We start from the raw sequence: 71920 nt of genomic DNA, 5'->3' as shown, positions 1-71920 counted from the left end.
CAACATAATGATACGATGACTTAAATACAAACCTAAATGTTAGATAGAACTATATGCCACATGAACAACATGACTATAATAAAACAACCGAGCATGAAGACTTGAGTAGCATATTCAATCTGCTGCTGCTCAAACTTTTTAGTGCATCCATGAATCTTGAGCTTGGAGTGATCCAAAAACGGTTTTTAGAATAAGAAGTGTAGAGGGAAGAATATGAAATGAGTGAATATGGAGGAAGAGTTGAACTTATTTATAGAAAGAAAATTGCCATTTTCTGACCGTTTTCTAGATGTGGTCATGACCGTTTTCTGACCGTTTTTTAGATGTGGTTCATGACCGTTTTCTAGATGCGTTTTCATTATCGGTTTCTGAACGTGTTACTTACGTTAAAGTTTGTTGTTTAAGTATGACATATGAAATATATTTAATATATATATATATATATATATATATATATATATATATATATATATATATATATATATATATATATATGTATATAATTTATTATTACCAATATATGTTCCTACCTATATACTATAATATTAGATATATCTAATATATCAAGATAGAAATATTTAGGAACCATCTACTATTAAGCTAGAAAATGCAAACACGTAAATAAAATATCATATATAAATATTATACAAGACCGGGAAAAATAAATCTAGCTCCGATGATCCTCAGTCTTTGTAGCGAGAAATCCTCGGGGCTGCGGAAAGAAAAACCGGGAGTCCCGCGACGTCGTCGCGATCTGAGCTCCCCCGTGGAGGCTAACTGCTCTGGATATCACCAAGAGTATCCATCACACGAGCACGAAATCGATCTTTGGCTCGCCATGAACATTCAATGGCCGGTTACGGCGAGTAAGCATATTAATCTGAAAATGCGATCATGGAGGCTCTCATTTCTGCTGGAATTCACCCATGCTTGTCTGTCATCATCGACTTCGTGGCGAGTGGTCATATCTGTCCTTAACTTCGCCCAAGGTACGTCTCATCGATACCGGCGAGTGTACATGTCTCTCGGACCAGCGTTCACGCACGTATGGCCTCTATGGGTTGGGTGATCTTACTTATGGCGGTCTCATCAAAGTATGGTGGGTGAGAGGATCCTACGCTAAGCGTGCTTTCGGCAGCCCTAGGTGCTTTGTGGGTTCCCCAAGGGTCTTGTATGCATTTCTTAAAGACCAGCATATTCTCATATTGTGGTATAGGGGTAGTGGGTGGGGCGTGACGAAATCCCAGATTAATCATGACTTGCGTTACTAGAACGGCAAAGGGTGACCTAAGAGTAGCATGTGTGATAATATCAAAAAGAAAGGTAACGATCACGAGAAGTTACCCTTTCGCTCTGGAGGATCGAGAGAAGGTGGAGGAAGGTCTTGTTGATGTCGGAAGGCTTCGAGGTGCCAATGACGTTCATCCGACCATTGAGTCACTTTGCTAGCTGGTTCCGTTATCGCGACCGAAGCCGATACGTGCATTTCGTCGATGTTGTACTCTCCCTCGATTAAGCGTGTCGAGCATTAGGTCGTAAAGTCCATGGGTACCGCGGACTGCTTCTTGAAGTCGATGCGTGGTCAACCAGTGGAATGCCCGTGATCCCGGAGAGCAACACCGGTGTGACTTCGTGGCACACACCCTCGACGGTGACCCAAAAATGGTCGCCATTAAAGCTTCCATTGTCGTAGAATTTCATCACCAAATCCTTAGAATAAAGCCCTCCATTGGCATATAACAAACTCTCCCATCCTCTAGAGTGAATTTCGTGATCAAAGAATGGAGCAAACATCCCGTTTTCAAACAAATTCCCAAAAAAAAATTCAACACAAATCCGCCTGTTTCCGGCCATTGCTGGTCGTAGAGAGAGGATGGCTATTGATTACTGATGAGAGGGAGAATTGTGATGATCTGACGGAAGGAAATCTTGATCAGAGCTGTGAGGGTCTCGCGCGAGACCTGGTTTTAGTGTGGGCCTGTCTCGTGCGAGACTAATTCGAGAGGGGGCAAGATCCGGTTTTTTAGGAAGACGAATCGTGTATTTGTTTATCGGGTTTTTTGGGTTTAAATGGACCGAGAAATCGATATTTTGGTTGGGCCAAAAATTTTCTCGAAGCCCAAATCAAGCCTAAAGCCTGATTTAAACCTAAAAATCTAAATGCGTACCCATGACTCGTTTGGACTCCGAATTGGACGAATGAGATATCGAAATGATCGACACGAAAAATTCTATCCAATTGTATGAGTCATTCTTGAAAGTCACAATTTTTTTTTTTCTAGAAAAGGAGAGTGTAAAGGTTTTATTTACATACAAGGGAGATATACGTGAAAAACACCGGATGTCCGAAGTCACCATCTTAAATCATAGACAACTGTCATGTGTCGGCTCTGGGCGAACCCAATCCAGCCCGGTGTGGCTTCACCTCTATGTATTATGGGGTTAGGGGCGGGGGCGGTACCATCTGGACCCGTCGCCCTTCTGGTCTAATAAAATTGCCCTTATTACATACGGCTATCCTCAAACCGCCCAAAAGGGACTCAAAGTAACCAATTCTAGGGTTGGTCCGGTGGAATCCATTGCCCGTTTGTGTTCCAAGTATGCAACATCTGAGGTTTGACATGAATCCCATGTGCAAAACTTAATGCAAAGGGGAAAAGGCAACAATATAAACATATTTACAAGGTGAGTCTTTTAACGTCGGATCCTCAAGACGAATCGAAGTCTTTTAACGTCCGATTCTTAAGGCGAATCCCAACCTGTGGGAGAAACGGTCGCGGCGAAAGATTATCCTCGCTGCGGTGGTGTTAGACAAAAGTATACCTTAAAACCGGCTAGTATCGGATAGGAAGTCCGGGCCTAGATGTAAGGGTGTTTGGCAATGCATACACCAGCCCATCCTTCAAGACTTCGTTTACGAGCAAAAGAACTACGACCATTTCCTATTAAGTGATGAGTGAGACTTACACCAAATGATTAGCTGAAGTTCGCGAGGTAGAGAGTAGAAAAGGGAAGAGAAGGAAGGAGGTGAAGTTTTAGGTACCCATCGTTTACCCGAAAAAGCACGTTTGCTTTCGTGTTTCGGAAAGACATTTATACTCGGTTACGTAAAAGAGTTTTCGTGGACTAAGGTTCCGGCTTGCAACCACACACTTCAAAGAACTTTGGAGATCATAAGATAGAAGATGGCCCGGCTACCAAAATGGCGTACCCTCTATAGAAACAAGATTGAGTACACCAAACGAAACATCTAGTCTGTGTATACTGGATTATGAAGAAGAGTATGTTCAACATCTGGTGAGCGTAATTCGTGGTAATGTTTTAGGCGTTGTCCATTGACTTGAAATTCGATGTTATCTTTTGGATTAAGCAAAGAGATTGCCACATAATGTTTCACAGCTGACACAATGAAAGGACCAGACCATCGTGTTTTCAATTTACCAAGAAAGATGTGTAATCCGGGTTATGCAATAAAACTTTTTGGTCAATTTTGAAATCCTTACGCAAAATGTGCTTGTCGTGCACTCTTTTCATATTAGCTTTGTAGGATTTCGAGAGATCATAAGCATCACTCGAATCTCCTCCGGCTCATTTAATTGCGGTTTTAAACTTCTCTGCCTCGATGATATTGTAATTGAGGCTTTTGATGGCCCAAAAGGCACGATGCTCAAGTTCAACTGGCAGATGACAAGGTTTTCCAAAAACAATGCGGTAAGGAGACATCCCTATAGGTGTCTTAAATGTTGTTCGGTATGCCCACAAGGCATCCGATAAAAGCGGAGAGACCGATCCTTCCTTGAGGGGGTTGGCGGTTTTCTCGAAATAAACTTTATCTCTCTGTTGGAGACTTCCACTTGGCCACTTGTTTGTGGGTGGTATGGAGTAGCAATCTTGTGAGTAACTCCATATTTCTTCATTAAAAACCCAACAATTTTGTTACAAAAATGTGTACCCCCATCACTGATGATAGCTTTGGGGACACCAAAAGCGAGAAAAAATGTTTTCTTTTACAAATCTCACGACAGATCTTATGGTCATTTGAGTGACATCGCGAAAGTGCCTCAATCCATTTGGACACATAGTCTACAAATGACTAAAATGTATAGAAAACCTTGAGAAATAGGGAAGGGTCCCATAAAATCAATGCCCCAAACATCAAAAATTTCCACAATTAAGATAGGATTTAGGGGCATCATATTTCGTTGGTAATTCGACCTAGGTGTTGACAACGAATGCAAGCTACGCAATGTTAGGTGTGCATCGCGAAAAGGGTAGGCCAATAAAACCACATTCTAACACCTTGGCGCGGTTTTCTTTCCACCGAAATGACCTCCGCAAGATTGTTCATGGCAAAAGGATAATCGTCGGTGTGTTCCCGGTCGGGAATGCGGCGACGAATGAGTTGGTCAGAACAATACTTAAAGAGGTAGGGTTCATCCCAGAAATAATATTTTACAGTGGATAAGAACTTTTTATGATCAGGACGTGACCAAAAGGAGGGGACTTCCATAGTAACTAGGTAGTTAACGATATCCGCGTACCATGGAGATGAGAAAATAGAGTACAAGTATTCGTCTGGGAAGGAATCACTGATAGCTTCAGAATCATTATCGATGTCACCAACCAGCCTTGATAAATGGTCGGCTACGACATTTTCGGTTCCTTTCTTGTCTTTGATTTCCAGGGTGAATTCTTGTAAGAGAAGGATCCAAATGGAACAATCGTTGTTTTCGCGTCCTTTTTTCGCGAGTAAGTTCGAATGCGGCATGGTCGGGTATATCACGATGGTCGATGTTCCAACTAGGTAGGAGCGAAACTTATCCAAAGCATAGACAACAGACTAGGAACTCTTTCTCGTTGTGGTATAATTACGTTGGCGTCGTTAAGAGTTTTACTAAGCGTAGTAAATGACAACGGGTTTGTCGTCACGCGTCGTTGGCCTAGCCTATACGACACCAATAGCAAAGTCGCTAGCGTCATACATCAGTTCAAATGGTTGAGACCAATCGGGGGTTGAATGATAGGAGCGGTAGTCGAGGCGGTTTTAAGAGTATCAAAAGCTTGTTTGCAATTGAAATTGAAGTCGAATCTCGCATCCTTAAGCGGGGAGATTGGTTAAGGGTCGAGCAACTTTAGAAAAATCCTGAATGAATCTCCTGTAAAACCCAGCGTGGCCTAAAAAGGCACGGATATCACGAACTGTACGTGGGGAAGGTAGCGAAGAAATTTTAACAATTTTAGCTTTATCGACCTCTATCCCGTCTTTTGAAATAATATGACCTAGAACAAGTCCTTTGGTAACCATGAAATGACACTTCTCCCAATTGAGTAATAGATTTTTCTCTTCGCAACGCGTTAATACTTTAGAAAGGTTGGATAAACAGTCGTTAAAGGAATTTCCGTAAATGGAAAAGTCGTCCATGAAGACTTCCATATAACGTTCCACCATATCACTAAAAATGTGAAGCATGCAGTGTTGGAAAGTGCCTGGGGCATTACAAAGACCAAAAGGCATTCGTCTGTATGCAAAGGTCCAAAGGGACATGTGAAAGTTGTCTTTTCTTGATCGTGGGATCGAGGACAATTTGGAAGTATCCGAATAGCCATCAAGAAAAAAGTAGTAAGCATGACCGGCTAAACGCGTTCTAGCATCCGGGGTCAATAAATGGGAGAGGAAGTGATCTTTTTACGGGTTCGGCATTAAGTTTGCGATAGTCAATGCAAATTCTCCATTTCAAAGGAATGCGAAAGTGGAGATACACTCACCATTTTCATTTTGTACAACTTGAATGCCGGACTTTTTGGGAACAACATGGACAGGGACTAACCCATCACTATCCGAGATAGGGTATATGATACCAGCATCAAGTAAACGTAAAACTTCCTTTCTCACTACTTCCTTCATGGCGGGGGGTAAAGGCGTTGTTATGGTTCTCGCGATGTCTTTGTGCCGTCATCAAGATGTATCACGATGTGTGCATATGCTAGGGTCTATCCCCTTGATATCATCTAAGGACCATCCGATAGCGGGCGGTGTTCACGAATGAATGACATGAATCAAACGCGTGTCTCTTCGTCTGTAGTCAAGTGAGCAGAAATTATTATAGGGTGACTACCATCGGGATCGAGATGCACGTACTTCAAATCAGGGGGTAGAGGTTTTAAATCCGGAGTTGGGGGATTGGGGATCAAGGATTCGTGAGGGATCATCTCTTCAATGGAAAAGAGCGAATCCGGTTTTTCTGAATTAGTTTGCACCGAAGCATTAGGGTCAAATAGTGGTACTGACTCTAATAATGCATGGACATCCCTTATGTACGAGTCATCGTCAAACTCCGGATTATCAAAAGAAAGAAATTGGTGTATTTCGTCTGGGGGAAAAGAGTTTGTGAAATAATCATGTTCCAGACTATCAACCAAGCTAATCTCGCCCTCCATTATAGGATCGGGAAACTGTTTCATTAATTTGAACACGTTGAGTTCGACAGAAAGGTTCCCGAAAGACAATGTCATTGAACCGTCCCGACAATTTATGAGAGCGTTGGCAATTGCAAGGAAAGGACGTCCCAAGATGATAGGGATGGAGTCACGGGCTACTTCAATTATCTAGAATGACAAAGTCAACTGGTAGTAAAAATCTTGGACCTTTACTATAACGTTCTCTACTATGCCTTTTGGGTACTTGATGGAGCGATCCGCGAAGTTCTGAGTCATATTAGTAGGTTTCAATTCATGAAGACCTAACTGCTTAAATAAGTAGTAGGAAAGTAGGTTAACACCGGCACCTAGGCCTAAAAGTCGCGATGGCGGTATACTTGTGTCAACGCGTGCATGGTACGGTTAATTAGACACGGGTCCTTGTGCTTTACCACACCATTGGTAGTGGTAATCGAGGGAAACTTTCGATGAGGAACGCTTGTTGAGGTACATTAAATGCGTCGTTTGGTGGTGCACATGTCCTTCAAAAACTTGGCATGCTTGGGCAAATGCTTTAGCGCATCTAGGAAAGGTAAGTTTATGGTCAAATTTTTGAAGGTTTCACGGATCTCATCAAAATGTTCATCATGTTTGTTCTTTACCAAACGGGCAGGGAACGGAGCTTTTGGACGGAATCGCGTATAAGGATCAGTGATATCTTTTCCTAGGGACGTAGGTGTAGATTTTGAAGGTACAACTTCGTTCGTTATAGGTTGGGAGATAGGAGTTGGAAGGACGTCAGTCGTGACTTCCGTCGATTCCTCGTCTGGCATACGTATATTATTGTCGATGGTTGGCCAGAACGAAGAGTGGTGATGGCATTTACCTCACCTTGGCTTGGATTACTAGGTCCTGGTGCATTGTTGAGTTCAAAGGCAGTGTTTGTAGGCTTAGGGTTTGGAACCGCTTGGCGGGGAACACGCCTTTGACTTTTATCCCGGAGCTAACAGCAGTTGAAGAGACTGTTGGATAGAAGCTAGGATTTGATTCTGTTGATTCATGTATGTCGAGGAAAGTTTCAGCCGTTTTATCGGTATGGATTGTACCAAAGGAGCAAACGGGGAACTAGTTCACGGTTATTATTCACGGGTTGATTTTGGTAGCCATATCCTTGGTTAAAGCGGGAACAAGGTTGTGGTTGTTTTGGTACCCCATTTTTGTTGTTGGGAAAATTACTTTGCCCTTTGCTGAAATTGTGGAGGATTTCCTTGACGATAGGAATTGTAGTTTCGCGGTGGTGGTGCGACAGAACGCGTTGTTGCCACCGAAGGAGCTTGTTGTTGGGCGGGGGGTGCCCAAGCTAAATTCGGGATGTTGTCGCCAAGGTGCATTAGGGATGTTGAAAGCACAAAGCCTCTTGAAGGTTGGGGAGGACACTCGTATACCAAAGGACAATAAGAATCGGCGTGCTCAGGACTTAAGCAAAGAGGGCATGGGGAAGCGTTGGCAGCCATGACCTGTTTAGGTTTTTGTTCATTTACTTATATCGAAAGAGCATCGACCTTTTTGTTTAGGGACTCGGTTAGAGTTTTTAATTCGGATCGGGTTTGACCTCGAACATAGAGCGTAACTTTGGTAGGAGTGTCTTTAGAAGATCTAGAAGAATCGGTGTTTCCCCATGGGTGCTTCGTGAGGCTGTTTCAAGAAAAGTGTATGCTTGATGGCGCCCTTGTCCATGAAACAACCGCCGTTCATGATATCTAATGTTTCCTTTTGATGGTCGAGAGACCATTAAAGAATGAAACGGACTAATACAGCGGTGTTGAGTTGATGATGGGGACATTAGAAGTAGATCGATAAATCTGCTCCACGCTCGAAAAGGATTCACAGGGTCGCAAAAGAATTGAATCTTTTGAAGCATTTCGTAGTTTTCTTCGAGTATAGAACTTTATCATGAATGCTTGAACAAGTTTGGCCCATGTGTCAATGGATTAGCGGGCGCTTGTCCGGGCGAGCCAAACCGAAGCTTTATCGGTAAGGTGAAGGGGAAACAACCTAAGCAAGACTTGTTCGTTAGTAACGGTCGGATGGCGGAAAGTGGTGACTACTTGTTGCATCCGGCGAAGATGATTATACGGTTTTTCATGGTCTAAACCATGGTAAACAGGTAACAAACCGAAAATGTTTGGCGAATCTGAAAATCACCTACAATCGTCGAGTTTAATGCGAGAAAGCGAGTCCTTCCCCGTAAAGGCGATATAGAAATCGAAAGGGGTTTCTCGACCGTGAGATTTTCTTCACCATAATTAAAGGAGATAATGGAAACGGAGATGTTTGACGAGGTTGATTCTACGGAAGAGGAACTATGCCTAGGAGATAACATAAAACGGTTGTTTCTTGTATTTTCGATGATGATATATAAGTTCTAATTCCTTATGTTTGCCCGACCGTAGTCTCATACAAATATAAATTTTAATTTAGTGCTCATAAGGAAATCTAATAATGACCGGAGGTTTTAGAAGTTAGGAAGGAGGGAGTTGAAGCACGCCTTCTTCGAAATGTTGCTAACTTCGGCGAGGGAAGCTAGGATAGCGATGTGAATATTCCAAAAGAGCCCAGTCACCTAGAGAATTGAGGGAGGTTGTTCGTGCTAGCACGTTCCTTAATTAGGCAACCTCAATTTTTTTTTCCAAGTTTCCTAGGCACTGATGGAATAGGATGATGATTTATGATGGTGTATTATGCGGGGTGTTATTAAGATGATTTAGATGAAATTTTTAATTACAATGATTTTTTATTTTTTTTTATTTTTTGGTTTTTTTTTAATTTTTTTTAATTTACGTAATTAGTGTATTATGGAGCCGTGATTACGAAATATGCAATTAAAAGCGATAGATGCCAAAATAGAAACTAACTAACATATACTAGTTTACTTGAAAAGTCTACCCATGCAAATCTATATTACTTATAAATGCAACAACCGTTTGTAAGTTATATGTGAGCTAGGGGAGATGTCGAGAAACGAACTCATGCAATTGAATACCGTGGTAATGCGTGAATTGATGTAACATACACATACAAAAATATTCTAAGCGGTGGTTTGACGCTTCGCATATATCAAAATATATTTGAATCATATTAATTGTGTTACGTGAATATGTGATGACGAACCACCTTTACATGCACGAGTTTCTCATGCCAACATACAAATATCACGAGGTAAAACAGGTTATAGCAAATAATATCCTCGACAAAAGTTTGAGGAGTTTAAGAGTTTGAAACACGGCGTCCCGCGATTCCTCGATAGCGATCGACTACTCCCGAAAGCTTATGCTTACTAGTAAAAAACAGGACCAAAGAGCCCAAAAGAGTAATGAAAAGGAAAGTGGCTCATGCACTGAAACCGGAGTATTGATACTCGTGGTTAGTCTCGCGTGCTACTAATTCATCTCGTCCGAGACTCTTTTGTCCGTTCAAGACTTCAAATTCCTATGGAGTACTTAGGCGTGCTAATGAAAATAAACAAACTTGGTTCCGCGATATTTGTTAGTAGAAAAAGTTGAGGTAAACTATTCCGTAACTCGTTAATATTGTAACAGAAATGAAAATTAAAAAGATGAGGAGGTAAGGGAGGGGGTTTTTATGGATGTATTCCAGTTATTACGTTAAGTCCAGAGTCCTTCGGCGTGCAGCGACGCCATTTGATAAACGCTATTTTATTTGAACGTTTATTTGGTTTTCAGTTACTTATTTTCTTAAGTCCGAGGTCCACAGTCCAAAGTCCGAAGTCCAAAGACCCAAGTCCAAAGTCCAAATTCCAACGTCCGTATAGTCGTACGTTTTAGTCAAGTTACCTTACTCACATGGGATTGGTATGATAGGTCGAGTAAGGGATCGTTCAAACCTTAGGGCTCGGATAGGTTCACAACTGGAATTACAACTTTTAGTGAGTAGGATTTTTAGGTTTCTTTTTAGTTGGTTTTAATTAAATTAACGGTAATGTAAATTACTACGGCGATTAAATGTAGGTAAACAAAATTAGAGAAACAAGGAGAGAGTTAATCATGCTCATGCAAGAATCATTTTTCAATAGTTTTTATTACCAAATCACTACATCTCTAGTTTGTCTCGTTTCGGAGACGACGTCGAGTATTGATCCCTAGTGCATGCCCACATCTCTAGGTCGCATTTCACTAGCATAAGGAGTTTCAATAATACCTCATCTCTGGTATATTATTTCAGCTCCTGGCTCGATTTCACATCACCGGGGCGAATTGGAGAGTGTCGACGACACCGAAGAATCGCTACGAGGACCGTCTGGAGCATCGCCGATCAACTTTGTACGATCTCTCGATCATTTTGGGACCGGATGTTAATTCTATGCCTAATTCCTAAGTAGTGATTCTATAATATTAACGAGTCAATCCGATTTTACACGAAGCAAAGATAACCCTCCCCACGGGGGATTAGCTCATCATCATCGAAGGAATAATAAAACTTCTTTGTATACATTAAGTAAATAAATGCGGACGAAATTAAACTAGAAAAGAAATGACCGTTATTAAGGGTAAAATAACTTACGATTTTAAAAAGGCTGCTTTGAAATGGAAATGGTGAATGTAAGTCTTGAAGAAAAAAACTAAAAAGCGTGAAATAAAGCATTAATATCTTTGAAGGCCTTCTAATGAAGGCGACCCTTCATATATATAGGCTGATACAAGAGTGATCCGTGAATATTTAAGATTTTGTTTTATGCTAATTGAATGGTTCGAAACAAAACTTTGTTTTCAACCGCTTTTAATTTTTGTCCTTTTGCGATTTAAGGTTTTGTTTTTAGCTTATGTCAATTCAAACCACCGGTTTGAATTGGTGCGATCTTCTCTCTTTTGCCAGGTGGTATCAATTTGAAACCATCCTTTGCCACCTATCTATCTTTGACTCATCATGCCTTCGGGCGCAGAGTGTGTCCACTTAGTGTGTCCATTTAAGCGGCCGATTTTGGCGTTTTACGACTTTTGTCCTTACGCCAGAAGTTCGTCGCCTGTGTCGCTATGGCACTCAGCTTCACTAGCCAACGTCGGCACCTAGATTTATCCGATTTGAGCTTCGGAAGTTTCCTGCTTCTTTATATGTGGGCCCGTTCTGCACTGGTTTTGTTCTTTTGGAAACTTCGGCTTTAGTCAGGCTTTGTTGGGCTTCACGGGGGTCGAGTGGGAAACTTCAATTATTCCCGTATTCCCGTACTTCGATGCATGTTTTATCACTATATTTATTTTAACTGCGGAATCCTGCAAAAGTACGAAAATATAATTATTACATGATTATTAAACACATAATCGACCAAAATGCTATGTCTCTCGGGGTTTAATATTACAGTTTTGGGTGCTTATCACTTGTACTAGTATCAATCTTTACAAATTTATATATTTTGTTTTATGTTAAAATGTATGGATATATAAACAGAGAAAAGTATTATGAATATATGTCGGGTAGACTATACCCATAAATAGAAAGACATTGTGTATCATCATATCTAACGTTGAGAGTAAGAAGCTCACTTAGACAATTTGTAGTACATGATTGTCAATTTAATGAGACAGTCTTCCCGTCATTAGGGGGAGAAAAGCAATGGTTGCTCTAAGAAAGACGTGAAGTAACGTGGATCACATCCACTATCTCATTAAGGATCCAAACAATAAATGTGACTATATGAGATAAGGAGAATGATATACTTGCAAGAGATTGCAGAGAAAATCCCTAAGTATTTAATGATATGGTAAAAGCAACCATGAATGTGTTAGAAAAATGGATTTGCACAAATCCATTGAGATATGAATGAGTAATTTGTCTCCCAAGTTACCCCACTTGAGATGAAATGGGTTTCTCTTGAAACAGTACGTAAAGTGAGAAAAACCTTTTCGAAAGGGTGCACTGGTTCGAAACAGTGCATTATGCCAAAAAGGTGCGACCTTTCGAAATGTGCACTGGTTCGAAACAGTGCATCATGCCGAAAATGTGTGACCTTTCGAAATAGGCACTGGTTCGAAACAGTGCTTTATACTGAAATGGTGTGTCCTTTCGAAACATGTGACTTTTCAAAGAGTTGTTTACTTTTTCCCAAGAGTCATTGTGTTATTTCAAATAGGCACCACTAACCTATAAATAGTGGATGAATTTGGAGAGAAAGACACACCGTATCACATAGAGTTCTAATCTTTATCTTCTCCCTCTGTTCTTAATCAAATACTATGTTGTGTTCGCTGATTCTATAGAATTGAAGTGCTAGCTTTCTATAAATGGAAATCCGTTCTATCTTGGGAGATAGTTTTCCATCAACCTTCAAGCACCGTGAGAGGAAAAATCTGTCTTAAGGACATAATGTATCTACACTAGGCTCGGATTTAACTAAGAAGTACAAGACACTAACAAGTCAAAAGGTTTGTATAGTTTGGTAATTGGTAAAGAGTAAGTACAATTAAGTTGTATATTCTTAACAAAATGTGTCAGCCAGAATTGATGTTCCATTTGGCCGGGGTCCAAACAATGCGGCAAATGAATCTACTATACGCTAAAAGCGTGGTAGACGTATAAGATCCAAAGAGAGTGCTCCTAGGAGAGGAGAATTGAGGAACCATCTTGTCTAAATAATAGCCAGGTAATGGCTGGAGCTCTATAAACAAATAATGAAAATGTGCAAATATCCAAATTCGCTAAAATGCCTATGGTTGCCCATTGAGAGGCACAGGTACATGAAAATGAAGATATCGATCTCAATATTCCATGCATGTTCAGGTGAATTGTGGGATATGAAAGCACTTGTCATGAATGACATATTTAGCTATGGTATAGCTATTGGAACATCAAAGGACAATGATGAAAAATAAATTAACCACGTGTTTCGTCGACAAATGAAAGATTGGGTAATCTGGAATTTGTTATTCGAGCATAATTAAAGTCTTTGAAAAACGTGGTGTGGACCTATAGTAAAATCCGAGGTTGGGTTCAATATAGTAATAGTAAGTTTGGTTGGTAAACTTGGTATAAACTTGATTGGGACTTTTAAGAAATTAGAGAAAACTGCTGACTATAGATTTTTGAAATGAATGGACAAAGCACATGGTTGTGCGGAACTTAGATTTGGATAAGGATCCATTTCGACTAAAGGAAGAACATGAGGAAGTTCTTGGTCTTGAAACTACTCTACTTGAGTGATATTGAAGCATTTATGTATCTAGCACAATACGTGCACCAGATCAGACATTGCATTTTTTATTAGTTTTTTATCAAGAAATAATTATGCACATACACTTAGACACTGGAATGATGTCAAACACATATTGAGATATTTTTATCGAATAACTGGTATAAAACTATTTTATTTTTATGATTCCACTAATGATTATGATCTAGTTTGCTATGTAGTATTTGGTTATCCATCTGACCCTCAGAAAGGTCACTCTCAAACAGGTTAAATTTTTATTAATAAATATGCAGCTATATCTAGGCAATCGACAAAGCAAAATCCAGCAATAACTTCCTTAAATCGCGAAGATTTCACCACCAAGCCATGTAAAGACTTGTTTTTATCAAAGGGGGTAATAGACGGGGGAGCATCATGAAGAATGTGTCCCACCAAGTCATGTAAAGACTTGTTTTTATCAGGGGGAGAAATGGAACAGGGGGAGCATCTTGAAAAATGTATCCCAGGACATATGCACTGTATTTTTTTTGGTTTTATCCCATTGGGTTTTTCTAGTAAAAGTTTTAATGATGCAGTATTAAGCAAGTCACAATGGTTCTTAGTAATGTTGTAATCTTTTTCTTTCACTTTGGTTTTTCTTAGCAAAGTTTTAATGAGGCAACTATCATTGGATAGTTATAGAGCATTCAGAATAATGCTACAAAAGATGCATCCACCAGAATTTCTACAAGAATGGTGGACATCCAAGGAGGAGTGTTATGAAATCCGTAGGGCTATATGGATGCCCACCATTAAGCCTATATGGGACACTTCCTCATATGTGTTTATCCTAGTAAACCTTGTATCTTGGTGTTTATCCTGATAATTATTTATCTTGGAAAAGAGATTACCTAGTTATATATAAATGTAATATCCTCCTATTCAGTGACACTTCAATTAATAAGATTTCTCTCTCTCGTATTTTCTATGTGATTCAATCTACTTAAATTAGTGTGGTGTTATCTCTAAATCTATTTAATTCTAACAAAAAAAGCTATTATGTAAGGGTTATATCATGGTGGAAAATATCGTCCTGGCATATCTTCTACTAAGTACTGTATGCCAAATTACGTAAGGGATGACAATTGGGTACATTGTACGTCTCGAGGATTGATCAAGTATTTGAGACCAATAGAACATGACAATGCTGACGTTATACTGACTTTTTCAAACTATTTAATAGAATGGCGATTTAAAAAGTCAAGCCACATGAAAAAGTCAAACGTATACTAAAAATTGTGTTGAAAACTTGTAATGAATAACAAGGAGTTTACATTTCGTTTTTTTTCTGAACTAAACAACGTTGAAAACTTCACTATCATATGTCCATATCTTTCATCGGCTATTCAACGAACACTCCAAAATCCATTCCGAAGTTTCCAAGCTGTCTTCAAAGTTCAAACATATATTTTTTCCAAAATCTATGGTACTATAAAAATGAGGTGCTCATAAAAATACGGTAGCAACACGTGGCAAGGCCCAAAGTTCCAAATGTCCTTGGGTTCACAATGTGACATTAATAACGGTGTAGAAAGTCAAACAATGAAACAAGAAAGCAACTAAAAAACAACAGATACGATCTTATTAACCTCTTATTAGCTACGCAGTATTAATCATCTGTTAATTAACACACGTACACAAACACAACGCAACAAAACACTTTTCTCTCTCTCTCTCTCTCTCATTCTCTTTCATTCATTTGAACAAGTAAAGCAAATATAGCGGAGAAAACAGAAATAGTAAAGCTGGTTTTTTTTTAGAGTTTTTGTTGTTGTTGTTGTTCACGATGAAAAAAAGTTCCAAATATCAAAAACACCACCACCACCTTCTTGTTTACAACTTTACATAACAGCTAACAAAGAGATATAATACACACAGAATAAAGAAGAAAGAAGAAGAAGTAGCTTCAGCTGGAAAAACATACACTTTTTCTTTTAGCTTTTTTTTTTTTTTTTTAAAAAAGATGGCTGAGGATATCTGTTTCTTTACAAAGGTGTGTTTTTACTTTACCTTGTTCTGTCTTTTGATATTTTTGAGCTTTTTGAGCTAGGGGGTGTGTTTCAAAATTTGATATTTGTCAAGCCTTTTTATGTTTGAGAGATAGAGATGGGTTGTTTCTTTTTGGTTCAAGTTTTTGTGAATTGCATGTCTGATCTATGTTATGAAATCTACCTTATATTGGGTGCTACCTCATTTATGAAGAATTTTGTCTAAGTTTGTAAAATGTAAGAAACCCACATTGCCCTTGTTCTTAGTTTTTATCATATTTTAAGTTAAAGTTTTCTTCTTTGATTTCTTATATAAGTTTGTTTCTCTTCATATGGAAGTCTTTCAGCTTGAAAGCCAATATTTGATTGATAATACATGTTTCAGCTGATTTCATATTGTGCCTTATGAGATTGATCAGCATATTGGTTTTTTCATTAATATGATGTGGTGTTGCCTGACATTTTGGGGTTATTGGATTCAATGGCAGGATACTCTCATTATAAAGCCACCTAAGAAGTCCCCTCTTTTACTAAGGATGGTTGTATTAATGTTCGCCATGGTATGTGGCGTTTATATATGTTCAATATGTCTAAAGCAGATTAGTACACGTACAAAACCCAAAATCATTAACCTCCAATTGATACATCGGCGTTGTCAAGTGCCTGGTATTGAAGAGTGGGAGATTCCATATGTGCACTTTCCTAACCCCAAAACTTATAGCAGGTAAGTTAGAGTCTCAGAGACTTTAATCACCACATTTGGTTTTGAATTTGTGTCAGTTTTTAGATTATTGACAAATTTAATTTGGCAGGGCTGAATGCGCGTGCAAGCCCGTTAGGTTCTTTGCAATTTTGTCCATGCAAAGATCTGGGAGTGGATGGTTTGAGACGTTGTTAAATAGCCATATAAATGTAAGCTCAAATGGAGAGATCTTCTCTGCCAAAGAGAGGAGAAGTAATATTTCGGCAATTGTTAATACATTGGATAAAGTTTACAATCTGGACTGGTTTAGTAGTGCCTCCAGGAATGAGTGCACTGCTGCAGTTGGCTTCAAGTGGATGCTTAATCAGGTTTGTTACGTGGAAGACTCACTCACTTCAGTTTTACCTATAATTTACAGTTTGTGTCAGTAGAGGTATTTTTCAAAAATTATTAACAACTTCATTAGAATTCCTTTGTTAGAATAATAATCTCAAGGATGATTTGCATTTACATAGGAAACCGGAAACTCAGTTTTGGCATAGAAATCACTGGATGCTTTCTTTCTTTAAAAATCAATATTGGGGAATAATATCATACACGAACTTGCATGCCTCTTCTTGGTTGGAAAATATTTAATAGTAATCCCATTGGGCTTGCAAAACAGTGTAGAGTGTGTGGAATGATGTCTTTCCTTCTCTATATCCGCTATATTTTGTCTATAAAAAGTTTCCTTATAAGCTAGTGTAAATTAGGTGGTACTGAACTGTTTAGAGGAGTACTTCTCATATCCCAGTTAGGAATCCCATATTCTTTATCGTTGTGCAACTTGTTATTGTTTTTTCTTTCAGTCATGATTTTTATTTGCAATTATACATGAAATGTTATTTGAGGATCAACAAGATCCTACCGGCCTACCCACAGAGTATGTAAAAGGTTCATTTAACTAAGAAAACTAAACAAAAGAAAGTGATGTTTTGAAGTAGATGAGTTGTTGAGTAATCATTATGGGCATTAAATAGGTTTCAATGTTAATTGTTAAGGTATGTAAGTAGTAATGTAATTGCAGTTTCAATACACTCAACTCACGTTGGGTTTGTGGTTTTTGTTAGGGTCAGTGGAGAAGTAGATTATTGCATGTGTGAAGCTTTAAGACATCCAAATGAACTGGATTTAGTAGTGCCCATTCATCTCTCTGTGGCAGGAGGGCTCCATTTCTTTTAGGAAGTTGGTTCTGGAGTGAGGGGGTGGGTGATATCAACTACATGATGTACTTGGGGTCATACATTATATTTGGAGAAGTGTTAACACATGTGCTGATTATGATACTAGTGTTTGAATAGTATATACTTAAGCTTTGTTAACAATGGTTCAAATTTGGAGGGATCCAGGTTCCCTGTCCCAGACAGTTGCAATAAGGCGTTCTTTTTGTTCTTGTTATCTCCTACAAGATGCTCTAATTTTTTCATACAAATTTTATATCCTTTTAACAAAGTCTTGTTCAGTTTGCTGCTTCAAATACTACTGCACAAAGTGCACTGATATAATTATGAGTTCAGCAATTATGACATGCTGAGTCGGAGCGTATATGAGCTCATAGAGCCCAAAAAACAGTGAAGGCCGTTTTTGATCTGTTGAGTAGAAGTAGAAGACTGCGGGCGTGAGAGAAGGTTGCCTCTCTCGTGAAACATGGCCCAATTTCTCTTCTTTCTTTTTGTTGTCCAAGCGCCACTTTCACAAGACATATAATTTGACATTTTCATGGAAGCATAAACTTATCGCATGCTAGTTGGGATTGGAAAGACAGTAAAAAAGATAATAGGAGTATGGTTAAGTTAAATTCGGCTTTCCCTACGTTAGCTTTTTGCTCAGATGTTTTTGTTTCTGTTGAAATACAATTATGATAAGCCATATTTATTCAAACTCTTGATTGGAAACGAAGATAGATTACTGCTTAAAAATCTCAATATGATGAGACAGCAAGTTCTTAGAGATGAATCTGCTCGGTAAAATGAAAAGCACCAATCCCGGTGTTTGTTTCCCATACACATGAAGATACATAGAAAACATTGTAATAGCCAAATGGTGGAAGAGTTTGTATATTTTTTTTTTCTGTTAAAGCATGGACTGCTCAAAAAGAACATGTGAGCATTCTTAGGAACTGTGAGGCAGTGTCAACTGCTGTGTATCCTCGCAGAGTGGGGTTTAGAATAGATGAAAATTCTGGTGTTTGGAGCAGACACTTGTGTTGTCATGTATTCTTGTCTTCCTAGCTTGGACTTGGTACAAAAACCTTCCTTGAAGATGTGATTCGTATGTGCCGAGAAGGCCCGGCAAGTATTCATCCTGCCGCAATATTAATATGACAATATTGCTAGTACATCTCTGTCCTGACCCTGACTTTTACAGAAGCATAAAATAAAGTTTTAGCTCTCTAGCCCTAAATCATCAGAAAGAATTATCCACAATCTCTATTTAATTCAAGGGTTACTTTTCCTTTCCATAAAAACCTCTAAGTACAGTTGTTTTCACCATGTCTTTCAAGAGAAGTAGAATCTAAGTAAAGTTTGGCTATTAGTCACATAGGAATATTAGCCATCTCGCAGAATAAGACATGTTATCTAGCATGGTGGTTTCCTACAAAGTAGAGTCTTTGGAAATTGGAGATGAAACTCATGCATTCTTTAGTTACAATAGTTACTTTATGTTTTCTAATTATCTTGTGTACAAAGTTGTCCACTAATCGACTTATCGTCATTATTATTGCAGGGGTTGGTGGAGTATCACGAAGAAATAGCAGAATACTTCAATAGGAGGGGTGTTTCTGCCATATTTCTCTTCCGAAGAAATCTACTTCGCAGAATGATTTCAGTGCTTGCAAATTCTTATGATCGAGATGCTAAGTTATTAAATGGGACTCATAAATCTCACGTCCATTCAGCACACGAGGTCTCTCTCTCTCTCTACTGTAGGACTTTCTTGGTCTTAAACTCTCAGGAGTTGCCTACTACATGAGGTTCAATGTAGTATGTCCATGTAGCTGATAAAGGTGTATCCAGTGCACTTGACTCCATGACCAGCTTCTCAATCACCTTTAACATTTCCCCCACTATGATAAATTAGAAGAATGCAAAATGAGCTTGTATTACTAGCCTTGCGGAGACGCCCCAAGTCCTGACCTTTGTGGTCTACACCTGTTACCTTAGCTGCCAACCTGCCTTTTGCAAAGATTTTGGTTCTCTACTACTCTGAAATGTTTTGAAAAACCTTATACTCTTGTAGCTTATCTTGATCTCAATGTTATTAATGCTCTGCAGGCTGAAATACTTGCAAAATATAAACCAACAATCAATGCCACACTCTTGATACCCAATCTAGAGAGTGAAGAGAACAAAACAACAAAAGCTCTGGAATACTTCAGTAGCACTCGTCATATTGTTCTTTACTATGAGGATCTTATCAACAACCGCACTGTAAGATACAAACTGTAACAGTGTTAATTCCCTTTAGTTCACTTGCATTTCAAATACTCATGCTCAATGCTGTTCATACAGAAACTCCCGGACGTCCAACAATTTCTAAGGGTGCCACATAGGGAGTTAAACAGTCGTCAGGTCAAGATTCACAAAGGATCATTAGCAGACCAGGTGAACAATTGGGATGACATACATAACACACTGAAGGGAACACAATACGAGAGCTATATCCAAGCTGACTACCAATTGTAGTTCATCTCAGCACCTAGTATGTACATAACACTTTTCATCCTTCATCCGTTGAAATTTTGGCTGCAGCACAAGCATAATTCTCTTTGTAACTTTGTAACTTTTTAATTTATTAGTTATTTTTTAATTTTGGCAGTCCTAGTCAACACCCAGTTGAGTTCTTATGCCTGTAAGTGCTGTAATGTATATCTTTAAGTTTAATCAGTCAGAGCAGAGCAATACAAAGTTGCTTCTTTTCATGTTGTATTCCCTTTATGGGTTTGTTCTACAGTTTTGAACCAACAAGAAACAAAAGAACCAAGGGTTTTATAGTCTCAGTTCTCAAATAGCCCAATACTACTTGAATTCTATGATCTAATCATCGAAGTGGGAAAATCACTGCCACAAATGGGAGACGCACTGAATAACGAATTTACAAGATGCCTTAAAGAGCAGTCTGGCGTCCTCCACGATGCTTTAAAGAGCAGCATATATCAATTTTTGCAAATATAACAACTAGGGTTGTAAAGAAGGTACCGTTATGAAATTATGTGACCCTTTGAGGTGTCTCACAAACGGGGACCGAAGCTCAGACCGCTCAGACCATGTAATAAAATTTCACTCTGATTGAATGTTTCAGAAGAACGTGTTACATTATCTTGACCTGTCAAACGTATCGTGATAAAAAAAGGTAAATGCCATAGAATCCATAGATGTTTGACATAGATATAAGACCAGGCTCCACCAAATGCCACGCTAATTGCTGCTTAAATACCATACAATAAATGCGTACTATTTCTTCATTTAACTCTTCACAAGTTGTACACACATCAGAGTATCAGACTATGGAAGTGAATGATACTGAACTCGTACAGCCTTCTTGTTCTTCTGGCTGGTGAAAATTTGACAAAAGTAGTTTTACATATCTTAATGCCTGGATCAATGAGTAACACATTAACTACTTGCTTGCGAACCAGGATGATTGATGATAAAATGGTAAGTCGATCCTGTTCCACTTGCTAGGATACTTTCTGTGATGGCTTGGTTTCTGTGGCTGTTTTGATTCCCCATCCCACTTAGGATCCAACTTCCAATCCTTTGGAACCTGCAAACCAAGTAGAATTTTCAATCTTCGAGAACGGCATGACTGGTGAAGCCTATTAATTTGTTCAGAGGATAGTTCCACCTGTCAGTTACAGATCATGACCTAACGAGAGTGGGTTCTGCTACCAACTATTTAAAAGAAAGCTAAAAAGAAAGTAGAGATCTAACTCTCTTAACTTCGGATGATAGAGGGAAAAAAGAGGTGAAGGTGGTGATCGCACGTTTGTGTGTGCGTGAGTTTTTTTTTTGGGGGTAGACCTTTCTGCCTTAAACCTTTAAGCTATATAACATTTTCAGTTGCACTTTAGTATATCCATCTACTGTCTACAAGTGTAGCAACAGATCGGTGTTATTTAGATTTATTTTCTGTAACTCTTTTCATAATGGTATCTGTCATTTCCTGAAGGTGCAGAATTTCACCCAAAAAACTCTGATTTTACACATCCATATAAAAATGGAGATCTTGCATCATTGCAAGCCCTACAGAACCTCAGCCAAGAGCAACTCATAATCTAAGCAATGCCAAATGCACATTGCAAAATATAACTGGCAGTCTGACACCAGAAATTTAACCAAATTGATTCTTACCTTATCAACTGCAAGGGTGAAGACTTCAAGGTCACCGCTATGAGTGATGTGAAAGCGGGTGAATCCCTTGTAATGTGCAATGCGTACAGAAGAGAAGGCTTCATCAAAGTGAATGTGCAGCCAGTTTATGCAGATGTACAAATAAATTCCAAATACCATGGAGACCACAGGGGTTGAAAAAACCCAAAAATATAGGAAGACAGAGGCATAGTATATAATGTCACTCCCACGAGAAAGTGACTGCATCCCTTTCTTCTATATGTCGCTGCTGGTGACGGCCATGACCTACAATATTTTTGTCAGGGTTTAATAAACACTCAAAAACAATTCACAAACAAAACAAGAGAAGCCATTACATACCTCTGGAATATCAAAAGCAGACATTAGATACTTCAAACATGCTGGGTAAAGGCCAAACGTCCATTGTTCCATACGAGCCCGAAGGCCAGTTGCCCAGTTGGGTCTGGGAAATGCTCGCTCTCCAGTGTACGGTACCATTCATATCGAGTATGATATCCTGAAGCATATTAGACTAAAATGAATGCTCCACATTTCACAATGAAAGAGTGACAATAACGTGGTCTACAACTATAGAACAATCATGTGAGTATACTCTAGAATACATAAGTGATATGGCTGATTCGAGTAGTAGATAATAAGCTGGTCGTTCGCAATCAACTTCATTTCCAGTTGTAGATACCTAAAATTCTAAAAGTGAACCATCCACGTGGCTTTGGGATCTAGCTGGTGCAGAATTGTAGACATGGGGGTTAACTACGTATTAGTGATCCTGAAGGCCATGAACCACCATCTCAGCTTCACCTGGCACACCCATGCTAAAAAGAAGCATTTAGTTCAGACAGAGAAATGAGGCATCAGGTGAGAGCGCCACTTGGCCCAACGTCGACGCAGTACCACGTGGTTAAGGTTTGTTTGGGAAAGCGTCTGTGTCCGCAATCACGTGAGCGTCACCTAACCATAATCTGAAAGTCCTTAGAAAAGTCCTCCCAGAGGGCACAATTTTCAAGACTCCCTAGCACCTTTTCCATCTCATCTTTCATGTGCATGCTTGGCTTCTCACCTTCACAAAGCCAGACCTATTTACACCAGTTTTAGCAAGTATAAGTGAATAACTACTGTTGTGACTACCTTCTTTCATGTCTTTGATAGGCTGTGACTTGATCTAAGTACAATGACAGAAATACGTGTGTTAGTGTAAGACTAGAGTAGGAATTGTCTAATATGGCAAGTTTAAAAAAGTGAATGCATCAATACCCGTATAATATAAAGAAAATACAGTATTCTAGTGTTCACTTAGCCAGACATGACAGTTCAAATTTGATATAGAAATTAGTGTCTGTATAAAGGTTTCAAGTATACAATTGTTATACCAATGCACAGGGGTGGATGACTAATATAAGCTATAGTAGAAGGTTAGAAAAAAACCAATTGTAAGTAATGCTGCATCACCAGTCACACCATTAAAGGCATCAAGCCCTCAGTCAATCGTGAGACTTATTATAGACATCTATACCCCTCTATGCTTTGTGATTCTAACTATATGAGAGAAAAGATCCCAATATAACACGCAGACATAATATCATCAAAATTGATTTGGGAACTTTTAGGTAGAGATAACTAAAAGAGGTTCAGCAAATTCATATTAGAACAGCCACTTCATCGAGAAGAGACAGAAAAAAGAAGTAATTGATAGCTGAGGACTAAACTTTCGATTTATCAATCTAGGGAACAGCAATTCTGGGATGTTTTCCTTTTTAATCAATAAAAGGTATCTATATATTTGAAAAGACTTTCGCACTGACCAACACACATGATGCTAAGAGTACTCCTGCCCCGTGACCAATTAATGAGGCCAAATACAACCCTTACAAGACCAATGTATCCAGTTACAAACAAAATCTTGAAATCGCAACACCCTCAGTGATAGATACCCTCTAGACCAATCATACAATGTTTCTTTGAACTCCATAAAGACTTTGCAAGCATCCTTGCTCTAATTTTCGAAGATCCGCCAGTTGCACTCGTTCCACAGCACCCAAATGGCTGTCTTTGGTAAGTGATCAGCCAACCACTTGGCTTTAGGAGAAGGAGTATGAGTGAAACAATTTTTCCCTAACGCCTCCACATTTTTCGTGAACCAAATGTGAAGAAGATACCCCACTCTCTCCTTGCAAAACTACATGGAAATAGAATATGATTCTCATTTTCCCCTCGGTTGACACAAAAAGAGCACTCATCCACAAAATCCAAACCTATAGCATTTAACTTGTCAAGAGCTCCCAAGAAATGCCACCCATGCAAGGAACCGGCGTTACCCAAATCCTCTAAGTTGGTGATTATCTCATGCACCTCTGAAGCCTTCATGGATTGTGCTTTTACAGCATTTCAAGATTACAGGGGCTCCTCTAATCCCCATTTATTTACCAAAATTCTCTACTTTGGAGGGGTCTAACAGAGATACGAGTCAATGCCTTTTCCCCCATTTCTCTGGTTACTGCTAGCACCCCTCTTAAAAAATTATAAAACAAATTTACATAGCACAGATAAGGAAGTATACCTGAATTCATAGTACATATAAGGAAGTATACCTGAATTTGCTAGTTGATGACGGATACATGTTTCAATGCCCAATTCCAACAGTAGCATAAGAGCAAGATCGGAAACCGTATGGGCAGAAACATGAAGAAACCCAATTATCACGCGTCTCTTTCATGACACTTTGGAAGGGACGAAAAGAAAAGCTGCTATCAGCAACAGAAGAGTGCCAGCTAAAGATGCATAGGAGTGTCCGAGCAAGTAGATGAAGGCATGCCATATCGCATTGAAGAAATTCTTAAGATGATCAGAAAATGAATCATCCTGCAGAAGGTGGTGGAGCTTACACTGCAGATTAGCAAAAGAAAACTTCTGAACATCTTTAATAAATGCAAAACACTGTCTACTGTACTAGTTTCCTTGATAACCAAAATTTGAGAAAATTGTTTGTTCCCTAAAAGTAAAAGAGTTAATTTAGTTGCGTGCAAGGGGAGTACTTCCTCCCATATATGACAAGGAAACACAAACTATGTAGATGAATTCCGTCTAGATGTATGAGTAAGTATAAACTCAAAACACAAAATCACCTGAGGGAAGAAGAGACCAGTACGAAGTATATGATCCCACCAATAAAATCAAATTGCCAGTTCATCTTGCGAAATTTCAATATATTTCCAAGCGCAATCTGGAGGAAATTTCAAAATATGTTAGTTTAAGATCTCAGGAACCTCCGTTAACACGTTAGAAACATAACACAACAGAGGCCAAAAAGTAAATTAACAATGGTAAGTAGTGCAAAGAGATTTACAACATATTGAAATGCTCCTGAAACATAAGCTCCATACGTACCTTACTTGAATCTTCGAAAGAAGGATAAGATGCTTTATTCTGATAGAAAGTTCCGTCTAAATTGTTGAAGTTACGGAAGACATGAGTAGGATGCAAGAAAGCCCCACTTCAACCATTGACAAGTAAATGTTCAACATAAACTGGTTTATCAGATTGAACAAAAGAATGACGCATGTCCCCAGCCATGTGCAGCTTACACCTTTCCTTTTAAGTAGTCCCGTATTAAATGAGAGACATTTTTTCCGGAAAAATCATTCCAGTACCAATCAAGAAGCCAATTTGGTTCATGTGTCATAATGATCACAGAATCTCCAACCTGGGAACATGTTAAGTATCTCTTATAGTGTACAAATGACAATGAACAATATTACTATTGTTGGATATCACCTTTATGAACAAACAGATATCAATATGCGGTTCGAGAATCATTCTCTCCGATCTAGATATCTAATGTGTTTTTATTATTTATGAACAACAATAAACCACAATCCTGAAATAATGGAAGTTACCATTACAAACTAAACAATTCAGAATGCATTTTAGGCAGAGACAGAAAAAACAAATGGATATTCGAACTGCAACCTAGGCAATGGATTATTCTTCCAAATCTCAACTTTTCAATACAAAGCCTATAATATCAGACAAATCGTTCTTATGCTTTCTCCAAACCAATTTGAATATACCTAGGACGAAAAAGTTGTATGGGCATCTTTGCCTATTAGATAGAGAGTTGTATACAAAGATCATATTCTAAAGGTGGGCAGTCATCCAGTTTGAATGGACATTGTCAATTGGCTTTTTAAGAACTTTCCATTTAGTTTATTCTGGTACATCAGATCCTTTCTTACTTTGCAAGTTTCCTTGGAACAGCTACATTCCGTCATGAGGCAAAATCTTCTGTACAGACAGACTGGATAAAAACTCCAGAGAAATATGCAGCTCTTTAGTCTAGCACCATATCAGTGCTTCCAGATTCACTCTCTTCCATGACATATTGATTGAACAGAAAATATAGCAAAGAGGAGTTGTCGCGATTGATTTCAGGATTCTAATAGTACCGATAGCATCTAGAATATAAACAAAATGCAAGCAGTGAACATGTTAAAGGTCATAATAAATAACTGAGATGGAAGCATTCAAAGTTGATACCAGTAGAAGATACTTACTTTCGTTATCAACTTATATTATACGCCAGTAAAGTTAAGCAGCAAAGCACAATTGACATGGAACGGGTAGTACCAAACCTTATGTTCTATTAGTTCTGCAAAGAGCTTGAATTGGAAAACGTCAATGTCACTATGGAGTGCTTGATCAAGATCAAACACCCACCATCCTCTGGGAAGTTGCAAGCAAAATAACTCTTCTTCTGAGGAAGAAACCACCCACCCAACCAGCTTTTATGACATATGTATCTCATAAAAGTATGAAGTTCATCGAACCAATCTGTATCAAAAGACCATCTTACATTTATTGAAAATCATTTTATAATCCAGTGTTGAAAAAAACAAAGACTCAATTACTTGAAAACAAATAATAATAATAAAAAAAGATTCAGTAGTACATTAATCTCTGTATAAAAGACGATAAGAATATAAGGAAAGTTTGGAGATCGCAATATAATTGAAACAAATATCAATTTCATCCAAATCTCTCATTGATTTATTTACAATCATCTACCTCCTATATCTACTTGAAACAAAACACTCTTTTGTTGAAAAAAAACATAAATAATAATAACACTCCAAAAAAAAAAAAGCCCTAAAAAGATATCTAATCTAAAATAAAAAATATATTAAATAACGCCAAATTATTCTATGCTGCTGCATCAGAAGGTAATGTATAACAAAAGTTTCTCTGAACTCTGTTTTCCTGCCACAAATGAAAGTTTATCTTATATAAACTTTCCGTTGATGAGCAAGTTTAGGCATGGAAGAGTACTAACCATGGTTTCCTGGAGTAATAAAGCACTGAGGTCCATCATAGTGCTTCAGTTCAGACATTTCAGAAAGCACCTCTGACTTGTTTACAGCTGTCTTCTGGTTTATGACACCATGGAGGCTGAAGAGCATACTCAAAAGGGCGAAAAAAGCGCCACTCATATGTGGATGCCGAAGGATTTGGATACCTGCAAAAGAAATTTGATAGAGAACACAAGAATACAGCATCGAATTAATCGCGTTAGAGCTTAGAACATAAATCAAGGATGTCTGCAAGAAGAAAAAAAATATGGACAACAACCACCATATGATGACAACAATAATATGTTAATGGTGTGTGAAATCTCAATCCTTGTTATTGGAAAGACGTGACATAACAAGCATGTATGTCATTGTCATATCTATCACTCTGTTAGTCTGTTCAATATGTTGTATGTGTTCGTGTAACTTATAGCCCCTATTTTCTTTTATTCATTTCGGTATTTTTACTCATAATTTTCAGAGAACAACTGAGTGCTACTCGATCTCTCTTGCATTGTGCTTGTCAGTCCCAAGCCAACTTGTTTTAGTGTGTCAACCTCATGTATCATAGCACTTAAAGAACATATAAACCAAAGCCAATATCAAGAGAGTAGACTGAGACTTGAGACTGACAGCCAAAGTTGCATAAGTCCTAAGATAGAAAAATCGTCTTAACAAAACATTGTTGTTTGACACACTAAAACATTTAAAAATCAACTAATATTTTTTTGGATATGAATATATGATCATCTCCTCATATCATCTCCAAGAAAAATTCAGACCATTCAATCCCTGCCAAAGTTAGCCTCAGTTTAAATGATGAAAATGCACACTGCAATTTGTAAACAAATTAAATGTGAATAGAAACTTAAGATTCATCCAATTCCTCGGGTTAGGGGATCATATCCACAAAAACAGACAAGGAAGTAATATATGCCAAACAACCATAAATGCACTCCCTATTTTCTGCTCCCATAATGAGCAGTTCAGAAGGGTGTTTCTTCCAATCCTAACAATTATGCTGGGCTCCCCGACTCTCACAACCAAGATGCATTATTTCCGGCTGCTCTGCTTGTAACTTCATCTTGAGAGCTTGTGATACCTAAATAGGAAAAACTTATACAGTGTATACTCTGACCTTTGGATATAACATGAATTTAAGGAGATTTGACCTAAAAACTTTTAAAAACAGACTATTTATCAATAAGATTTAAGGCATAAGTTTCCAATATCAAGAAAAATATGCAACAAACAATGTTATATTGTTTGTGATTCTCAGAGAATCTATGTTTGACACATAGAGGTCTAAGTATACTCATTCATATTCAGTTACCAGCCTACCCAAAGGCACAAAATTATGTAATCTACACCCTATTTTAGAGTACATAGTGGTTTCCTGTGTACAGCCAAGGTTTCCAGTATTTGCTTTGAGGCCCCAAGCATCGCTCTACAGCTATTGCTCCAGGAAACGACACTTTACATTTCTACATTAAGTTTTCTTGTGGTGTATTTTAGAAGTACATTTACATATTCTTTCTTCTATTAAGTATAAAAGTCCTGAACATGCTGGCTTGCAGAGAACCTGCAATTTCCATATCGATGCTTATCTTCACCGCACCATCAATTATGAAACATAAGCTCAACCTCTAACAAGACTAAAGTTTTTTCATAATGGAATGCCAACTCAACATAACCCCTTACAGTCACCGGACACAGGATTAAACTTGACATGTTGATCAGATACTGCCTTGTTCGTTTTATTAATAATCAAGCTAACTGACATTGATCAATGTTGGAAGAGAAATATAAAATTGTATGGACATATGTTAAGTTATACCTCGCAGAAACAGAAAACATATATTCTGCAAAATAGCAAGTTGGACCGCATGGGGTGTGAAACTTCGGTTTGAGTTTATGTTATTATGTGTAGTGCAGAAATAGTGACAGAAAGGTGTGGACGTCAAACACAAACACACCCGGAGCCAACAAAACATTTCAATAAAATGAATTAGGATATAATTATTACAAATGGTAAATAAGAATCAGCTTACGCAAGGTCTCCTCCAATGAGAAGTAAGTCTCCACGTGGTAAAGTATGAAATGTATCTCCAAAATTAATTTGAATGGAAGGTTGAGCAAGCAACTGGGCCACAGTATCGGATGAATTTCCCCCGTCTCCGGTATCTGACTTGAAGTCAAACCATAGATCTTCCTTTTCACTAAAGCAATCATAAAAGTGCTCGCCCTTTCCAGCTCCATCTTGAGCTTGGGTCATCGCAGCCAGATAACAGAAGAATCTCGCATTGAAATAGAATTAAACAAAAATCCTCATCCTATATTACAACATTTTGGTCAGAAAACCTTAAAGATATTGAAAAGAAGTCATAAATCACAAACTAACAGATAAAAGACAGATACTCACCTGCATCATGCGCATGTCGAACTGCCCTAAGAACACAGTTACAGACACCAGGAGGTCAAAAGCTGTCTTGAACAAATCTGCTGAGGTTTTGCCACACAAATCCATCAGCACAAAAAGGCAAGTTTTATAGTTTTTGTCATTGATGCAGAAAAGATAAAACGTCAAAACAAATAATGAAAGCTTACCCCGAATACCAAGGGACCATGTCCAAGAAATCCAGGTTTCATCTATTGCTTCTTTAGTTTCTCATATTCTTCGATTGACAAAGGATGAGTGAGAGCCCATCTGGAGAATGCCAATAATCAGCAATATTGAAAGTTCTTAAACATTATGAGCATCCAACGTAAAACCAATTGTTTAAAAGGGGAGAGGCCCAAGAACATTTATACTATATTGCAAGGCTTCACACATCCCATGTGGGACTGTAACAAACATCTCAACACGCCCCCTCACGTGTGGGCATTACTTGAGCCTAACACGTGGACAACACACTTGGGTGACATGGAGAAAACAAGCCATTTGGGCCAAACACAATAGCCTGCTCTGATACCATCTTAAACATTATGAGCATCCAACTTAATTAAAACCAATTGATTATAAGTGGAGAGGCTCATGAACATTTAAACTATATTGCAAGGCTTCATACATCCCATGTGACTATAGCAAACAACTCAATAAAAGCAAATACTGAATAAATACAAAGGATGAGTCAGAGCCCACTGTTTACTTTAGAAAGGGAGGAAAAAGACTTCAAGTTTAGAATCTCGTCCTATTTTTTCCAAAATTTGAGTAAAGGTCTGGGGAACACCCTTTTTATTTCTTAGTGTCTGAGTTGCTAACCAACCACAGTTGCACCATTTGACAAGTTATGATATATGCTGTTGAGGCTCATAAAGCCAGGCATTCAACAACTTGTGTGGGTAAACTCTCTTATGTGTCGTGCTTCCAAGGTGTGGAAACAGTACACATTAAGTAAATCTCAAAGTGCTCAGGATATGCAATCCTTAATCTGGTGGATAATGAAACATTTGTATGACAGAATTTAGTACACCCTCAAGCTAAAATGCAAATCAGTACTCACCCAGTAGAACGCTCCACCACGTAATTGGCCATATAAAGACATATTAATGTTGCCCATCACAAGGAATATATAGGAGAGATCTTATCAATGGCGCCCTCACATGCTCTGTTGCAAGCTAACTGATGAAGATGATAGGGTAACCCAAGAATAAATAAATCAATAATCGATGTAAAAAATAGTAATAAAAAAGTGAATCTTGCAAAGAAAAAAATTGAGGTGCATTCATCCAAACCTCCCCATAGATGACCCATTTAGACAAACAAAGGTAATCACTGGCAAATCTGACTGGAGCAAACCAAGATGAGCAAAACTGATCTTTCAGTTCATTCATATGTGGGTATCTCGCTGTTCATGTACTTATTTCTTCTTTCTTCCAAAATCTAGAAGGAAACCAACCAGATTGTGTCCGTTCAAGAGTGTTCTCCCTCAATATAGCATAATTACTGTAGAAGCCATATTCCTGACATAGGAGGTTATAGGAGGTAAGTGGGATGTAGGCAAGTTAAGATAGAGGACACATGCTGCAGTAGATCATGTCCGCGGAACCCCAACTGCTCGAAACTGCCGCGACAGGTGGGGGAACAGATGATGCTGGATTGAGAAGAGATCAACGAAGGACAAAAGGTGACAGAAGGCAAGCTAAGAAGGAGGAGACAGGCCACAGTAGATCATGTCCGCAGAACCCCAACTGCTAGAAACCGCCGCGATAGGTGGAGGGGCAGATGATGCTGGTTTAAGGGGAGATCAACGAAGGGCAAGAGGCGGTTAAGAAGAGGGAGGGAGAAATGGATAAAGAGAGGAAAAAGAAGAGGGGAGTGAAAAGGAAAAAAAGGAGAGGAGAGACAAGTAAGCTCTGAGGTTGTAATTTCTGATAACATATTTGGCGCCGTCTGTGGGGAAGTGAAGCGAAAATGGCCACCATAGCGAAAAGAGCAGTAGGGAGACCTAGGAAAGAAGTGGTTCGAGAGGCGGAAGAAGATGCAGCGAGTGTAGAGATAGAAGGAGTTGGGGAAGAAGAGACATCGGAGGTGGCAGCGGATGCCACCAGACTATTGCAAGAGGAGATAGTCAGGTTACGTAATGAGAATGAGGGGCTGAGAAAAGAAAAGGAGTCCACCCAGGTGGAAACAGAGCGGAGGAATTTACAAGATAGTGAAATGGAGGGGGAGAATGAAGAATTTCCGTCCATAGGTGTGGAACAAACAGCGGGCATCACGCTGGAGGTGGTACAGGCGATGATTGAGAAAGATAGAGAAGCGAACAAAGGAGTAGAAAGAGTGAACCAGAGCGCAGCGCAGAAAGAGGTTGCGAGTCTCAATAAGAATCCACTGGCAGATTCGGTATGGAACTCTGAAGTGCCTAAGAGATTCAGCCAACCAAAGTTCGAAAGGTATGATGGGAAAAGAGACCCGACAGATCATCTACATCACTTCCGGCAACAGATGTCGTTATGGCAGGAAAGCAAGTATGATGGATTCCGATGCATGATGTTCCTGGCTAGTTTTAAGGGGGGAGCATCAGACTGGTATTACAGGTTAGCATCGAGGAGCATCAGTAGATTTGAAGAACTAGAGCGCGCATTTGTCGATCACTTCATACACCAGAAGCGGAGGGTGGTCGATATCGCGGCCCTATTCAATGTCAAGCAAAGGTCAGTAGAATCGTTGAGGGAGTTTTTGTATAGATTCAAGGAAGAGACGCTGAGAGTGGAAAATTTGGAAGAACATACAGCGGTAATAGCATTCCAGCATGGTTTGAGACAGGGAACTAGAGTCCATGAGTCGGTGTCCAAGATTGAAATCACCATTTTGCACGCTCTATACCCAAAGGTGGAAAAATACATACGATATAAGGACATAATGCAGAGAAACGCAAAGGAACAGAAGAGATCAGGGAAGGCAATACAGGCTGTGGACAAAGATGACCGGAGGGATAAGAGCAGTAGAGAGGAAAGAGAAAAGATATCATACAGAGGGCAGAACCGTGAACCAGAGAGGACTGGGGATCGTGGTAGGAGGGACATTCGGGAAAGAAAGCCGTACCGCAAGATAAAGCAAACTCCACTTAACAGACCTCTAGAGGAGATTTTGCCACTAATTAAGGGGCTGCAATACTATGAAGGTCCGCGGAACACGCCAGGAGAGATAGAGGGGAAACCATTTTGCGCCTATCATCAGATCCAGAATCACGCAACTAATGAATGTTATGCCTTGAAGTGGTTAGTGGAGAGGATGATTGAAAAGGGAATGCTCAGAGAATTTGTCACTGAGGTGCGTCAAGCTAAAAGGTTGCCGACACCAGCTAGAATCTTAGGAACTATCAACGTTATATTTAGTGGGGAAACACTTGGGAGAAATGTACACCGCGAAAATATCAGAAAGACAGCAAGTCTGCGGCAGGTCAATGAAGTGGTAAGCATACCGCGGTTAGTTAGTGGAACCGCGAAGGGAGACGAAACCATAATGTTCACTCCAAAGGACTTGGAGTCAGTAATTTCACCGCATGAGGATGCATTGGTAATCACTATAGCGATGGGAAATTATTTGGTAAAGAGAGTATTGATTGACTACGGAAGTTCAGTGGATCTGCTATTCAAAGGAGCCATGGAGGAAATGAATATCGATAGAGACCAGATGAAAGCACCACAAACTAATTTGTTTGGGTTCAACGGCAGTATGACCGAACCCATGGGCGAACTAGTATTACCAATAACCGCTGGGCCGACGACTGTATTCACCAGGTTCATGGTGGTGGACACTAACTCCCAGTACAATGCAATCCTAGGGAGACGATGGATTCATGAGATGAGGGCAATTCCATCAACATATTACCAGGTAATCCTTTTCCCCACAAATGGAGGGACGTATGAAATAAAAGGAGATCAAGTAGCCGTGCAGACCATTCACCAGGTGACAGTAAAAAATATGATCCGATGAATGAAAGGGGAGGTCACGCCGGGAGCTTTGGGGCGGCATAGCAATTACAGGAGGCGGCTTTATCGGTAATATACGAGCCTCCGCCTGGACCAAAAACTTTGGATGAAATTGAGATAGTGAACCTGGGGGTAGAAGACGAGGAGAAATTTATTTCGGTGGGGTCGGAATTGCCAGATGAATGGAAGAGTAAGCTAGTACAATTTTTGGCAGAGAATAAAGATATACTTGCATGGGCAATTGAGGATATTACTGGGTTAGATCCAGAGTTTGCCTGTCATCGCTTGCATATGAATGAAAATGCTAGGCCAGTAAGACAGAAAATGAGAAGTGTGAGGCCGAAGTAGCTGAGGGTATTTGCGAAGAGGTTACAAGACTGAAAGGGGCCGGGATAATTAGGGAGGTTGAGTTCACGGAATGGTTGTCGAATATGGTCGCAGTGCCAAAGAAGAATGGCAAGATTAGGATGTGCGTTGACTTTACGGATATCAACAAAGAATGTCCTAAAGATTGTTACCCAATGCCGCGGGTTGATGAGTTGGTGGACAGAACGGCAGGGTTCAAGATATTTTCTTTTATGGACGCGTCCATGGGATATAATCAAGTCGCGATATACGGGCCAGATCAGGAGAGGACGACCTTCGTGGTGGAAGGTGGTACTTACTGTTATACGAGGATGCCATTTGGGTTAAAGAATGTTAGGGCCACATTTCAGCTGTTTGAGGGCAAGATTCGGAAGAGAATGAAAATATATATTGATGACATGGTGGAGAAGAGCATGTCAGAGCAAGAACACTTAGAGGGTCTCCAAGAGACTTTCCTCATACTGCGGAGGTATAAACTGAAGCTCAACCCCGAGAAATACACCCTTGGGGTAACTTCTGGAAAATTCTTGGGATACATAGTAACACATCGCGGAATAGAAGCGAATCCCGAACAGATAAGATCACTTATAGATATGTCGTCCCCTCAAAATGTGAAAGAAGTACAAAGGTTGGATGGAAAAATCGCGACATTGAACAGATTTATTTCAAAATCATCTGATAATTGCCGACCGCTTATCGTTTGTTAAGAAAAATGCCGGATTTCCTATGGACCGCGGAGTGTGAAGAGGCCTTTCAAGAATTAAAGAGTTATTTGGGAAAAACACCTTTACTATCATGGCCAGAACAGGGGGAAAAGTTGTACCTATATTTGGGAGTGTCAGAGTATGCAATGAGTTCAGTTCTAGTACGAGTGGTGGAAAAAGTAGAAAAGTCAGTTTACTTCTAAAGTAAAACCATCTTTGGATCTTGAAACGCCGATCTGTGAGAATTGAAAAATGCACGCTTTGGCCTTGATATTTTCGGCCTTAAAGCTGAAGCCTTACTTCGAGGCCCATTCGGTGGTGGTGATAACGAATTTGCCATTAAAGCAAGCGTTGAAGGCAAACAAATCAGGCAGAATGCTAAAGTGGGTGGTGATGCTCAGTTGTTATGAGATTCAATACCAGATTCGAACTGCGGAAAAGGCTCAAGCCATGGCTGAGTTTTTGGCATAATTTCCGGTGGAGGACCCAACTTGGGGAGAAGAAAGGGTCATGGAACAGGAAGGGGAACTGAGCCGCAATCCGTTGGATCCTTGGGACCCGCGGAATGGGTGGAGAGCGTTCGCGGATGGGTCCGCGACAGATACAGGGAATGGAATTGGAGTCGTTCTGGTGACGCCTGAGAACAATAGGCTAGAGTTGTCAATGAAATTGGGATTCGCGGCTTCTAATAATGAGTCTGAATATGAGGCAGTAATAGCCGGATTGGATCTTGCAAAAGATTTGGGGGTGAATGAATTGTTTGTTTACTCTGATTCAAACTTAGTAATTTGTCAAATGAATGGTGGATTTATGGCCCGTTGCCCAAGGATGGCAAAGTACTTGGAGGTCTTACAAAAGAAAGCAAGCAAGTTTGATAGAATCAAGTTTGCACATCTTGGCCGCGGTGAAAACAGACTTGCGGACGCATTGGTTTATGTGGCTGTAGTACTTCCGGGAACAGAGGGTTAGTCGATTGAAGTAAGAGTCCTAAGCAGACCAAGTACCTCAGAGGAGGAAGGCGTTTGGCTTACTACTGAGCAAGAGTAGGGATGGATGACACCCATTAAGACATTCCTGATGGGTGTAGAAATAGAAGACAAACAAGAGAGACGGAGGATGGAACAAACGAGTCGACGATACACATTGCTCGAAGGGGATTTGTATAAAAGAAACTTCAACGGACCGATGCCGAAGTGCATAGGGCCGCCGAATATACAAGAAGTTCTGGCTGAGATACACGAAGGGGACTGTGACAGTCACTCGGCAGGGCGTACGACAACCCACAGATTGATATCATAGGGGTGCTTTTGGCCACATATGAAGAGAGATGCCACAGCGTATGCCAAGAAATGTGAGAAGTGCCAGAGATTTGCACCGCTCATACATTCGCCAGCAGAGCTGCTACATAACGTGTTCAGCCCATGGCCATTCGCCATGTGGGCATTGGATATAGTTGGACCGCTGCCCATGGCAAGTGGCAAAAGAAGGTTTATGTTAGCTGCAACAGATTATTTTACCAAGTGGGTAGAAGGAGTAGCGTTGCAGTAAGTTAAAGAAGACAATGTGAAGAAGTTTCTTTAGGAGAACATCATATGTAAATTCGGGTTGCCACATACGAACATCGCGGATAATGGAACCCAATTTACGGGTGGAAAGGTCCGAGAGTTCCTTCAGGCATTTAGGGTGAAACAGGGGTTCGCAGCACCATATAATCTAGAAGGAAATGGGCAAGCGGAGTCTTCTAACAAAATCATAATGGATAATATAAAGAGAAAACTAGAGGCGCGGAAAGGAGCATGGGCAAACGAACTGAATCACGTACTCTGGGCATACCGCACCACACCGCGAACCACGACTAAGGAGTCACCGTTCGTAATGACGTATGGAGTGGAGGCGGTCATACCATTGGAAATGATAGTATCCACAACCAGAACCAAAGCTGTAGAAATGGGAAGGAATGAGAGAATATTGGCCAGTGAGTTGAACCTCATAGAAGAAAAAAGAGAAATGGCCCGCATATGATTGGAGGAATATCATCGGAGGTTATAGCGACAATATGACAAGAGAGTGAAGCCGCGCACCTTCGAGGTGGGGGAGTTAGTTCTGCGGCGTGTTACACCAGCAACGAGAAAGGAGAATGAAGGTAAACTGGGGCCCAAATGGGAAGGACCCTATGTTGTGATGGAAAAGGGTACATTTGGAACTTATCGATTACAAACTTCAGTTGGGGAAAAGATCGAGAAACCTTGGAACATTAGAACATTAGAATGTTAAAAAAAATTCATGTATGAATTGAAGATTGTCAGTTTTTATTACTTATCATATATTAAAGCGTGCACTTCTTCCATATGTTTTATGAATGTGAACAAAGGAATTAAACTGACTTGAAGGCAAACTGAGATGCCCCACCAGGCTTCGCAGCCGCTGAAAGACAAAGGGAGGAATGATCCCTTCGCGGACTATGGTCCAATTCAAACTGGGGGCAAACTGAGCTGCCTCCATGAGACTTCACAGCCACAAAAAGTAGCGGAGGGGATGAGCCCTTCACGGACAGAAGTCCGAATCAAACTGGGGGCAAACTGAGCTGCCCTCCCAAGGCTTCACAGCCACCCAATGACAGCGGGGGGAATGAGCCATTCACGGACTGAGGTCCGAATCAAACTGGGAGCAAACTAAGCTGCCCCCCCGGCTTCACGACCCCCAATGACAATGGGGCGATGAGCCCTTCGCCATCGAGATCCAAATCAAACGGGGCAAAGCGAAGCCGCCCCGAGGCTTCATAGCCACCCAATGACAGCGGGGGGGATGAGCCTTTCGCGGACTCAGGACCGAATCAAACTGGGGGCAAACTGAGATGCCCCCACAAGGCTTCACATCCACCAAATGAAAGCAGGGGGGATGAGCCCTACGCGGACTATGGGCCGTATCAAACCGGGGGCAAACTGAGCTGCCCCCATGAGGCTTCACAACCACACAAAGCAGTGTGGGGGGGATGAACCCATCGCGGAACGAGGTTCTAATCAAATTGGCGCGAACTAAGCAGGTTCCACCAGGCATCACAGCCGAACAGAGATAGATAAAGGGAAGAGAAATGAAATTAGACATCATACATTACTAAAGGACTTATGCTTTCAGATTACGAAACTAGGGAGAATATAGTGAAGTTCAAAGTTAAAAAAGCTTGAGTCGTACCCTGCTAGGCTTACCCAGAAATCCAGGCATACACAACGCAAAATGATTAAGGTCAAAAGTATATCAACTGCAAAGAACAAAATTATAAAGTTCACTCGATATTCAAATCTTCAGAGTCACCTTCTCCCATTGGCTGGCCTTCACACCCTTCCTTCTGTGAGGAAACCTCAGTCACCTCCCCAGCAATTATAGGATCATCACCCTCGGCAATTGGGGAAGTGACCGCGCTGTTAGTGGACAGGGGGTGCGCGAGCATATCAGACTCAGATGGCACCAACGTTGGAGTATCAACGACTGGAGGTGGAATGACCGGAGGAGGCAGAGGAAGAAGGCGACCAGCAGCAGTAAGCTCATCAAGCTGTTGCTGTAGTGCATGACCTATCTTCTTCTCAGCTAGGACTCGAAAGCTGCCAGTGGCTTCCTGCACCGCTTTGTCCACCGCAGCCTGAGTAGACAGCTTATCCGCCTCCCGTTGGCTCTCCATTTTGGAAGCGACCCCAGATACATAATCGCGATGCTTATCTTCGGCTTGCTGAAGTGTTTTCTGTGCCTTCACTGCCACTATGCGTAGATTATCCCGATCCTTCTCTAGCTTGGTATACTTCGCTTTTCAGCCGTCAGGACCATTAATCTCTTGCTTCGTGATTTCCAAAGAGTCCAAGGTGCTGGTCAAACTACGGACCACATGTCCAATGTCCAGGCTCAACTGATGAAAAATATACCTTAGCAAAGAATGTGCGGAAAAGAAAGTGAAATAAAGAAAGGGGAACCTACCTTTTCCCAACCAGTATAGATAGACGATTTGTGAGAGGCAAAGGAGTCAGAATCGCCATATGCTTGATCCTTCGGAAGATGTGAGCCAAAAAAGAGGGAAGCTGCAACAGCTGGGTTGTCCAAGGCTGAGTCGCGGATGTTTATATCGCGATCCCTAGCCTTAAATCGCGGTTGCCAGACTTCAACCATTCCAGAGGGCAGGGAACTGGATGCAGTTGATTCCTTCCCATGCTGACGCCCTGGAGCTAGTGGCCACGACGGTTCAACAGAGTGGACAGGGGCTCCCAGAGGTGTATTCCTGGCCTTCTTCTTTGGAGGACTCGAGGCAGCGACTTCTACGGCCTCGTCACCATCTGAGTCGCTGTCCCACAGTTTGAGTTTACTTGCGGCCATGTCAGCGGCAGAAATGTTGGAAGGAGGAGGACTAATATCGTCTTCCCAGTCCGCTAACGCAAAATACGAAGAGGGGGCGGTACAGGGAGCAAGGGAGTGGGATTGAGCAGCGGCTCTTTGTGCAACGGCTTTAGAATGGTAGATCTTGGTGGTGTATTTGAAAGACCTGTGGGTTTTTCTTTTAGGGACGGGAGGATTTGGGTTTTCTTTCTTTGGGAGGCGGCAAACGATAGAGGGGACCTTGGTAGTCGCCAATGCTTTTCAAGGATGGATCAAGTAAAAGAGGGTTGCCTTTTTCTGGGTCAATGCCGAGAAGTGCGCACTGAGCACTACCCAAATCGCGGAGGTGTTGAAAAATTTCGGATGAAATGCCAGCGTAGATTTGGGATCGCGAATCAGTTCTCCAACCTGGATCACAAAATAAAGACAAGTTAAAAACATAGTTAGAAAGGAGCACTGCAAAGTAAAAGGCGGTACGTACCACTTTTAAGAAAACTGAGTTGCCTTAGAGAAACTTCTGATGGAAAGTCAGCGGAGAGAAAACTCCCAGACACATATAACGGATAGTAATGCCATATTTTGTTAGATGTGGTAAGGTGGAGGACAAAAGACTTTTTCTGTGGACGAGTATAGAAGGACTGGTACCCTATGCTACCAAACTTGGTGCTCTTCTTTATATAAAAATGAATAATTATATCGCGGAGTTGAATTTTAAGGGACTGGGTTTCATTATAATGGTTCGCGGCATACATGACACGCCAAAAATTACCTATGTCTTGACAAGGTGGAATATTGAAGTGATTGCATACCTCAACATCTAGAAGAGTTAAAGGAAAACGCAAGTCTGCCGCTATCTGCCCTACAGTAGCGATGAGACAACCAGGCCGCGGTTTTACCAAATGTGGAAAATGGGTGACGCCGGGCACATGCTCAAGGACCAAGTCGGCCGGGATGCCATAGGCAGCTTTGATTGCATCTAGATTTGGTCTACATTGATATGACAGTGGGGGAGAACGAGTAGTCTTTCTTCCTGAGGTAGAGGGTTCAGCGGTAGAATTGGAAGAACCAGAATTCGAGGATTCAGATCTATTCGCAGTATGTCTGCTAGATCTGGACTCCGACCCATCGGATCTAGTGGCTAAGGTATTCGCAGACTCAGATTCTGACATATCGGACTAAAATGAAGGAAGGAAATGGGAAGCAACAATGGTGGGAGCGAGTTACAAAGGGAAAAGTGAGGGCAGTAACACAAGTGAACACAACAAGATAACAATAGAAGGGAATGGAAAGGGAGGAGACAAACCTGAATTGCAAGGCAGCAAAACCAAACGGAGTAGATCAAAAGGAACCCGATCGGAGCTTGGAAATCACACAAGGGAGAAGAACACCAAGAAGAAGTTGGAGAGGCTGGAATAAAGATGCAATGCTAGAGTGTGGGATTTGGAGTGGAGAGAGGGGTTTAAGCGGGAGTCTAAGCGGTAGGGGCAAAGAGGTAATCCTGGAAAAAGGGACCATGGGAGTAAGACACGTGGGGCCTTGAAATTCTAAAAGGTCAGGTTATATACGCATGCGCATGGGACAGCTGGAGGTAGTGATGGACCACGTGCCAATAAAGAATGGGAGGATAACTGAACCAAATATAGAGAAGCATACCGCAAAGTGAAGAAGGGATTGAGATGGGGGTTCTCGGTCCCATTGGCTATTTGCTGACCACCAAGGGTTCACTCGACGTCGATGGGACCGAGAGGGGCATCTGTAGAAGCCATATTCCTGACATAGGAGGTTATAGAAGGTAAGTGGGATGTAGGCAAGTTAAGATGGAGGAGACATGCTGCAGTAGATCATGTCCGCAGAACCCCAACTGCTCGAAACTGCCGCGACAGGTGGGGGAACAGATGACGCTGGATTGAGAAGAGATCAACGAAGGACAAAAGGTGACAGAAGGCAAGTGGGCCGTAGGCAAGCTAAGGAGGAGACAGGCCACAGTAGATCATGTCCGCAGAACCCTAACTGCTAGAAACCGCCGCAACAGGTGGAGGGGCAGATGATGCTGGTTTAAGGGGAGATCAATGAAGGGCAAGAGGCGGTTAAGAAGAGGGAGGGAGAAATGGATAAAGAGAGGAAAAAGAAGAGGGGAGTGAAAAGGAAAAAAAGGAGATGAGAGACAAGTAAGCTCTGAGGTTGTAATTTCTGATAACACAATTACCACAATGACTATAAAACACACAACAGGATACACTTAGGACCTATATGAACAATACTTAAGTAGGCAAAAGTGGAGGGAAACTAGAGCCTAAAATACTTAATATAAGTTATAAATGGTAAAGTAACAAATGCTCATTTAGCACTTACTGTGCAATTCTGGATGATTGTCAAAATTTCTGGCTTCTTTCCAGCCATACGAGCAACAAGTCCAACATAGCATAGCCCAAGAAATATGACATGGAACACGAAAAGAAATAAAATGGACGAGATATATATTGTGAAAAGAGTGATAAATTCATCCTCACATCTACTCCCATTGACTGAAAACTGGGGAGATGATATAAAGCTGCTATAAGTATCCATGCAATATACCTGAAGAAAAAAAAATAGTTTTAGCGTTACAAAATCAGGGAAGTACAAATTTTTACAATTCCTACAAAGTATGAGAAATGGATATAAAGGGATAACAGGAACGTAGTTACCAGCGGCTTAAATTCGAATAACTTGGTGTGATCGTCTTTCTCACAAAAGGGGATGAAAAGAAGTAGAAGAAACCAAGTAAGCAGGCATACATTGGCCACCATTTGATGATATTATCTAATTTCTGTACAAGTGTATGCATGTTGTTAAAGGAAGTGAACAGAAGACATGCCACAACTATAGCAATTATAGCATGACGGGAGTGCTCATGTGGGTATGGATATCTGTGAGTCACAATCTGCCTAACTCTCTCCATTTTATTGGTGTCAATAAAAAAAAATGCTTTTTGTTAACCAGTGCAACAAACTACTTTAGAAGTTTAGAGCACTCCAGACGTTACTTTTCTCACTTCCAATTAATGTATTGACGTATTGTACATAACATGCACCACATCCAGCATAGAGAAGAGCTTCCAACTTTGACTTCAGTACAGAATCTGCATTGAATTTTTTTATATATCTTAGTATCAAAGGTGTGTATCTCTAAGGCTTCATATAAAATTAAGGGTGAAATACTTATCATGAGTGAAGCAGTTCAAAATTAGAGTAAAATTTAACTATAGTAAGATTTTCAAAACAAATATTATTGCGAAGAAAATACTGTCAAATTCTATAACACTTTCACCTACTATCTTGATTCAAAAGCTTATACAACCCAGTCTTTGTTAGAGACCCTACTCTGGTGAGTGGTGACACTATCCAAGATGTCACCCACATTCACATTATCACCTTAGTAAAGTTCAACTTCTTGATAATGGTGTAGTCTGGTGTTAGCAACTTTTTGCATCCGCAAAGTAATTATAGCTGATTATCTGGACTCAATACAGAGAATTGTGGTCTTGATTAATTTTAATTATTCAAAGAGAATTTCCTTCTTCCTATTTTGTAAACATTTTCGACAAGAGGAATGTTGAGAAACTATAACTCTGAAAAGCCTAGATTGAAAAGCCTATATTTCAAAAGTGAAGTCCTTTAGAAACAACTACATATTAGGCCTGAGCATCATTACTTCGATTTCCCAATCAACAATTGTTCGATAGTAAAAAGACAACGACAAGGAGCACCGTCAGAATTAAGCTAGCCAATTGATCCTAATGCAATTAACACAAAAATAAAGGGGAGGTTCATCCTTAAATGTATCATCCTGATAAAAAAAAGGGTTTCTTCTAAGAAGCAGCAATTTCTACCACATAGGATCAGGCACGTGTATAAATAAATCGTGGATGTGTCACTACTATATAACAACTACATAAAGTCATAAACTGTATAACAAATTTGGTCAAACAAGTATGTATAAAGAAATGATTGCAGAACATTCTTTACTAGTATAGCATGGTGATTTCTTGGTATAAAATATCACAGCAGCATCTATATGAATAACGTTACACATTAAAACATATAAGAAACCAAAGGCTGATGTACACAAGAACATTTACAACATATGAAATGACTTTTGTAAACAAGAAGAAATGCAAGACTACTGCACACTAGCTAGAATACTAAATGAAGATACAGAAAAGAGGAGAGAGCTAGATACCTGGAACTGAGGAGTTTGGTAATGTTGGGAGTCTTGGGACTTGGGAGTGGGGGAAGTGCAGTGCATGTGTCGTGTGTGGGTTTTAAAAAGAGAAAGGAAAAGAACTTCTGTTAGATCGAGTTGGCAGCTCAAAATGCTGCCAGCACTGAACTTGTTAAATCTCGTGGGCCCCCACTTCGAGAAAGTGATATCTGTTCTTGACCATAAATCCATGTGTTGACCGTTGACTGTAATGAACTCTCGAAAACGTGTTTACAGTTTAGAGAAAAAAGACAATAAAATACATCAAACTTTGCTGTTGGTTTCAAAACAGACAATATATATTTTTTTTATTTAAATAAACATTGTAATTTCAAAACATTTCAATTTAGTTAAATTATCAAATTAATTGGATGGCGTGATGATGTGGGTCGCACGATGTGAGTCGTTAAAAATTTTTCCAAATCTAATTTGCCCATCTGGCATTAGTTTCAATTTTGAGGTGGCATCCACATAATATTTCGACTCACTAACTTCTGAAAAGTCATTGTCACAAAAGCAATTAGGCTCCCCCATCCCTAATTCTAATAGAGAGAATCAGGTCTTCCACTTCCATTTCTCTGGCATGTGACCTGCTTCGCCAAATATGGACAACTCTTTTCTTCATACAACGGGTGAGTCTCATCGTCTAATACCCATCTACCATAAAGAATATCGCACTGGCTCAAGTTAGAAGAAACATTTGTCCATGACATTGTTGGCCCAATAGCAGGAGAATGGCGTTTACTATTATCACTATCAGGGTAGTTCTCTAATACCAATCGAATGATTCCAATGACAAGAAGTGAAGCTGCAGCAAACTAGAATACAGATAGAACCCGATGAAACGATGAAGATCGCATCGTCATTCAACTAGTTAGGAGATAAGTTCATTATTTTCCACTTTTTGTTCTTTGCTTATTGTTTTTTTTTAATACATGTCTTGTATATTTTAAAACTCAAGCGTTTGTGGTACACACCATGTAACTACCGGTTGGTAAGTAGATCTTGTTGTTAACGTACAATGCTGAGTGAGTTATATGATTGTCTAAGGACATAACCTTCCGCCTACTCAGATTTTTTTTTCTTGAATTGTGTGCTTTTGTGTGCGCGCAAGAGGATATATATGTTTCATAGGAGGACTTTGACTTCAATTGACTTTTCAGTTGACATTTCATAAATTAGCGAGTTGAAATATTATGTGGATGCCACCTCAAGGTTGAAACTAATGCATGGGCAAATTAGATTTGGGGAAATTTTTATTGACCCACATTAGCACGCCATCCAATTAATTTGACGGTTTGACTAAATTGAAATGTTTTGAAAGTACAATGTTTATTTGAATAAAAAAAAAAGTACATTATCTGTTTTGAAACCAACTGCAAAGTCTGATGTAATTTTTGGTCTTTTTCTCTACAGTTTACCATCTGTCAAAATTTCAGCCGTGACACTCGTAATTCCTTGCTTTCTAGTAAACTGGTGATCTTCCACTAATCACCCATTGTTTTGATACAAATTAATGAGTGCACGCACTACATCACGTCATCACCCATTGCAATCGCGGAATGTGGAATGATTTTTGTCCTCTCCTTTTTTATGCTACTTTTAAATTGGTTGAACCAGATACTTCCCCAACTCTAGGAACCGCTCAAAGCGGCACATTTAGAATCTTTGTGAATCTTCAGTGTTGAGTCTAAAGAGAAAGAGTCCCTCCATAACCCTCCATTCTGCAATTTGAGCATGTTTAACAGTTAAAGGCCATTATCTCCTACGTTTGACTAGGTTTCATTGATTCAGAAATTAAAAGTAAAGTATGGGAGCTGAATGCCTGAATCCATTTGTTCTGAACAGTGTTGCTTATACTAATGTTGCATACTATGTTTTTAGAAAAATCATTAAGACTAAACCACCTTACTAGTATCATAATAATTAGTCCTTTATCTAGCAATGTCCTGTGTCCTGACAATGGCAGCACTGGTGACCAATACACGAAAAAGTGTCATGCTCTGTAGAATCCACCTTTGAATTGTAATGAACGGTTCAACTTCCGTTTAGTAATATACTATCTTTCCTTGCAAATCACAGACCCCTAGCATTGACCGTATTCCTGGTCCTATATATACTCGACGAGATTGAGAGGCTCCGTATATCATTTAGCCTTTTGCTTCTCATTGCTTCTTTGTGCTAATTACAATTCCAATTTTCTGTTTTTACGATACTCATTGGGAAACTGAGTTATACTATGGCGGCTGTAAATGTCTTATGTTCTATTATTCTTCTTGTCGTCTTGTTTTTAGCTCATGAAATTGTTATTATTGAGGGAAGGCATTCAAATGCCTTATGGGACAAAGAGGAGTGCAGCAAATGCTCATCTTTTGAAGAGCAAAGTGTGAGAGATAGGAAGACGGAAGAGGTTGATAATAGTAGCAACAAGAGTACTACTTCAAGTGATGAAAAAGATGATCACAAAACCACAACGACTCCAAATCACAGTCCCGGCGTTGGTCACTCTGTTCCCGGTGGAAACACTGATCCAAATGCATAGACAAAGCTTGGTGATTTATGTGTCGGTCGATATACTACCCATACGTACGTAGACAAATATGTACTCCAGTTGATTTGGTGTGTGTTACGTGTTTAGCTTACAAGGTCATTGAATTGGTCGGATGCATGGGTACGATGATACTCATGTAACATTGTATAGTTCTTTTTTTTTTTTTTTTTTTTTTAGTATACCACGACTTGATCCATGACAAACTTGTTGACAGCCAACCACGCTACCAACAGATCAATATGGTGGTGTTAATATATATCCATGTAAATTGCTTTGAATATTATACTTTTGAAATAAACGATATTTGCATGTTTTACTTTCATATTCTCTCTTTGTTCCAAAATTGAAAGCAAAATGATCGAAATACAAAGCAACCCATGGACATTTAATCGACTAATAATAATCATATAATTTGAGTTAGGCCGTACTGTTCGTTAATCCATAGTATACTCAATGCTATCAATAATACATCCTTGAACATTTTGATAAGATTAATTGATCATTTTATGGCAAAATAGGTTTCCCTACATTTTCCAATTTGAGACAAGAGGTCCAAACTCCAAAGTCAATTAGTATCGGTGACATTTATGGAAATTTCAATCTTCAAGAATCGAATACCAAATTACCATTTTCCATATATATATATCGACGAAAACGGAATCTTAAAAAGGTGCCGTATATATATCAGCATTCTTTGTTATCTGAAGTAGTAGATCAGGTAATCTTAAACCAATCAACGGCTGATAACAAATCGCAATGGGTCCCACCTTTTGTTTAGATCCCTGAATAAATCTCTGAAAAATCCGAAACTAGTCTCTCCTTTTTGCAAGCCCTGGTTTTGCTTGCCCCCTTTCATTCAAACAAAAATTCGATAAGCATAACCATGCAGCACCCAACAAACAACAACGGCGTTGACCAGCAGCAACTCCAACTGCAGCAGCAACTGCAGCAACAACAGCAGTGGATGGCGGCTATGCAATATCCGGGAGGAGCAGCAGCAGCAACAATGATGATGCAACACCAAATGATGCATCACCCACAAACATACCCACAACAATACGTGGCGTATACTCCCCAACAACAACAACAGTATCAGCAAAGTATTATTGCTGGATCTGTTAGTGAAGAAAATAATAAGTCCATTTGGATTGGTGATCTTCAGTATTGGATGGATGAAAATTACTTGAATACTTGCTTTGGTCAAACCGGAGAGGTGACTTTTTTTTTTTTTTTTTTTTTTTTTTGACTTGACTTTTTATTTATTATTACATAACCTAAAATACAATAATAATAATAAATTAATATTGCCAGGTGTCATCTATTAAGGTTATACGGAATAAGCAGACAGGGCAATCAGAGGGATACGGGTTTGTGGTATTCTATTCACGTGCAGCAGCTGAGAAAATTCTTCAGGCTTATAATGGAACTTTAATGCCAAATTCAGACCAGCCATTTAGGCTCAACTGGGCATCATTTAGTACAGGGGAGAGACGCGGTACAGATGTTGGTTCAGACCATTCTATATTTGTTGGTGATTTAGCTCCAGATGTTACTGACATATTGTTGCATGAAACATTTGCTGGTAGATATCAGTCTGTAAAAGGGGCAAAAGTTGTTATTGATGCAAACACTGGACGTTCAAAAGGTTATGGGTTTGTCAGGTTTGCTGATGATAATGAAAAGTCGCGAGCTATTGATGAAATGAATGGCCAGTTCTGTTCTAGTAGGCCAATGCGCATTGGTGTTGCAACTCCGAGGAAGGCTACTGGACATCAGCAGCAGTATTCTTCACAAGGTACGTCAATAGAGTTTGTTGCCTTTATAATTGTTCATACCAAATCATTCTCGACAATAGTCTTTTTAGAAACAAATCTCTTTGGATGAAAGAAAGAGTGCAGTTAAACGTGAATATTCTATGCTCACCTGCACTTACATGAAGAGACAAGCCAGTCTTTAGATAATTAAAAACTTATTAAACTTGTCATGGGGAGAAAGCATAGTTGGACATGAACCTCTTATTTTGCAACAATGTGCACCTTATTTGAGATAAAGGAGAAACAAGAGAAACCTTCAAAGAATTCCACTTGACTCTGGTAAGGGGGACTATGCGAACTAAATTCTGGTTAATTAGATTTAACTATTGTTCACTTGTTCTTGGATCCAAGTAGACTGTTGCGTTATCATGATGTGTAAGTATTAATCGCTAAAATGTTAGCGGTTGCATGACATCATCATTTGATACATAATCTAGTCAATAAATTGAGCTGGTGGGGGGGTTATTAGGTTTTGCTCCTTGAAAATAATTGGAGATTAGGATTTGGCCCTCTATTTTTTTTTCCAGGGTTTGGCTCCCCTAAAAAATTGAACTAGTAAATTATTTTCGTGATGGCCAAAATACCCCACTGTGTATCCCATGTGTAGGGTCAACACCTAAAATACTAATTTACATGAAGGATCAAAGACTTAAGTTTTATGTTGAAAGTATGTCCTCAATGAAGACCAACTCTTCATTGACTATCATTACTGTCACGTACACAAATAGCAATGATTTAATAAGGTAAATGGAGAACATTTTTCTAAAAAGGGGGTATGGTCCAATTCAAACATCCCATCATCTTCCCTTATTTTTCTTCTAAAATTATTTTTTCTCCATTACCAATGAAAAGAAGAAGAGGACGATCAGAAACTAAGGTTTTGAGGAGAGAAAAAGATGAAGCAAGCCGGGCTATTAAATCGTTGAGTACTCGCTACTCATTGCTTAGCCGACTCGACTAACAATTTAATCCCCGATCACAATCGGGTTCAAAAACTCCCTGAGTACTCGGCCGATTATGCCCGATTAGCTGAGTAATTGTGTTAACTATTTCAACTATTTCAATGTTAAACATTGAACTCGACATTTCGCTGATTCGACCAACCTTCGATTATATAAAGTTCTACACTTTAATCATATTTATTTTAGTTGATCGAGTGTTTTAATTATTTATTGATTGATTGAGTTCTTAATTGGCTTTATTATGTTGGTATTTCAAAGTTAAATATATTTAATAAGTATTTGTAAAGAAATATAGTGTTATGAAAAATTGCCCGATTAATGCTAATTAATCCCCGACCGATTACACCTACTCGCTTTTCAAACGAGTAGCGACCGAGTAGCGATTTAACTGCACAGGAAGCAAGATAACGACGACCTTGTATATGGGAATGAAATACCATATGTTGGAGAAATAGATGTTGATGACGAGTCTAGGATTGAAGATGCTGATGATGATGTTCCCTACTCCAAAGGAGTTTATTTCTTTTTTTGATGCATTCTAGGGTTCCAAACCCTTGGTTTCTATTCATATTGGTCTATGCATTACTAGGGATTTTTAGAATATTGTTTGGTTGCTAATTTGATGTTTTTAGTGTAGGTTACCTTTAGGTTTATTTATAATTCCGAAAATCAGGTGTTTTTGTTTCTAAATTAAATTAGAAGACTAGCTTCTAAATTCATTGGTTCCTTTACCTATGTATTGAGTTGTAGGCCTTTTGGCCATACTTGGTTGATTGATAATAAATTTTGTGGTTGTGCGAGAAAGATTTTCTCTTTGTGGGTGTGTTTGTTTAATTAATTTCAGGGTCTCTGTTGTGATTCCCTTTGTAATTTTGTGGGTTTCAAGTCCGGTTGTCACGCACAACAATTGTAGTGGCTCACAAGTAAGTATCCAGTTTGTGACGTTCATATTCTTATATGCACGCAAGTGCATCATTTTATCTCACTTAAAAACCCTAATATGCTCTAATTTGATTTCAATCTGAGTATGAAACCATTGAGAACTTATTTATTTGGATGCCTTCAGTGGAAAATTTAGTCTTCAGTCCTTTTTGTAAATTAGGTTTTGGCCGATGGGATGCGCGTGAAGCTTTTTTGGCCATTATGCCGATTTAGTTTTTAGAGGGGTCCAGACACTAAAAAAATTAGAGGGTCAAACCCTAATATCACATTATTAACAAGGTGCAAAAGCTAAAATCCCCTTGGATTAACTTGCCAAATGTTACCTTCTTAATTAACCCATTTCTCAACCCTGCATGTCCAGGCATAGCAGATTTGGCATCTTTTGCCTGGATTGGTTACCTCATATGGGGTTGGGAACAGAACAATAATATGTAGCGTTAGGGAAAGGAACCCTAAAAGTTTAGATTAAAGGAAGAGGTGAAAGATTCCTGGCAGAGTTAATCACCTTTTGTTTTTGTCATTACACCCTTTAGACTTCTGGTAAGAGTATGTTGGAAATATGAAAAATAAACTGAAGGTGTCTGAGACTTACCATTTGCATCTGGGTTCTTATGCACACGTCTTATATTGATTTCTTTAATTAGCTTTGGTATTGGTAGGTGGATATGCGTCAAATGGTGCTTCTGCCCAGACTGATGACGATTCTGCTAACACAACAGTATGGTTTTTCCGTCACTGTGCTATGCTGTTTGCTGTTTTCTACTCTAGGTTTGGATTTATTAGACCATGTTTTATTGCAGATATTTGTTGGAGGTCTTGATCCCACTATCACCGATGAAGATCTCAGGCAGCCATTTTCTCAATATGGTGAGGTTGTCTCAGTTAAAATACCAGTTGGGAAAGGATGTGGATTTGTGCAGTTCGCCGATAGGTATATCTTATTGTAAAATTGTATGAACATATAGTGTAGAGTCCAACGAATCTGGAAAGTAGTGGTCTATCGAGGGTCTGAACTTGTAAACTATAATTCTAGCTTACTTTACTATGATTACATGACCAATAATCCACTCACTCTTTAACATTTCTTTTGCAGAAACTGTGCTGAGGAGGCACTCCAGAATCTGAGTGGTACTGTCATTGGAAAGCAAACAGTTCGGCTTTCTTGGGGCCGCAATCCCGCGAACAAACAGGTACTCATGATTGACGGTGACATTTAGTTTCCCTTCAAAACATATTTTCAGAGATACTTTTATGAATTGATTGCCATGTGTTCAACATTTTAATGGTTTTCGTTTGTCAGTATTTACTGCTCCTGTATTTTATTTTATTTATTTTCAGTGTGTAATTCTCACTGATTTCCGAATGTGGTTTTACGCAGTCGAGAACTGATTCTGGTAATCAATGGAATGGGGGATACTACGGAGGGCAAGCTTATGAGGGTTATGGCTATGCCCCAGCAACTTCTCAAGATCCAAACGCATATGCTGCTGCAGCTTATGGTGGGGCTTATCCTGTGTACGGCAACCCCCAACAGCAAGTAAGCTGAATTCCACCATCAGCTTAATTGTAGGCGTGATGTGAATGTGATCAAACCTAGGTGGACAAATTGCTGCGCTTGTTGTTGAGTTGTTATTAGAGTTGGTAGTTAGATTTGAATTTTGATGACTCAGGTGTTTTTAGAATTTGGTTAATGTTTGAGACTTTTAGAGGTTACATTGGAGGAATTGTGTTCTAAGAAAAACTGAACAAGGATTCTTTGGCCTACATGGTGTGGATGCAGTTGCCTGCATGGCTTGTTAAATCAAGTTGACATGGTCCTCATATTTAAACTGTGTTTTTAGGGGAACGGTCTGGCTATCCCAGAATAATATATTTAATGCATGTTGCCCCGCTCAGGTAGGTTTTTATTCAACCTTGGCACTGTGATTGCAATCTATAATAGGAGTCCATCTCTCAGCATCTCTCTATAAGTTATCGTGGCAAAACATTTTATAGGGAAGGGTATTTTGATGGACAATGTTATGGAATAGTGGCTGGACCACTCTTAAAACTTAATACGCATGGCCAACACATAATTTCCTCATTTTGGAGTAACCTATGCTTAGCCGTTGCACCACAGGGGAATGAACAAGTTTGATTTTGTGCTTGCAGTCTGGTAAAGAATTACTGGGTCAATTTTTCCTCTTATGAAAAGGAAAAAAGAAGAAGAAAACTTTGAGAAATATAGGAAAGACGCATTGATTTTTAAACCTTCAGGTGATTGCTGAATTTCAATTTCATTGGGTGGATATCAGTTTATTAGCAGCTTTTCCATAACTAACTATGTAGTAGTTCCGTAGTTTGCTAAATGAAGAGTTGCCTCCCAAATCTTAAAGGTATTATAGCTCACAAAGCTTGCATTTTGTAATTCTTCAACAGTACGCAGTGTATGAATGTATTAGTTTAACAATAAGGTGTTGTTTGATTGGTTAAAAACAGAGGGGTGTAATTTGAAAGGAATGATGCGTGTTCTCAAAAGAAAAACTGTACTGTTAAGGAAGTGTTGGATGTAAGCAAACAGGGTGGTAAGGAGAAATAACTGTTCTTATACCCATCGCTTGATTGATGGGGGTAACCTAGGTACTTTTCCCTGAAGGTTTGAGGTAGATAGCTGTTCTTCCTTTCTTTCCCTGTGGAGATCTGGGGTTCTGTGGTTGTCGGTATTGTATTTCATTGGATTTGGAAGATGACCCGTAACGTAAGCACCACCATGCACAGTTGCACACTACGTTCTTACAGACTTTGGTTTAGGAAAGTGGGACTTCCGTAACTGCAGTCTGCAAGTGTAGATATACCCCAAATACTGGGAAAGTTCACAGTGCCCGTTGTATCGTGTTTACGTACAAATACACATACCTGTTTTATTGGACTGCTATGGCTGGTTAAAGGCTCCGTCTGTCAAACAATTACCTGGTTTGACATACTGCCAGAATTATTATAGATAGACGATAGATGCCCATGTAAGTCTAGCATATGAGCATATGCCCCATAAAAAAGTACCTACTACACTTAGTAATGGTTCTTGGAAGAAGGTTTTCTTCCAAATTCACTACCTGGGAAACTTTAATATTGTCAGGGAATCACACCTAATTTCAATCCATGTTTACTTGGAAATCAACTAGGCAATTTGTTGTAATGTACTTATTGATCGTAGTAAAATACCATTCCCCTATTAATCTTAACTATAGTGGTACTGGAGTGATTCTGAAACCAATGAAAAAGACGAGCTTGAAAATTTGAAGACTTGGTCAAAAACTACAGTGGCAGGACAAGTCCATTCAAGGCCCTCAATATTTTTGTTGCAGCCAGTGAGGCAGATAGCCAGCACACTTTCGATCACAGTACAAAATATCAGGATATGAGAAAATATCGACCTCTAATTTATGGATATGTATCGTGGATATATCTCTCTGTGTGCGGATATATTACATTGGGGCATCTACAAATATCGTAGATATATCGATAAATATCGACAAATATTGACAAATATCCACAGACTATGTGTGGGTATTTATGACCATAGTACAAAATATCTCGATATATCGCGATATTTGGGGATATCTATCCAGATTCCAGAGAAAGATATATAAATATTATGATATATTTAGAGATATATATGACTGCAAATATCGGTGATATTTCAATGATATTTGAAATATTTGTGATATTTGGAGATATTTTGCGATATTTTGTGTATATAACAATTTTATTTAATATTTACCATTATATTTCAAATAAATATAAATAATGTATCATGATATATTAAGAAATATCTACAATATCCACGATATTTGTCGATATTTTGGATATATCAACGATATTTGTATGTGAAACAATGTCAAATATCCCCAAAGAGAGAGATATATTCACGATACATATCTAAAAATTGAATATCGATAAGTACCCATATCCTGATATTTTGTACTATGTTTATGACTACAAATATTGTAGATATATCATGATATATCGACAAATATCGATACATATCCACAAATCAACTATATTTTCTTTGAATGTGGTCATTGTAAATGTTGAATTTGATCAGTCCTTACAAGTGTGAATAATGGGAAAGATTGTGATGGGTCGAGTTTTGACTGAGCTCGCTTTGGGACAAGCTGCCTACGTATCAAGTTTTTGTGATGAACTTGGATCAAATCAGACGTAGTTCCTCTCCTCTGTTTTATAGGTAAGTGCCCAATGCTTCCCCCCTTTCCTCCATCAGCTCAGGTCCCTGTCTTGATTAAAATAAATAAGCTTTTAGACAGTGTATTCATGAGCGCGACTGATGCTTTGGCTTTAACCAACACAAATATGTTGAGCGTTATTGCCCGTTGCGTGCATGTTCCAGGTTGGCACCTCGTTCTGGACAAGGTGTTATGTTGTAACGATCTGTCATGAGTCCTGGCGGTTATCACCTCGTTCTGGACGAGGTGTTATGTTGTAACGATCTTCCATGAGTTTTCCTGATTCGTGTTGGACACGTGCATAATATATATAAATATATTATTCCCTCACTCACAGTCGTACTTTTAATATAAATTACTCTCTAATGCTCAAAAATACACCTCAACATTCCTACATAATACATTGACTTTTCATTCTTTAACAATGAATCTTGATTTTTTTTTCTACATATTACAATACTTGTTGCACTTGCACTGAGCGTTCAATCATATAGCGCATCTATTAGATTTTCTGTTGTGATTGATGATGAGAGCGTGAAGGCTTGCAACCCTGATGTCCATAGATGCCTCGCCTATAGAGTCTATCCAACACTCTAACGTCTTCAGGAGACGACCAACACAACTCCAATCCACTTCATCAGTAGTCAATAGGATGTGTTCAATTACATCACTTGCCAAAACCATGCTCCCACTAGTATCCTCCCCATCACTGCCATAAACCGCATTCATCATCTTGATTAGGCAAGCTACAACATATTGCAACCCTTTGGTTGAAGCCAGGATTTTACATATTTCAATGGAGGTTGTTATTTGGTACAATAGGGGAAGCATAAATAAAACAGAATAGTCAAGCATCCAAATATTAACAATATCAAACAATAACAGTCAAGTTCAAAATCGGTATCCGGGCTTGTGATCAGAATTAACCAATCTTTAAACAAAAGACCAACCTGTTCCATAACCACAAAGAAGACCTTACTCTCATTTCAAGAATCACCTAAACAGAGAAGATGGGGACCTAAGTGGTGCTTGCATTCGTCAAAACTTAAAAAAGGTTCTCACTTTAGAATTCCGACCCTTAAACTTGCCTACTGAACAACATAAATAAACACATTTTCATCAATCTCTCATCATATATCATCAAACGTGTAGGTTAATCAATCAACTGTCCAAATTGTGGTTGAAGTAACCTTAAATAATTTAAATGAAATACCTGATCATACACAAATCGCATATTTTTGTCTCCTAAGACCTACAAAACAGCACAAGAGACCACTTGTTAATACGTACACAAACAAGCTAGTCTACCATTTTCTCTGTAGATGCAAGTATGAAGTGTAACCAAAAGTTAGTTAGCATGTGCGGATGCGCCTTAGGCACAACATAAACACACAATTACACGTCTGTTTGCAAAATTTGAGAAACAAGAATCACAAGGATAAATTTCAAAAACACCAAGGAACCCAAGCAGACCAGAGCCAAGTAGAATCTGTTCATTTACATTACGAATGGAGAACTTTCTGTACAACTGTGGAATGCTCCAAAAAGTATAACGCGCCTCAAGCAGATAATTGAAAGATAGAATATCAGGCTCATAGTAGGTAAAAAAACTGGCAACAATGGCAGTAGTGGCAGTGGAAAAAGGGCTGTTGATCATTGATAAAGAACATGAGGAGAGAATCGAATTTTTTAGGAATCCGACAAATTGGTAGCCAAGCACTTCAAATGGCCCTAAGAAACAGCTTTTCGGCCCCCAAAGTAAAGAGGGGAGTACCTGATACCTATGTAAACATTCTTTACCCTAGTCCATATAGTCATATGATCAATGGAAAACAATGAACATCTCCGCTATATGGTAGAATATAATACCTCATAAGCTTTTTGAAGTTGTTGAAACATTCTTTTGGCATTAGCATCATCTTTGTTTTTATCTGGATGGAGCGTCTTTGCAAGCTACAGAAGCATAGAGTTACAAGAGTTCCATAAAAAACCAGTAATAATTAAGTAAAGGACAGTGAAAGAAGACGGGTATTTCATAAGATGAAAACACACTCAATGTTAAGCTTTCTTGATTTCAGGTGCAGTTGTATCCTTGCTAACACCAAGAGTTTCATAATAGTCCATGGACATTGATCCTATAAATGCAAAAGAGAAACGTAAGAAGTAGTTTGCAGTAAAACATTTGTAAAAGTGCGATTTGGTTTTCCCTTACAAACAGTCACTGGGGGCTGGAATAGGTTAGTGGATGAGACCGAGTTCGACTTGAGAGCGAACTGCCTACGTATCTTACTCTGGGTTGTATGGGGGAGAGTAGAATCTGGTCTGGCGTAGTTCATAGGAGAGGTATTTATAGAGATTGAGAGTGTATCCTTGCTCACCACGTGTAAAGGATGTCCCAAATGAGGGGTGGAGATTAGGATAACATGTGAGAACTGCCCTCCTAGGTCTGCTGTAATGATGTGGAGTGGCAGTCTGTACAAGTAGCTTGCGGCCGTGACTAGTGGCTGACGGTCAAGATATGTGCAAGTACACCTTTAGTCATGATTGCTTCCGGATAGGGAATCTGTGTCACTTCCTCGTGTAGTTCGCGTGATACTGCGACTTGTTTGTAGCGTTCTACTAGCTCATGGATGCGACCTGTATCCAAAGGTCGATGTGTCATTCCCATCATGCTAGGTGCGTGCTGGATAGAGAATATCACTCCCCTACACAGCCCCCTCTCAGTAGGTTGTGAAAACGACCTGCTGAGAGAGATCGGTAGCGCGCGTGGAGTATGCTAGAGGTGGAAATTTCCAACGACCTGTGAGGAATGGCTTGTGTTAACCATGTGAGCTGGTGGGTGTGAACGTTTGACGCGTGTTCAGCACGTGACAGGATCTGAGCAGTTACAGAGAAGAAACGTGGCGCCCCATTTTTTCGGGATGTGAAAAGACAAGACAGTTGGTTGGAAGTCGTGGGCAGCTAGGGCTGGGGTGTAATCATGATGCCTTGGAAACTGGAGGGGCGGTTGCTCAAAAATTTCACTTGCTCTTTTGAAACTTCATTTGGCTGCTTCGTCTGGTAGACAGAACTTCATTACCGCATCATCCTTCAGGTTAGTTCTCTGCCATTTTTGAACCTCTTCTTCTTGTTTCGCGGCTAAGTCAGCCGTTTCTAGAGTTGTTAGGATACCCTGTTAGATACTAGTAGCTAAACTTGTTAGGGTTAGAAGAGAAAATGTCGGACTCCGATGACACTTGATCTAATGAGGTTCGCGAAGTTTCTCTTAGTTGGGATGATGAAGGTGATGAGAAAGATGAGTCTGTGTGTGAGGTGGGTGAGAGTGATGATGAAGGTGAGGCGGCTTAGGGGGCTAGCAGTGAGGAAGATGTGGCTCGATCTGCGTCTGTAGCTGCTGAAGCTAGCACTTCAGGTCGCGGTGAGGGGTCGTCATCTTCAAGCGGGCTGCCACCTAGGGCTGTGGATAAACATGCTTTGAGGGCGTTTCCATATCTGAGAAAGAAATATGGGATAACCATAAGCGATCTGGAGATCCATGAGCCTGATAAGAACGCTCTGGTTTATAGTGATAGGTACACCCCACCAAATCGTGGGGTGATCATCTGTGAGGGACAGCTGAGGGCGCACATGACGATACCGTTCTCCAAGCTGGTTTGCGAGTTCCTGAACCGTTATGGCAAGGCGCCTGTTCAGTTTGTGGGTAATATGCGCGTGGCGATTATTCAAGGTTTTTGACCTATTGAACGCCAGTGGGGAGTACCAAATCGAGGTCACTGATGTTATCGAGCACTACCTCGTAAAGCGATCTAGGTCGCTGAACTTTAGCCTGCAAACTCGAGCTACGCTGTCGGGCATTCTGGATGGTAAGAGTAACGAGTCGTGGGACAAACGACCGCTGCTCCTTGTAGGAAGCTACTGTGCTAGCGGGTTCAGTGTGGACCATAGAATATGCGACTTTACTGGTGGGTAGCAGCGCGTTGTCTGATTAGGTCAACTTGGTTTTGCTGAACTTATACTGAAACTGTTGTCTTGTTTTCTATGCAGATATCCACCTAAAAAGGAGTCGAGTCGACAGGTGATTGAGAAGTTCGCTAGGCTGACGCGAGCTGAAAAACAGGCAAAGCTACTGGAAGTTGCGCATTTCTTTAAAGAGCGCGGAGGACCTGCAATCCGGGAGAAAAGAGAAGAGCAGAAAGCCAGAGCGCGGGGTAAGGTGAGTGGGAAGACGTCGAAGAAAGATGTGATGGAGAAGCGTAAGAGCGATCTGGTGACGCGGGAAGACAGGCAACGGGGCCGTACTGGGGTGAAGCGACCCATTGGAAGTGCTGGGGCCTCTGGGTCTGGAGCGGGGAAAGGTTGAGAGGACGCTCCTTTGGATGTGGACGACGTTCTCTTCGACATCCCAGAGTATCGACCTGCGAAGGCTGCGAGGGTGGCTGAGACCGCACTGGGTGGTGAAATGTGAACTGGGGGAAGGGCGGCTCGCAACTCGAGGGCGAGGCCGATGCCCGAAGTTCAGGCCCCAGGTGAGGACGCCGGGAGGTTGCCCCGAGGTCGCCGACCTGGGTTGTTGGAGATCCCCTCGGCAAGATGAAGGGAAAGGTTGGTGCAAGAGAGATCGGTAAGGGGCACTCCAAGATCGAAAAGACGAAATGAGCGCAACTGATGTACATCGATGAAGTAACTGGGAAGAAGCGCTATGTGAGGAGGTCAGACTGCAGCTACAAGTCCGCACCCATAGCTGCTTGCTTATTGGAGGGGATGACCCTGGACAGTGATAGGAAGGACCTGGATGCTAAGGAGCTGGAGTCGAACCTGAGGGGGATGGACAAAGCAATGTGCCTGGTGAGTAACCCTTTTGTTCTACTTGACTGTGTTATCGCGTTACATGCTGTTTGTTTGGTAATAACGTGATTTGTTGTGTGATCTGTCGCAGCTAATCGCTGGGTACCGTGGTTTGAAGACGCCTCTGCGCATCATTGGAACCGAGAAGGCAGATGTTGAGTCACTACTAAGGGACGAAATATCCGAATCTGGCGAGCGCAAGAGGGTCGGAAGGCCAAATCGATCTGGCCGAGGCCTCACCACCGCCTCGACTATGGAGAAGACCTCTGCTGTGAACGAGTCGATCGAGTTGAAACATGAGGTGGAGGCGTTGAGGGGCCAACTAGCCGCGACGAACACCTATGCAGAACGATGTAAGACTTCCACTCTGCAAGCGAAAGAGGCCTATCTCACCATCCGCGCTGAGGTGGAGGAGCTGGAAAGGAAGCTGGACGACCTGTAGGAGGAGCGGGAATGCCGGACTTCGGGCGAGCTCGGCCGAATCTGCTGAAAGATGCCGCCCCCCCTCCCGGTCGTCACCCCCTCACCGGTCGATGAGCGAAAGCGACCTTCAGGGGTCCAAAGCCGATCTCCATGTGGTTGGTGCTGAGGCAGTTGTGGCGTCTTCTGGTGATCCAAGCTCCGTCTCCATTTCGAATGTCGCCCTTAGAGAAGATTTAAACGAAAATGTTTAGACCATTTGTTATTGTATGTGGTTGTACTGGGCCTCTGGCCGTAAACAATAGAGTTGGGTTCCTAGGTTGACTTGGGCAGCTCGCTTTTCTTCTTTGTTAGTAATTATGATACTTAATGATTAACTGTGCTGGATTTCCTGAGTGTTCTCAGCAGCACGGTTAGTCTGTGAACTGGGGCATCCCTCTTATCGTTAGGCTCGCTCCTTGTATGAATGTGAATCTTGTTGCTCTCTCCCTTTATACCTAGCCTTGCGTATGAGAAGAATGTTTGTATTTGTAAGCGTGTGCATGCTGTTGGGAACTAAATGGTGCAGGTCGCTCGTCTCTATGAGAGCGCCAGGGCGTTCTGTACTCTAGCGCAGCCTGAGCTATAGTGTGTGCGTGGCACGTGTTGGGATGTGGACGGTCGGGAGATATGAAATGATGGCTGCCAGGTTGGCTGGCGTTTGGTGTCTTGATGCCATAATGGTGTGCCTTGGGAAGAGACGTTTCGTGGGTATAAATACGATCGGTCTTGGGAGAGCAACGACATTTGCTCTTCTTGTTCTTCCTACTGTGGCTGCTCCCCTTCTCACTTGCTTCCGTTTCGCTTCGCTTTCCCTTTTACTCAGGTACGTTTCTCTTTCCTTCGTTTAGATCATGAACGTAGGTTACTTACCGCCATTTCGATCATCTCTGTTTTGTTTTCTGTGCCCAGCTTTCATTATGGCTCGGTGTTTCCCCTACGTCAGAGGAGAAGGGAGTGTAAGAGCGAGTTCCCCTCTGCTCATGGAGGAGATGGAGTTCCGTCCTCATGTGCATGGGGACCACGGTAAGAGGAAAGCTGTGGCGTCTGGGGGCAAGAAGAGCAAGCGATCCAAGGGATCAGGTCGCCGCAGCGAGCGGAATGCTCCCCTCGGGCTGCTGATGGAAGCGACGACCTGGGGCAAGGTCGTCACGTTGCTAGTGAGAGTTCGCTCCCTCGTGTCGGGGACGTGGGGAGCGAATTCTACTACGTGGGGAGAACGGGGAAGAAGCGTGCTGTAAAACGCTCTGATTGTAGCTTCCACTCGGCGCCCATAGCGACTAGTCTGCTGAAGGGGATCGTGTTAGATGGGGACCGAGCTGAAGTCGAGGATGAAGACATGGATCTGTTGCTTTGGAGACCATGGATATGGCTAGTTGTTTGGTGAGTGTTTCTCTGTCAACTTCGCCGCTTTGTTGTTTAAGTGATTCTGATTGTGATTTTGTCCTTGTAGTTTCCGGGTCGGGTACGATAAGCTCAAGAACGCCGCGGTAATGTCGCCGACACGATGTCAACTCCCCGTCGAAATTGGGATGCTTCTTGAGCTGCCTGGGGGCGACAAGAGGAAGCCGACGCCGATGACGCCAAAATACCGTCTTCTTTGGCGATGAACGCTAAACTGGTCGCCTCAATGGCTGAGTTGCAAATGGAGGTAGCGGAAGTCACTGAGTACGCTAAGCGATGTCAGCGGGTTGCTCGCAAAGCTCAAAGTGCGTATACCACGGCCTGTAGCGAGTATGCCAAGCTAGACGAGAAGTATTGTCAGCTGACAAAGGTAGACGGTGCTCAGGGGACGGGTATGCGCGTTGTTCTGCGGGCTGCGAGGCACATTCCTTCGACCAGCACAGCTCCTCAAGATAAACATGTGGTTGCGGCTCCGTGATGGTGATTTCTCTTCCTGGTAAGAAACTTAGTTCGTGTTGAAGTGTTCCGTCTGTTCTTTGCCCCTACGAGGGTTAAACATTAGAGCTGTGGTTTTCAGGCTTACCCTGAGCAGTTCGCTTTTATTTGGTACAGAGAACTGACTCCACAAAAGTGGCAGTTCGTTAATTTTCCTTTCTTTGTTCACCGGTCCGATCTGGATTTCTTGGGTAAACCCAGTAGATCGGTGGGTTTGAACTGGTTACCTGAAATCTGTTGTATAGTTCCATGGTAATTGTATGCTTAATGTTTATCTTTTGCTTGACTGCCTGTAACTATTACTCTCTTACTTAGTTCATTGGGCTTGTTTATGAGATGTGTTCTCGTAAAGCGTTATGCTTGTTTAGTATTGCTCGGGAGAGCGATCTAGGAGATGTAAGTGTTTGATTAGCTTATGCTAAGGGGGAACGTGACCCTACGAGTTCCTGAGGTCGTGTTGCTCGCTGGGAGCGTTCTTACGTAGTTGATCTTAGGAGTATAGGTCCTCGATTAGCGAGGCTTAGAGAGGCTATGAGCCTGTAAGCCCCTGAGAGCGTTCTGCTCGCTTGAGAGCGTGTGTAGCCCCTGAGGGCGTGCCCCCTGAGAGCGTTCTCGCTGAGTCGATCCTAGGAGTGTAGGTCCTCAACTTAGCAAGATTCGGAGAGGCGATAAGCCTGTAAGCTCCCGAGTGTTACTCGCTTCGCTTGAGAGCGCGTCGTAGCCCCCGAGGGTCTTTGCTCCCCGAGCGTTCTCGCTGAGTTGACCCTAGGAGTGTAGGTTCTCAACTTAGCAAGATTCGGAGAGGCGATAAGCCTGTAAGCTCCTGAGAGCGCTACGCTTTCGCTTGAGAGCGCAGGTGTAGCCCCGAGGCGTTCTCGGCTGAGTTGACCCTAAGAGTGTAGGTCCTCAACTTAGCAAGATTCGGAGAGGCGATAAGCCTGTAAGCTCCTGAGAGCGTTCTGCTCGCTTGAGAGCGTGCGTAGCCCCTGAGGGCGTGCTGCTCCTGAGAGCGTTCTCGCTGAGTTGATCCTAGGAGTGTAGGTCCTCAACTTAGCAAGATTCGGAGAGGCGATAAGCCTGTAAGGAGGCAGTGCATATGGTGCTTGCGGTGCGAGTGGCGTGGTTTGGAGATGCGAGTAAAACTGCAGTTTATGATAACAATCTTAAGTATCTTACACTTTAGCTTGTAGTAGATGGAAACATGAATTACAATACCTAATGCAACTACTGGTAAAACTGTTTTAGTAAGTATGTGTTCCAAGGTCGTGGCAACAACTTCCCTTCCTGGGTTTTAATCCAATACGCTCCATTGCCAACTATGCGTTCCACTATGTAAGGGCATTCCCACATTGGCGCTAGCTTAGAGTCATCTTGAGTTTTCTTCAAAACTAGATCCCCAGGTTGAAAAGATCGAGGATGTACTCGTTTGTTGTAAGATCGCTTTAGGACTTGTTGGTAGGATGCTACTCTGATAGCTGCTAGATCGCGCCGTTCTTCGAGGAGGTCGACCTCTCGAGCTAATACTGAGTCATTATGTCCTGACTCGACAAGCTCAGATCAGGTTGTCATGATTGTCAGCTCGGTGGGGATGACGGCTTCAGTGCCATAGCATAAGGAAAATGGTGATTCGCCGGTGCTGGAGCGAGCTGTAGTGCGGTGAGCCCATAGTATGTTCTCAAGCTGATTTGGCCATTGGCTCTTGTTCTTTTCGATTTTCTTCTTCAAATTCTCTAGAATGGCTTTGTTGCTGGCCTCCGCTTGGCCATTGCTTTGAGCGTACTGGGGCGTAGAGAATGCATGAACGATCTTCCACTTGGCCAGGAACTCTTTGACTGTTTTGCCCTTGAACTGGGAGCCATTGTCCATCACCAGTGTGTGTGGTAAGCCAAACCTGGTGATGATATAAGTCCAAATGAAATTCCTGACATGTGATTCTTTGACGTGTGCCAACGGAATTGCTTCGACCCACTTAGTGAAATAATCTGTGGCAGCTAGGACAAAGCGGAAGCCGGTGCTCTTCTGAGGGATGAATGGTCCCATAATGTCCATGCCCCACATGTGGAACGGCCAAGGGCTCGCGATGTTAATCAGTTCGCGGGCTGGCTGTATGATGTTGTGACCAAATGTCTGACATTTGACACACTTGAGGACATACGATTTGGCATCAATCTGCATACGGGGCCAGAAGTATCCTTAGGAGATCACTTTGAAGGCCAATGAGCGACCTCCGGCATGATTGCCACACTCTCCTTCATGAATCTCAGCGAAAATTAACTGACCTTGCTCTGGGCTGATGCACCTCAGATGAGGTCCCCCTGCGGACTTGCAAAATAACCTGTCGTTCACCAAACAATAGCTACGTGCCTGGTGTGGAACTTTTCTGGCTTTGGTACGCTCATCTGGGAGTGTGCCGTGCTTGATGTATTGTATAATAGGCTGCATCCATGTTTGACTCATCTGATCTTCAGAGAGTGGGCACAGGTCACTGATTGCCAAGACATGGTCCACTTGGTAAGCTGGTCGATCGACCACTTCAATGGTTAGTTGTCTAGGGGGGCACGCCTCGATCCGAGTGGCTAGGTATGTTAAGCTATCTGCGTGACAGTTCTCGTCACCCAAAAAATGGTGTACCGTAGCTCTGCTAAAAGAAGGAAGCAAATCATTAACAACTTGAAGGTACTTGGAAAGGTTACCTTCGCTGGTAGTGTACTCTTTTGCGATCCGGGCTTAACGACGATTCGCGTCACTAAAGATTTGGAGCTCTCTTACACCCAGCTGGATTGCCGCACGCATTCCTATTATTAGTGCTTCGTACTCTGCTTCGTTATTGGAAATTGCGAAGTCTATGCGGACTGCTTTCTCTATCATAGCTCCCTCGGGGGATACTAAGACGATTCGATACCATCTCCTCCCGGGTTCTTTGGAACCATCGGCGTAGGGACCGACTGACCGCTTTATGTTCGCTTTTGTGGGTGCGACCTCTGTTTCTGCCTCCTAATTAGGGTCGTCGACTGGAAAATATGCTAGGAAATCTGCGACGACCTGACCCTTCTGCGACGTGCGGGGGACGAAGTCCATGTGGTGCTCGCCCAATTCTTCGGCCCATATTGCCATCCTAGTGGCCTTATTTTCCTTGTGAAGGATCCTCTTCAACGGGAGACCGCTAAGTACTTTGATTGGATGGGCTTGGAAGTAAGGTCTGAATTTTCTTGCCGAGTATAACAAAGCAATGACTGCTCTCTCTACGTGGGAGTAATTCCTCTTGGCTGGAGTGAGTGTCTTACTTGTGAAGTAGATCGGCTTTTCTGAACTGTGTTCCTCTTTGAATAGGACCGAACTGATGGCGAAGTCCGATACTGCCAGATAGAGCCCCAGAGTTTCTCCGTCTATCGGCTTAGCTAAGACGGGAGGTGTTGTGAGGTATTCCTTAAGAGTGGAGAATGTTTGGTGGCATTGATCGTTCCATGAGAACTGTTCGCCTTTTTTTAGTATCTGTAGGAACGGTCGGCACTTATCTGATGCTCTCGATATGAATCGGTTAAGTGCAGCGACCATGCCTGACAACTTTTGTATCTGTTTCTTTGTTTGTGGGTCGGGCATGTCTAAGAACGCCCGAATTTGATTTGGATTCGCTTCGATACCTCGCTGCGAGACCTGATATCTGAGAAATTTTCTGGAGGACGCTCCAAAAAGGCACTTCTCTGGGTTTAGCTTCATTCCGGTTCGTCGTAGTCTGGAGAACGCTTGCTCGAGGTGAGTAAGGTGGTCGCCTGCTTTCTTGCTTTTGACAACCATATCGTCGATGTAGACTTCCATGGTATCTCCTAACATGTCCTGGAACATGTCAGTTACTAGTCGTTGATATGTCGCCCCTGCATTCTTCAGTCCGAATGGGAGAACATTGTAACAATAAATTCCTTGCTCAGTGATGAATGAGGTCTTCTCCTGATCTTCTTTAGCGAGTGGTATTTGGTTGTACCCACTATATGCATCCATGAATGATAGCAGCTCGTGCCCACAAGTCTGGTCGACAAGTCGGTCGATCCTGGGTAGTGGGAAGCTGTCCTTTGGAGTTTCTTGGTTGACGTTGGTGAAATCGACGACACGCGGATCAGACCATTCTTTTTTTTCGACCGGCCACTATGTTTGCTACCCAATCTGGGTAATCGACCTTCCGGATGAAACCTACTTGTTTGAGTTTATCGACCTCATCGTTGACTGCTTTTTGAAAACGTAATGACAATCTTCTAGGTCGTTGTCGAACTGGTTTGGCACTAGGGTTAACGTTTAGCCGGTGGCATTCAACGCTAGGATCTATACCAGGCATGTCGATATACGACCAAGCGAACACATCTTTATTCATGGACAGAAAATTTACAAGATGAGCCTTAAGTGTGGGGTCGAGGTTAGCCCCGACATAGACGAGTTTAGGGTCGTCTTCTGTTCCTAGATTCACTTGTTGCCTTTCTTCAGTCGGTGCCTGGTTCTGTGCGTTTTGAGTGCTCTCTGGAGGATTGCACTTTGCAGATGTTGTCTTTGGTCCGATGACCGGGCCGGAATAGCCGTAGAGTGGAGTCTTACTTCGTGGTTACGACAAATGAGGTCGAGGTGATCGCTTTTGCCGTTGCCGTGAAACCGGGTGGTTTTTGCCGCAGCCCCGGTTGTATGAGAGCTGGTGGGGCGATCTCTAGGCTTTGTTTGCACGTGACGTTCTCCACTGGGGTGACCTTAAGGATTTGCAACGCTGGTACAACTGCTGCCTTGGTGGAGGTCGGGACCCGGGCTGGTGAGAGGAAGTTCTTGTTGGAGCCCCCAGTACGCTCGCTTAGATGCTGGCTCTCTCTCCCCGGCCACTAAGTCTTTGGCCATTGTATAGCTGGTGGGCTCGTTTCTGATGGTGATGGGAGATTCGGCGATCTTGTTTGCTACGATGATCTGGTTACAATGATGGGCCTCGAGCTGATTGCTTCGCAGCTCCATCATTCCCTTTCGGCCCGGAAAACGGATCACTTGGTGCAAAGTGGACGGTACTGCCTGCATTTGATGGATCCACCGTCGTCCTAGAATGGCGTTGTAAGACGACTTGGTATCGAGGACGCTGAAACACGTGTTGAAGCTGACCTTGTCTTCTCGGGAGCCCACTGAGACTGATAGTATGATGTCTCTTATTGGGTCGGCCCTGGAGCCATTGAATTCGAAGAGGGGTGCGATTGGGTCTATGAAGACCGACTTTGGCAGGTTCATCTCTTGGATCGTGTGGTAGAACAAAATATCGCAGGAGCTGCCAGGATCTATCAAAACTCGCTTGACAGTCCAGTTGCTGATTTTGACGTGGACCACGAGTGCGTCGTTGTGCGGGAGGCAAACCTTGTTGAGGTCGGCCTCTGAGAAGGTGATGTCTCCCCGCCCCGTCTGAATCTGCGTGGCGGCGAGTGCGGCCCGACAATGAAGAAAAGTTGTAAACTTCATGAAGGGCGCCAACGCGCCTTCTCTTTTCTTGCGAACTTGAGACGGAATCATCCTGAAGTGTGATCATGTGGATGGTTCTGTAATACTCGCGACCTCTTGATGGCTGACGGCGATCTTGACGGGAGCGTTCTCGAACGCCTCTGGCCGTGAGGGGCGACTTTGGGGGCCGCGGATCGCTATGTCGTGGCGGGGATCTGCTTCGTATTCTGCGGGCCATGAGCTTGTGACACAGGTCGCCGTCGGGTATATTGGTGTATTGCTTGATGTGTCCGGCTTTAACCAGGTCCTGCAAATAATGCTTGAGCCCCCAGCACACGTCGGTCTCATGGCACCTAGCACGCGGAAACGCCGTAGGGGGTGGTTAGGCGATCTGGCGGGTCGCCTTATCTCCGGTCGGTAGAAGGCAGCTCGCTTGATCTTCTCTAGTATGTAACTAGGAGATCTGGTGAGCACGGCGAATTCTCGGTTATTGCTTGGTTTGGGTTTGGAGGATTGCCCTTGTTATCGGGGTCGCTTTTTAGAGGATGATGTTACCTCGTAAACCTCTCCTTCTTCTGTTTCTTCTTCTTCTTGGTTCTGATCTTTCAAACCTTCTTGCAGCTTGATGTATTTATCAACTCGAAGGCATACCGACCGGCGTTCGGGCGGGTCTTTTCGGGAGCGATTTGGTGAGTCGCGGTATTGCCGCAGGCTCTTTGCGGTTTGAAAGCCACTGCAGCAAATGACTCTTTGAGGCTGTTTTCCATGTCCAAAAGTTCTGTTTTGAACCGGCTTAAGAAGGAGCTGTAGGTTTCCTCCTTACCAAGAGCGAGCTGGAAGAGTGAATTGAGATCACCCTTCTTACGTCTGTTATGGACGTATTGGCTTCATGACAACAGTCGGTGAGCTGTTCGCAGCTTTTTATTGAGTCTGCCTCGAGGGAGAAGAACCAGTCGAGTGGGCCATCTTTTAGACTCGCCGGAAACAGTCTGCTATGGAGATGGTCGAACTCTGGTGCACTGTAGAGTGCAAGACTTTGAACATACCGGGCTATATGCTGGCCTGGGCATGTGCGGTCGTCTTACATCGGAACTGTGGTTGGACAAAGTCCGGAGGAGAGACTTTGTGAAGTATTTCAGCGAAGAAATGTAGATCTTGCGGTAGGTTTTCGGCATCTTTTGCACTATCCGGGTGAAATCTTTCTTTACCGCGTTTTGTCGAGCCTTTGGCTCACTCGTTGATCTGTTGACCGACGTTGATGACGCCGTCCTCTGCGGTGACACCTAGTGGGTTACGTGTATCCACCTGTGCGTAGTGTGGACGCGTTTTCTTGCGACCTCGCTATTTGCTCGCTCAATCGTCCCTAGTTGTCCCGCTAAAAGGTGGAGTTGAGCTTCGAGGCTTGCCATGCTTCGTGGGCTTGAGAGTTTTGGCTACTGATTTGTTTGGAAATGGTTTGGTATCTCAAGTAATCGACCACACAGGCGGGCGCCAATGTAAAGGTGCGATTTGGTTTTCCCTTATAAACAGTCACTGGGGGACTGGAATAGGTTAGTGGATGAGACCGAGTTCGACTTGAGAGCGAACTGCCTACGTATCTTACTCTGGGTTGTATGGGGGAGAGTAGAATCAGGTCTGGCGTAGTTCATAGGAGAGGTATTTATAGAGATTGAGAGTGTATCCTTGCTCACCACGTGTAAAGGATGTCCCAAATGAGGGGTGGAGATTAGGATAACATGTGAGAATTGCTCTCCTAGGTCTGCTGTAATGATGTGGAGTGGCAGTCTGTACAAGTAGCTTGCGGCTGTGACCAGTGGCTGACGGTCAAGATATGTGCAAGTACACCTTTAGTCATGATTGCTTCTGGATAGGGAATCTGTGTCACTTCCTCGTGTAGTTCGCGTGATACTGCGACCTGTTTGTAGCGTTCTACTAGCTCATGGATGCGACATGTATCCAAAGGTCGATGTGTCATTCCCATCATGCTAGGCGTGTGCTGGATAGAGAATATCACTCCCCTACAACATTGTTTGAGTTTAAGGTGTAAGTAGTAGATTACCAGTAGCATGAATAAACCTGACGTAACCCAAAGGTCCATAAAAGAATGCTCGAGTATCAAACAGTTATAATTGAAAGAGTAATCATCAATCAGTTGTAGAGCATCAAAAATCAAAAGAGATAATGAAAAAAACATCTTACAATATAGGGAGACCCCATCCTCCTTGGAGATAAAAGAGAGACGAGTTTTGCACCATTGAAGGCTTGAAGCGCATCATTGCCAGAAAGTCTCAACTCAATAATTTATTTATTTATGGCTTATTAGGGAAAATAACGCTCCATAAATTCTCAACACAAGAAGTAGGGTTGAAAGAGATTTATTATTTTACTACTGCTAATCATAGTACAAAATATCAGGATATGGGTATTTATCGATACTCAATTTCTGGATATGTATCGTGGATATATCTCTCTCTTTGGGGATATTTGACATTATTTCACATGCAAATATCGTGGATATATCCAAAATATCGATAAATATCGTAGATATTGTAGATATTTTTTGATATATCATGATACATTATTTATATTTATTTGAAATATAATGATAAATATTAAATAAAATTGTTATATATACAAAATATCGCTAAATATCTCCAAATATCGCAAAATATCCTAAATATCACAAATATTATAAATATCGACAAAATATCATCAATATTTGCAATCGTATATATCTCTGAACATATTGTGATATTTATATATCTTTTTTTGAAATCTGGATAGATATCCCCAAATATCGCGATATATCGGGATATTTTGTACTATGCTGCTAATCTATACTTTCTTTCTTTCCCTCGCCCCCAGCACCACCAATTATATCCGAAAAATATCGTGATTAAAACAAAATCATGTTATATCGTCGAAATATCTACAAATATCATCGATACTTACACACTGGTATTTATCCTAATTAATATCACGATATTTATATACCTATTTATGAAATCTCGATATTTATCACGATATATCGTGATATATCCCGATATTTTGTAATATGCTGTCGACTAGTGCACTGCACATGTCTCCCAATGGTTGGAATGAACACGTGCTTGTTAACATAGATGGAGACAAAAGGGGGTTATGAAAATTTCTTGAATACATAGAGCCGGCACTTGGCAGTGTTCGTGATTCCGAACAAAACGCCGCCTAATATTTTGGTTTTTCAAAAAATCAAAATTCTGAATATAGAGTCGAAATCTTGATAATTCCGAAATCAACCGAAATTCCAAATATATAGGGGTCGAAATTTGATGAATTTTGGATTTTGGATTTTGGATTTGTCGGAATTCTGAGAATTCCAAAATGCCGAACTATACATAGAGGTTCGCTCTACCTCAAACCTCAAATTAAGTTCAAATATTTTACTACCATCCCTCAAACCTTTTGATTATGTTTTTTAAACGTGAAGCCACAACATAGTTTTCTTATAATAGGTATAAGAGCGTCATATCAAACCCTAGTGTTTTATCATTAATTTGCTCTTAGAGAATATAAAGGGACGAGACTAAGAATAGAAGTAAGTCAAGTAACACACAGAAAATCCTTGCAAAGTCACGGCTTATTTGGTCTCTCCAAATATAAAAAAGTAAAGCCTTAGAGCATTTCTAGGTGGTGGTAGTATACTCTTCAAATTTGAAGAAAAATTTGAAGAATCTGGTCGCAAATTTCGACCAACTCTAGGTGGTCGCAAATTTCATTAGCAAAAACCAACCCACGTGACATTACCACTGTCGCGCGATAGTTGGAGTGTCGCATGTACAATTCCAAAACAACCCACGCGACATTAGTAGTGGCGCGCGACAGTACCACTGGCGCGTGGTGCTGGTCAAAGTCAAACAAAAAATTGGGGCGACATTACCAATGTCGCTCCGCATCCGCATCCAAATTGCCAAATTTGTGAACAAGTAGGTGATGCGACCGAATTTGAGGCCACCTAGAGATAGAATTCCGAGAAATTTTGAAGTTTTTCTTCAAATTTGAAGAATTTGATAGGTTATACTACCACCTAGAGATACTATTATTATACCATTTATTTATATCATTTCTTTAATAAGGCCCCATTATGTCTTCACTCTTCACTTTACTTTTATGAGTTTTGAAAAAAAGGGGGAAAATCGCTCATTTTAATCGTCCCATAACTTCTAAAACCAACTTATATCAATTCACAACAAAGATTTACTAATTCTGATGGAAAGAAGTCAAGAAATGATGTTAGAAGAAGATGTAAGCATTTTAAAACCCTGATATTAAACTATTTTTTTCAATTCAACGATTTGGCTGTGTTTTTTGGAGACGAAAGAGCTCAGAGTGCACGTTATATATGGAACAGACCTCTTAAAACAGTCTATATAAGTGACTGTGGGGAGCTTAAAGTGGCAAAGCCTTTGCTTTCTCCTAGTCTGCATTGATTGTTCCTTTTCGAGATCCATGGGTATGTTCATAGTTTGAATGTTTTACTTCATCTACTAATATGTTTTGTTATCCCTTGTTAATTACATGGTCAAAGTGGTAAACACGCTTCATGCTATTTCATTTTTTGAAATAATAAGCACTTCCCCCCTAGGTTAGATTTCTGGCTACGGCCATCCCTGTATTTTGATTATGTATATACACTCACCACCCTAGGTCAGATTCTTGGCTCCGACCCTGCTTGTTAACCTATTTGGCCAAAATTTATGTGGGCCAATCTGCGGCCAAATTGCGACAGCAGTGTACTCAGGATAAATAGGAGTGACACTCTAGGATAGATTGGAAGAAAAAGTAACTCTTGGAACCAATTTTTTTTTAATCACTCACACGGACTGGGTAGATGAAATGTCAAGTATACTCTTGACGCGAAATTAAAAACGGCTTGAGTAGATAAAAAAACAAGTATACTCCTGACGCGAAATAATAAACAGCCCAGCCCAACTGAAACGACACGGTGTATATAGTATGAACTAGATTTTGGACCCGGGCATACGCCCTGAGATCTTTTAGGTATTTCGTGTATTAAAATCTCAAATTGAAATGAAATCCTTAGGAGGAATCAATAAAGGCAGGAAGCAATGAAACGATATCCATTAAAATTTATCACTTGTCCCATTCCCAAGCGCCTCTAAGTCCAGGTGTTGTTCAAACAAAATCCCCATTTCCAATCATTGCATATTGGTCTAGCACTTTCACCTAATCAGAAGTTATATTGTTAATGTTTTATGTTCAATTTTTATTAGCATATAACAGATTTTAGAGAATTCTAGATTGAAATCGGATTTCTTATAGTGAATTATAAGATCTTTCCTAATCACTATTACTATTACTATTTGTATTTGTAGACATGATATAAAGAAATGTAGCAACTCTTAATGTAGAATGCACCAATGAAAAATATGGAATTGTTTGTGGTCTGACAAGAAATTAATGTGATGGTTTGGGAGAATGCGGGAATTGGTGAGCTGGTTAGAAGTTTATTAGTGGGCGTTTATTAGTGGGCACGTGACTATCAAAGTGAGGAATGGATCTGTTTG

At 41.1% G+C, this 71920-nt stretch overlaps 3 protein-coding genes across 18 annotated transcripts; 2 read left to right on the top strand and 1 right to left on the bottom strand.

Moving 5' to 3' along the window:
• Window positions 1–15284: 15284 nt before the first annotated feature.
• LOC147492385 (uncharacterized) lies at window positions 15285–20314 on the top strand. 2 transcript variants are annotated; one of them, XM_086564897.1, is made up of 6 exons: window positions 15285–15650; window positions 16134–16369; window positions 16458–16716; window positions 19115–19294; window positions 19663–19818; window positions 19900–20314. In XM_086564897.1, the coding sequence occupies exons 1-6, from the start codon at window positions 15621–15623 to the stop codon at window positions 20071–20073; spliced, it is 1035 nt and encodes a 344-aa protein (XP_086421023.1). In that variant the 5' UTR covers window positions 15285–15620; the 3' UTR covers window positions 20074–20314. The 2 variants fall into 2 exon arrangements, with proteins under 2 accessions (XP_086421023.1, XP_086421022.1); XM_086564896.1 differs by lacking the exon at window positions 15285–15650 and having other exon boundaries at window positions 15657–16369.
• A 336-nt stretch (window positions 20315–20650) lies between these two features.
• LOC147492384 (uncharacterized) lies at window positions 20651–43240 on the bottom strand. Of its 14 annotated transcripts, none has more exons than XR_015197989.1 (16): window positions 43190–43240; window positions 41656–42089; window positions 41321–41545; window positions 30608–30726; window positions 29712–29811; window positions 29527–29606; window positions 29156–29437; window positions 27089–27271; window positions 26313–26589; window positions 25995–26213; window positions 25147–25462; window positions 24885–24982; window positions 24351–24645; window positions 22102–22258; window positions 21742–22026; window positions 20651–21154 (listed from the first exon to the last, which is right to left on the bottom strand). XR_015197989.1 is itself a non-coding variant. In XM_086564898.1 (4 exons), the coding sequence occupies exon 4, from the start codon at window positions 38283–38285 to the stop codon at window positions 37893–37895; it is 393 nt and encodes a 130-aa protein (XP_086421024.1). In that variant the 5' UTR covers window positions 38286–39376; window positions 41321–41545; window positions 41656–42089; window positions 43190–43240; the 3' UTR covers window positions 37464–37892. The 14 variants fall into 14 exon arrangements, 1 of the variants encoding a protein (XP_086421024.1); XR_015197993.1 differs by having other exon boundaries at window positions 26391–26589; XR_015197999.1 differs by having other exon boundaries at window positions 25995–26589; window positions 27089–28206.
• Window positions 43241–45920: 2680 nt separating this feature from the next.
• On the top strand, window positions 45921–51391 carry LOC147492383 (polyadenylate-binding protein RBP47-like). Of its 2 annotated transcripts, none has more exons than XM_086565129.1 (6): window positions 45921–46974; window positions 47073–47556; window positions 50139–50197; window positions 50280–50410; window positions 50573–50669; window positions 50858–51391. In XM_086565129.1, the coding sequence occupies exons 1-6, from the start codon at window positions 46645–46647 to the stop codon at window positions 51023–51025; spliced, it is 1269 nt and encodes a 422-aa protein (XP_086421255.1). In that variant the 5' UTR covers window positions 45921–46644; the 3' UTR covers window positions 51026–51391. The 2 variants fall into 2 exon arrangements, with proteins under 2 accessions (XP_086421255.1, XP_086421254.1); XM_086565128.1 differs by having other exon boundaries at window positions 50124–50197.
• The last annotated feature ends 20529 nt before the right edge of the window (window positions 51392–71920 follow it).

The sequence above is a fragment of the Coptis chinensis genome, chromosome 6 (genome assembly GCF_015680905.1).
Source record: "Coptis chinensis isolate HL-2020 chromosome 6, ASM1568090v1, whole genome shotgun sequence".
Classification (NCBI taxonomy): Eukaryota; Viridiplantae; Streptophyta; class Magnoliopsida; order Ranunculales; family Ranunculaceae; genus Coptis; species Coptis chinensis.
This window is presented reverse-complemented; position numbering and strand designations above follow the sequence as displayed.

What these genes read in the sequence shown, in the direction of transcription:
- LOC147492383 (XM_086565128.1), top strand. Translation starts at nt 46,645, where the DNA reads ATGCAGCACCCAACAAACAACAACGGCGTTGACCAGCAGCAACTCCAA. An exon ending in GCAGCAGTATTCTTCACAAG is followed by an intron (nt 47,557 to 50,123) that starts GTACGTCAATAG and finishes TTCTTTAATTAG; the next exon opens with CTTTGGTATTGGTAGGTGGA. An exon ending in TTTGTGCAGTTCGCCGATAG is followed by an intron (nt 50,411 to 50,572) that starts GTATATCTTATT and finishes TTTCTTTTGCAG; the next exon opens with AAACTGTGCTGAGGAGGCAC.
- LOC147492384 (XM_086564898.1), bottom strand. Translation starts at nt 38,285, where the DNA reads ATGGAGAGCCAACGGGAGGCGGATAAGCTGTCTACTCAGGCTGCGGTG.
- LOC147492385 (XM_086564896.1), top strand. Translation starts at nt 16,086, where the DNA reads ATGATGTGGTGTTGCCTGACATTTTGGGGTTATTGGATTCAATGGCAG. An exon ending in AACCCCAAAACTTATAGCAG is followed by an intron (nt 16,370 to 16,457) that starts GTAAGTTAGAGT and finishes TTAATTTGGCAG; the next exon opens with GGCTGAATGCGCGTGCAAGC. An exon ending in TCAAGTGGATGCTTAATCAG is followed by an intron (nt 16,717 to 19,114) that starts GTTTGTTACGTG and finishes TTATTATTGCAG; the next exon opens with GGGTTGGTGGAGTATCACGA.